The sequence below is a fragment of the Phalacrocorax aristotelis genome, chromosome Z (genome assembly GCF_949628215.1).
Source record: "Phalacrocorax aristotelis chromosome Z, bGulAri2.1, whole genome shotgun sequence".
NCBI classification, from domain to species: Eukaryota; Metazoa; Chordata; class Aves; order Suliformes; family Phalacrocoracidae; genus Phalacrocorax; species Phalacrocorax aristotelis.
The window spans coordinates 37,788,183-37,860,038 of record NC_134311.1 but is presented as its reverse complement, the minus strand read 5'-3'; the positions used below and the strand labels follow the sequence as shown (position 1 = coordinate 37,860,038).

The following is a 71,856-nucleotide window of genomic DNA, read 5'->3' as shown; positions in this document are numbered from 1 at the left end:
CACTCGAACTCTATGACATCACGGCTGTAAGAATTAGTTATTTTGTTACTAGAGCTTACTGGCTTAAGAGTTAAGACGTTGACAGGAAAGGTGCTAGATTTTGCAGAGTTCGCAAAGTCTCTGCCAGCTCTGCACAAAGGATGGCAATGCTACTTTGCTTGCCAAGTGACCCATCCCTCTAAGAGATTGTCATTTTGCATCAGAACCATGAGATATCGTTTTGAATCCTTTGCATTTAAAGTATAAAGAAACAACAGTTTCTGTTTCTATATTTAGGGGTAAATTGATGTAAATTGGCTGTCTCCAAATTCTTTTTGATCCCCATGCTCTTTTGGGTCTCATTTCTACTTATTCCCTTGACACCGCAGTGGCAGCTGGTATAGCGGTTGTGGAAATATATATCCTCCATGGCAAGATCCTGTCAGAGCCTCCACATTAAATAATGGTCTGTCTGGACTGCTTTGTTGTTTTCTGAACAATGATCAAAGTGGTGGAAGTTGGACATATATAGACTTTATTATAGATAATCCATTGTTCCTGCTTCTGCCACCCTCTTTGCCCTGACAGAAGTTAAGGCGTATCTGCACCTGTCTTCTCTTCACCAGTGGCTACAGTTCCCATTGAGATGAGGTATTGTTTAATATTACGTTCCATCTTTCCCCTAGAAGATTAGATTATTTCCTGGGGACTCCTGATACAAACAGTAGCGGTGGTGGAAAGTATAATGCTAGCAGTGCTAATCCTATCATTGAATTTGTATGGGAAACAGCCGGCAAAAGACTATTTGGAGCAGCAGTGATGCATGATGATCATGCATGGCACAGAGGTGTGATCCTGCTGCTCTATCTTGGAAGAGGAAGCAGCGCAGCAGTTGAAACACAGCTACGTGTAGGGGATCTGCTACCTTTTGCCTGCTTCTGGCATGCTAAGGCTAACTCCTGATGTCAGTTCACACTCCTTCTTCTTTGCACTGTCATGGAGACTGCCTTAGGTCCAACAAACTGCACATAAGCACCTTTCATGAGCTAGCTGCCCTGCAGCACAGGAAAGCACAGCTAGCACAAAATAGTCCAGGAGCTCATCAGATCGGCATGCCATCTACTGCACTACCCTGAATAGTTCTTTGTGGCCACCCCTTTTAGAAGTGCAGTCAGAGCTGGCCCTGATCCAACATCCATAGCCTTTATAGACTTGAAAGCTCTAAAAATAATGCATGTGAAATAATATACTCAAAGCAAGACTGTGGCAGCCCACTGGAGCATGGCTCAGCACAGACTGTCTCCCTTGGTGCCTGAGGAGTAGTGAGTGGCGACTAATTGCATTGATCATTTCTCTTCCCCTTTTGTATGAACATGATTTTTAAGAATCTGGGATCAGCTGCAAGTACAAGCAATTACAGGCTTGAGAACCTTTTTGCAAGCTATTGCTGCCAACAGACTTGTGCCTGCCCCAGAATACTCCACGACGTAGAGAGAGGACAAACATGTTCTCACTTATTTTTTTTTTGCAATGGCTGCTCAGCAGTGCTCCATGGGCATGATCTGTGGGCTGCTCAGCTGTTGGACATGAACTGTGTGCCACTCACCCTGCTAATATTATTCTCCTATCTCACAAAGAAGGAACTTTTCAAAATCTTCCCTTATCACAAAACAACCTCAGGAGGAAAACAAACAAACAAACAAACATACAAAAAACACAAACCCCAAACATTAACAGGGGGTTCCTACCTAGACCCATAATACTTTCTTATGTCTGCTTTCCGAGTGATTGCCATTTCAGGTGGGAAAGAGGATCCAGGTTGTCTTTAGGTGTCTCCATTCAAATTTAATCATCCCCCTTCTTTATACAGAAGGCAACTCCATGAAGCAGTTGGAAGAAGAGCCTAGTAGCTGTTCCTTTGTGAATCTCAGTGTATCTGTTGTGATTTGTGCTGCATCTCCAACTCTTGCCATGCTTCGGCTCTAGCATTTTTTTTCAGAAATCTGAAGCCTCTTACTCTTTTCTCTGCAGTCCTCAAGAAACCAGAGGCAGGGCCTTGCACCTGCATTATACAGAATTTATAACTGTTAGTTGTGACAGTCATTTATATGTAGCCCTGTTCATGCTACTCAGGCAAGGCACAGGGACTTCTGCAATCAAGAGAAGCCTAATTTATATCTGTTTTGGGGCAGCGCATAATTAACAAGGCATAATAAAAAAGACTAAAGACAACAGGTTATTAATATTATTTCCAGCTGTGATACTTTGTCTGTGTGACCTTGGGAAAGCAGAATCTATATTTAAGTTCTCATGCCTGTGTTTGTTCCTTATAGCATCTCTAATGTTTTTCATTAGCTGGTGGGGTCAGTAGTTGTCGAGTGTGTGTATGTGCACCATGCGTATAACACAACAGAAATGTTAAGCTACAATGTCATACAAAACAAAGCGAGTACATTAACAAGCTAAAACTTAGAAGACAGGAATATTTACTTGTACACTGGGAAAACAACAAAAAAAGGATATTACCTTGTAAAAGTTTTTGGAACTTTCTCGTACACTGCCCTGTTCATGCTCACAGCTTGAGTCGCCAAGTGCCTATTCCTGAGAGCCTGGGGACAGGCAGTGAAATCGGCACTGAGATTTCTAAGCGGGCACATGAATGCAGGAGAACACTGTCACTGTCACTGTCAAGCATGACACAAAAATCAAACAATCACACAACCTAACAATGGAAACTTGTTACATGTTAGAACTAATTGCTTGTTAGATATTATAGTGAATCTGTACCAGGCAAATAGTTACTCCGTTGCATAACAGAGGGAAACTTCTGCTGTGTCATGCCACCACTGCATGTTACTCTTAAAACATAATGACAAAGCAAGATTTCAGTGAGGATTATAAAGTTCTGGTGGGTATGGTCCTCTTCTTTCCCGCATAATATCCCTGGTTCTTTGTGTTTTACATATAATTCACAAAAGAACCTCATCTTCTGTTCCTTCTATGGTGTAATTTTATGGTGGAGCTGTGCTTCAGATGTGGGAAAGAACAGCCCACCATGACACAGCCATCCCTAAACGCGCAAGCAATCACAGAACAAAGAAAACTGGTGTTGCCGCATTGTTAGATCAGGGACTGAGGCAGCCTTAAAAGTACAAAAAAACCACCCCTTTTTGTTGTATATGTTCTATTTGTTGCATGAGAACCCACACTGTGTTTGTAAGCCTGAAATGTCAGAGAGCTGAAGAAAACTTGACTAGAGCAACTTGATGGGAAAGGGGAAAGAAAGGGGAGAGGTTTAAGATCAGCTTTAACGATGTAACTTCTAGTCATCTTGCTGCATAGCAGAATTCAAAAACCCGTGTTAGACAGTGTGCTTCCCCTGGAGCACGCAAGCAGAGTGCGGTGAGCCAGCTCCAGTACCCTGCGTGGAATAAAGCACTTGGGAATTAAACATCCAACATCACAACTGTTACTGAAAGTTAGACTCTCACATCTTTTAATAAAGGTAACTACAGATGAGGGGTAATAGCTCAAATTACTCCTCAAAAGGTGAGGCAGATACTGGCAGCTTGGAGTAATAGGCTGTGCTTCTCCTACATAGCTTTCATTTACTCAGTTTCAGCAATGATGTTAGAATAATTTGTATTAAGTTCTGCACTATAAAAATTCCTACATTGATAAAAATATTGACACAAAACACAGATTAGAGTGCCTTCCTCCTCATTTGCTTTCCCTCCATGGACCTCTTCAAAGACTCTTAAGCAATTTTACTTGTTTTAGCTTGTCTGTGAATTTTAAGCATTGTAAGGAAAGCCTAAGCTGACCTCCTGGACATTATGCAATCTTTGTTTTATACTATGAAATCTGTCTTTCCTGCAAATTACAAACAGTGAATGAAATGATAGTGCTACAGCTGAAATACAAGTTTACTTTTCTTTTATAGGCACTTGTTCTAAGATCTACACAAGCTTTGTGTTACATATACTACTCCAGCAGGATGAATTCGTCTAAATAGAAGTAAGGTTTACATTTCTAGTGTGTTTCTATGTGCAGAAGCAATCAGAGGTATAGAGCCTGCCTGATCATTCTGTAGATCACTTTGAGAGGGAGGACGCTGTCCAGTGTGACACCACCATCAAGCTGTGATGCAAGAGTCTCCAGGAGCTAAGGCACAGCCTTGCCTTTGGGCAACATTAAAACACCTCCCTTTTTTAAAAGGAATAATTTCTTTAGCAAATTTATAGTATCTCCCTTCAGCTAGAACCCTTTTGCACACTGTTTTTCCTAGGCAGTGCTGTGTACCAGCAGTACATCTCTGGGGAATCAAGCTACATGTCCTTTCAAACTAAAATCCTAAAGCAGGGACAGCTATTACCAGAAAATAGCCAGGACACTCACTGAATAGCTATCTTTCTTATGTCAGAAGAAATCCATTTCACACTTTATGTTCCTAATCCAAAGTTCACTGAAGCCTAGGACTTTTCATTAATTTTGATGTGTTTCAGATCAGATAATAAAAAAAAAACCAGCCCACAAAGTAGTACTTCACCTAGCTGCTAGCCTCTGAGTGGGGATACAGTTAAAGCTGAGAAAAGTAGAACTCAGCTGAGGTTTTGACTAAGCTCTTTCCCACACCCCTTATACATTTGAGAAAAATACTTTTAGAGCTTTAGAGTAAATCTGAAGTTTTTACATAGCTCTCACCCAGTGGGATTTCTGAGAGAATGACTAGTGGTGGGTAGCCAAGGCAGCTTCGACACACTTTCCTCAGGTATCTTTTGTAAACACCATCTGGTACAGCAGGACTGCACCCATGCTTGGTATCTCATCCTTGAAGAAATTATTGTTTTCATTTGTTGTGTTTAACAGTCACATGTGCCTCCAGGGAATAACTTATTTGCATGGTGAAGACAGAAGAAGCACAGTTACCAGGCAACTACCAGCAGTGGAGACCTCCGAGTAGCTTGCAAAGAATGGTTGTGGCTGTTCTGGGCACCTGGAAAGAAGGGAGTCTTTTTCGTGAGGCAAGACCACTGGACTAACTGATTAGCAATGACAACCAGGCAAGCCAAAGATGTAGCTAACACCTGGAGATGGGGTTGTGGGTCTGGCAGAGAGATCTCCTTTGTAATCAGGATAGAGGGAATCCTGAAATAAAACAGGAGAGCCTGATGGGTCAAAGAAAAATGGAAGAGGAGGGAGGAATATAACGGGAAAATTTACCCCTGAAACAAAGGAAACTGAAAGAGGGGCTGTTCCCTGGGAACCCTTTGCTTCCCTTTGGAAGCAAAGACTGCTTCATGACTGACAAGAGTAGACTCTGAGAGAAAAGGTGATTAAAAAAAACCAAGGCTTTGTTTGGAAAGAGGGTAGAAGACAATGGAGAAATATCTAGAGAGATATGGATATGCAAAAATAAGGAGAGAGAGAAATAAAAGGATGAGGGAGGAGGAAGGACAGACTTGAGTTCCTTAGTCTGGGCAGGGCACAACCTGGTTAGGTTGGCAGGCTGATTAACCTAGAGCATGGCTACTCTCAGGATCACATCTCACCCAGGGATATCTCAGGCAGCAGTTAACTGAGCCAATCTCTCCAGACTGGGAATTACATTGAACAGAAAAAGACATACTACTTTTCATATAAACAGCAATTTACTGTGTTCCTGCAGAGAAAAAGAAATACACATAGTTTGTTTGCCTGAAGGCTTATGTTTCCCTCCAGCCACTCCACATCTGAGGAACAGTGAGACATTTGGGAGAAAGAGTCATTTTGTTCTGATGTGTTTGTACAGCATGAGGAGGTCATGCTCCAGGCTCAATTTCAGGCTACTACTACCGTATGAAGAATAATGTAAAATAATGATAACTTTTTATTTGCCTGCAGCACTTACAGTTTTATTTGCTTTCTCTGCTGAGCTGCAGTCATTCCCATTTAAATTCACGATGCAGAACAGGGTATGCAGGATAAACACAGAGAGCTATTGAATCCTTAAAAATCAAAGGGAGTACATAGTATGCTTCCTGAGTTGTTCCCTGTAGTATCTTGAAAGGTCTGTAATTTGCTTCTCTCAAAAAATTTTGGAACAGCTCTTTCTTCTTCACAGTGCCTTTATACAATTTCCAGTGCAGTTCCCTCAGGTTGTGGAGGAACATATATGATACTTCTGACACTGGCAAAAAAGTATGTATTATGCTAACACACATGTAACACAATTTTTTCTCTAAAATAAGTAGAGGCACACTGTAACAAGGCAGAACACTGACCTCTGCATGCTGTAATTTAAACTGATGTTCAGGACCCAACTCTTGCAATAACCACACTGATAAAAGCTGACATTGTTTGTCATTGTTGGTTTCTAGAGAAAAATAATATAGTCCTAGTTCTGCTTCCACTGAGACAAGTAAAGAGACTTTTACTGATTACAAAGTCAAAAGGAAAAATAATCCACATGATGTCATCACTGTTTGGCACTCATATTGCCAGTCTCTGTCACTACGCTAAAAAATGACTAGATGTCAACACTTAACAGCTGCACACTCTCACAGATGTGGGTTGCTGGCAGATCAGAGAAGACAGGTTTGTGCTGATGCTGCCTATGCTGTGTCTGCTATTTGAAGGAAGAACAGACCTTATTTCAACTTCTTTCATTCTGTCCCCATGTTAAAGACTGCTTGGTCATTTAGGCATGGATTTTGGCATCTGAGGAACATCTTGGCAGAGACAGTATGAGAACCAGTTGAAACTAGCTGCCTAAACAGCCATCAGCTTCTTGAGGGCCATAAGGAAGTGGATGCTATGGCAGTCTTCATGTGCAGACTCACCTGACCAAAAGTGGTCTCCACCAAGTCGTTCCCTGGAGATTTGAGGTTTTATCTGAGAATCCAGAAGCTATGAAAATTGGTTTAATTTTTTACCAGTTATGCAGGAAGGCCACTCAGAGCCATTAACTGGTGTTTTTCTTAGACATGCATGTGCACACGCACACGAACACACACAGAGAGTAATATATGAAAATAGCTATGAAGCCCTGAAGTACTTTGAAGTCATGAAGATGGGGAGGAGTGGAGAAATATGGAAAGGGTTGCTTTGGCACAGATTCTCCTCTCTGTTGTTCAAGTGGGATCAAAGATGCTGTGCTGTGGTAGCCTCTCCACACAGAAAGGTCACAGTGTGCGCAAGCCATTAACTGTAGCAGATCCATTAAAAACCCTGTTAATACACTTCAGAGCAGATGTAGAGTTAAAAAAACAAGGTGTCATTCATTTGAGAATCCAGTACTTTGCTCAAATGAGGAGAAAACTGTTTACATTAATCCAACTCCCACTGAAATCCAAGCCAGATTTCCCACTGAATTCAGTGTCAGGAACAACTAACAAGGTTGTAAGAATTAACTACCTCTGTGCATGAGGGCCAAATGTAACACACCATGGATCTGAGAGAGTTCCCAAATGCCTGTCACGATTCTGTGTATGTTTTTGATATGTCTTGCAGGCTTTTGTGGAAAAATAAATGTTTGGTGTAAATAAATGTAGCAGATCATTTGCCTGCTTTAGCTTTGACAAACATCTTTTTCCATGTCCTAGATATTCATGCTTTGATTATTTGGAAACGATTTCAGAGTGTAAAATCTGGGTTCTTATATTCAGGAGCTGTCTCTTGAAACTCAGGATCAATTATTTTCCTTCTTTTGATTTTTGTTCTCTTGTTCCTGACTAATCCCATTTGTGCTATTCTGAGTCCCCCATAACTAAATTGTCAGTACAGGCTGCTCACTGTCAGAAGAGTGTGATGTAGAAACGGAGCAAGTCTCCAATGTTGGCTGGAGCCTTTCCTCTTTCCTGAAATGTTGTATCTTGCATAATATCTCCCCGCTGAAACGTTTGTCTTGGATGAAAGAAACTGGCACAGGAAGGCAATTTTTGATCAAAAACACGTAAGGGAGTGTAAGGTTTTGCAGTGCATCACAAACATCAGCTTTTTGGTACCCCCCAGCAACAGATATTTTTGACTTTGATTTAGACAGCTGCTTGACGTCTTCATACATGTAACTGTCTGGGGTTCTCATTCCTGTTCCTGGTGATTCAGCATTTTCCTTTGCAACATCTATTTGTGAACAACTGCTCCAAACAGACTCTTTAGAAAGCAAGCTGTGTTTGTTACATGCTGCAGCATCCCAATTGTTAGATCTTACCTCTGGCTGTGTGATGTAGGAGAGAGATGTGTCCTTGCTCCAGAAGTGATGGCTACTTTTACTGATCGTTTTTATATTTGTGAGGAATGACAACAATTCTCATACCTGAAAAGAATATGGGAAATTTTTCACATCAGTGGTGCAGGACTGTAAAAATAAATTCTATGGATGACTATGAAATTTTATTTTATTAATGTTATTATTATCACTTCAATTTTTTAAAGACTGGAAATTTTGATAAGAGTCACGGCTTTGTAGCCATTGACCTTCATAGAATACAAATAAATCATCCTTGCCACAACAATCTTACAATATAAACACAGTATAGAAAGTAATCAAGGGCTAGATGTGAAGATAAAAGCAAGATGTTCACATTAGAGATGATGAAGCATGTTCCCAACACTCCACAATAATTCCAGAGTACGTTCCCTGTGGGTTGATTTGTTATATTATGCCTGTCTTTTGTAATGTTTATAACAGACTGTAGATGTCAACTACTCCATGAAAAAAATTCTCTAGTTTTCCACATCATGCTTCCATTAATAAAATTGTCCAAAACTAGTTTAAAAATGTGATTTTTCTGGAACAATGTATAAGAATACCTGTATAAAACAGAGCACTAGGGGGGAGGGAGTGAAACTAAGGAAGCCGTAATATTGCATATACCTCTGCTTAGCTTAAGTCCAGCACTCAGTGCCAGCCAATGGCTTACTAGGAAGCTGTGAATATCAGGCACCAAACCATGAGAAGGATGCGCTATTTGTTTGCTGTCCTAGACTATTAAGTACTGCATCCAAATATTGTGTATTAAAAATAATTTTGTTTTACTGGGAACTCACAAGAAAGTGACCATTTCTATATAGATCTAAGCAGCATTGCTTAAACCAGAAAGTAGTCCAGGTGGAATGCCTGTTGTTGGGATTGCAGTGGCTCTTTGATTTATTCAAAGAGTACTCAAATATTATGAAAGAAGGCAAGTGAGCTGTTTTCATTAAGATAAATGACTATTTAAGGCCACACAATCCAAGGAACAAAGCAGAATCTACCTGCCTCATACTGATCTTCTCAAGAAGTCAACTGCTACAGACAGCACCACTGAGAAACAAAATCATCTTTCAATTTATGCTGTGAAGTTTAGACAAATACTCTTTTTTTTTTCTTTCCAGAATAAGGTTAAGTGATAGTAAGTGAAATTCTATGCTCATAAATACTGAACTTGAAATGTCAAACTGCTATAAATTCTGGTATAATTTTTTTTTTCACTACAAAAATTCAGTACACATGCGTTTGTGACTCAGCCTAGAATATCTTTGCGCTCGAACAGTTCCACTATACATACCAAAGAGGATTTTGAACAAACCAAAATTTGGTTCAGTAGAGCTACTAGCCAATCAGTCCATAAAAAATGAGGATAAAAGAAAGCAGATGATCAGAAAACCTCCTTTACACTGTTACAATACTCACTTTCTAACCAAGAGAGAATGACTGTTTCCTCTGCCCTGTATCCTCTGGTAGTACATATTTTCCATTTTGATCCATTGTGCCTTCACTGTGCTGCAAAGAAGAAAAGCAATTTTAATTAGTAACTAAAATATGTGAAAATGTTAGAGAAACAGGATTAAAAGGTGAAAATACAAACGCCTGAGAGGGAGTCAGTCCCATATTCCCCAGTGTCTGGTGAGCTAACCATGGTGCTTTGGTATTATGCACCACAGGACTTTGCCCACTGGAGTTTAAAACTCTCTCAAAGATGGCAGAACTTCTCACTTTCCTTGTGAGATGATTCCCAGGCCAAGAGATTTCAGTGGCAAGCTCATCCTAAAATACTAAAATTTCCTTATTTACTGACATTCTTTTTTCCCGTTTTCCTGTTTCCTGCCAGCCCCTGCTTGCTTGCTGCCTATGCATCCTGGTAGACCAGCATTTTTCTCTATTTTTCTTACATTTTGCCAAGGCATGCTGGTGCCTTCTAAACTCACTTTGTGGGTTTCCCTAGCGGCCTTCCCACCATTGTTGTGCTCTCCCTGGGATTAATTTTCCACTCTCCAGGGAGGCAGAGGGGAGCAGAGGCGACTCTCAAGGGATTCCTGCTCAGGGGGATGCCCATGGCTTGTCGACACCCCCACAGCCTCGCCCTGGGCCCTGCCCTTGGTAAGCCCCACGAACCACCACCCTCCCGGAGAGATCAAGTTCATTAGGGAAGGAGGAAGGAGCAGCAGCAGCAGGGGCAGGGAGGAGAAAATGGAGAACATGGCCGCTGCCGGTGGTGGCGGGGCCATGGTTGCCCTGTGCATTGTTTTCTCTGTTCGGCTCCCCAGCAGGAAGGAAGGGGGAGGCTTAGTCCTTCCCTCGTACCCAAAAGGGAGGGGAAGCTCCGCATGGCAGGGGTGCAGTCCCTTGCTCTGGTTTAGCGGGTATAGCTGGAGGGGAAGGCTGGGGTCAGTCATGGGGCAACTCTTGAGGCCTCTGTGTTGTGAAAGCATCAGTAAATGGCAGCTCAGGTTGATGCAAGGACAGATACGGTATTTCATGATTTCAACAGAGATTTTATATTTATTTGGCTAAATATTTTACCAAAAATTTTACCTCGGGTAAAAAATTCCTGGGTTTCTGCCTATTTTCACTCCCTTCTCACCTCCTGCCCGAAAGGCCGCTTTCTTGCACTGGAAGTACCGTGGTCTGTGGTGGGCTTGCTTGAAACAGTGGGTGACTACAAGGGAACCTTCTTGAGCAGGCCGGGCCAGAGCTGTCAAGCAGAGCAGAAACAAAGCCACAGCCTTCGCAGTGCACCAAAGCATCGCCCGTGCAAAACTCAGTGCTGGCAGGTTCCTACCAGCGTGCCGTTTTCCAGGAAATATTTTTCCAATTCATAGTAAACCAAGGCTTCAATTTTTAGAACCACGCGCATGCAAAAGCCTCTTTATTGAGACATATGGGCCTAATTATAATGCAGGGCTGCTTTAACCAGTTTAAGTACAGCCCTGGCAGCACAAATTTCAGTAAGAGGCAGGATGGCAGATATGTAGGTCTAATGTGAATAGTTTTCTTTCAAAGCATCCAAACCTGGAGTTCAAAACCATTTTTCTGAGTCTTTTTATGCTGCTTCACAGTTCCCCAGTGGGCCATGTCCATCAACCGGGAATGGCAAAGCTCCATGTTACACATTTAACAAGCTTTGGGTTTAAGGGTTGCAAGAGCATTTTAATGTTCTAAATTATAGAAACCAGAGGTTCTTCATTAAAAGAGGCAACTTCAATATCCTTGCAGCAAGTATTTCAGGCTCCCTAGGACGTGGGCAGATGATCTCTAGTTATTCTTGATAGGGCAGTTCAAGTAAACTACACTTACTATATAACTATTGATGACTTTGCTGGGGTTTTGCCACATTTCAGCAAGAGTAAACAGGTTTCTTTCTTTGTGAAACTAAGCGCACAGCGCAACACATGAACATAAACTCATTCTCAACAGTTGAGGCTCAGGCACTTGTTTCACAAAGCTGCCATAGGAGCAGCAGCCGCAGAGGAGACAAGTACACAGGAACTTCCTAAAACCACTCCAGCCAGATTTGCCAGTGTTTGGTTGTATCTCAGTTCATAGCTCAGCAAAGGCAGAAATTCAGAAGATGTGTCTCAAGGAGAAGCAACATGAGTTCTCACCAAGTTTCCAAACAGCAGTTTACATTATCACTTTTTATACACAAGTATTGGATTTTCTATTTATTTATTTGAGGGGAGTTAGATATTCACTAGAAATAAGCATTGTCTATACACGTCAGCTAGCTCTCATTTGCAAACGGGAGGACTGGACTCTGCAAATCTCTAGTGAAAACAGAGCTAGACAGGAGGGACTGGTTCCCATTCCCTACCATCTATGTGCTTCATAAGGTCCCACAACATTAAATTCGTTTAGCACCTTGTCTTTTCTCCTTATTGAATACCTGCTTGCATTTAAGCTTCTTGTGTGAAACAAGCACAAGGAAGGAAGCAATATAACTAGCAGTAAAACCATCTAATTTAAACACAGTTTTACCATCAACACTCCATACAACTATTTAGTATTTAATCAGAAGGACTACTGTGATTAGGAATGAAAGGTCTGTTTGAATGACTCACCGTGAACAAATTAAGGATTAAAACACAAAGCTGAAAAAGGAAGGGGCTGGCTGTAAATCCTCTGTAGGAACTGAATTCTGCTACTCAGGTTATTTCAAATTTTTGGAGGCTGTCTCATTTCATTAGCTAGTAAGGGGAACTTACTCCTGCTGTCTGGACTTAGCTTCAGTAAGTTACAGAAGGATTTTTTTTTTTTTTTTCATTAAAATCATTATGCAATCAGTAAAAAACCCAGATAAGTAAGGTATAGGGGATGAGAGTACTTCTGTTGTGAATGGCAACCGTACTGTTTTGTGAGATTCTTTGCTCCGCTGGACTGTACCGTCCCAGCAAGGTACAGCAAGGTTAAAGCCAACCATCAGGAACAACCCTGCAATAATTTGGAGCTGGGCACAACATTAATGAGGAACATTAGCACACTGCTAGTAAGGAGGAATGGTGAAAAACGTATTGCTTCAATAGCCAAAGCTGGTGAGACAGGTATGCTCTGCTCCTCTCTGCATCAGCTCTGAAGTGATTCAGCATTTTGCATTTCTGCAGTCACCTGCCATCCATCAGGAACAGACACTAAGCACAGAACAGAATACAAGAAGGACAAACAGCAGAGCTGAACCACAGTTTTCGCCAGCGTAAGCAGAAGTACTGCGGTATTCAGGAAATGCAACGGGAAGCGCGGAGCCCGGGTATCGCCTGTCGGAGGGCGCGGGCTGGAAGCCTGCCGCCACCCAGTGGCAGCGGGAGCCTGTTCCCGCGAACCGGCGTTTCGAGTCGACTCTGACGGGAAGCACCCTGCCCCTCGACGGACGTGGTCTGGGACCCCTGGGTTCCACCGCGTGGGGAGCTCGGGAAGCCCCGCTGCCAGCTAAGGCACGCACCGGCTGCGAAACGGCCCGCTGAAAGGGACCGCAAAAGGTGACGGCAAAGACCTTCCTTGAATTCAGCGGCTACTCTTCCCTTCGAGAAAACTGCCCGATACTGCGTACAGAAGCGGCTATTCAAATGCCACTCAAACCCAAATGCAAGGGGGATTGTGATAACTACTCTCCTTTTTGCTCACCGTGGTGAAACACCATATCTCATATATGTTAAAAATTGGCAGTAAAGAACAGAGCAGGCTGAACTGCTCACTGTCTGGCAGATCACCTTATAGAAAAAAAGCGCTGTACTGGTCATGACAAAAAGTAATTCTTCCAAGTACTCTTTTGAAGTCTTTCAGGACAAACACAGAGGTGCACACTCTGCTGCATTAGAAAACTATGGAATTCTTCTGTCACAAGAAACTGCAAAATTTTAGCATCATAAAAAAAAAAAAAATTCTAATAAATGGCCAGGCAGCCAGTGTAAGCAAAATAGTGCTATAGCTGGAGAATTTTTCCACTAGTGAAGGTGCTGATTTAAATAAATGGGGAAAATAATAATTATCATAAAAACCCCAAACAATAGAAGCAACCTATAGCAGATAGGATTTAACTAGAAAAACCCCAAAACTCTGTCTCTTCAATATTAAATTTCATAGTCCCATTACCTGCACCTTATTTTTTATTTTGGAGTTCAAATTATTTTTGTTCCTTCACCTGTTGTCAGGACGACTTGCATATTGAACAGTTCAACATTTGTCCTAAACAAGTTGTTCTTCTTGAGCCACTGAAAGAGAGCTATAAAAAGGGGTGGATCAGGAATACTGACTTGCGGCTGCAAGTGTGGGTTTTTTGCAGGTTCTGTAAGAACTCCCACAGAAAGGTAACTGTTGCATTTCCAGGCTCCTGACAGTATGAAGGATTTGATTCTCTCTCTCTTCAGCATCATGAATATAAAACTGTATCAACAATCTCTAGTATTTTTCCCAGATTTATTACTTCACCCACTATCATTCACATGATCTTCACGTAATTCACAGGATCTTCACATAAAAGGAAAAGGAAACTTAGCTTTAGTGGTGGAAAGACTGCGTCCAAGAGAAAACCCCAAACATGTCATGAACGCGGTACATTCTGGTGTACCAGCGCCATTATGCAGCGCTGAGGTGGAATGGCCAGGAATGCCCGCGGGTCTGACCCTCAAATTGCCTAGCCACGTAAAAACCTTTTATGCTAACAGTTACTTTCATCAAAATCATTATGCTGCATTAAAGCACACCACAGTGTCTTTTTGGCATGTAGAAGTCTTCAAAATAAGGATCTTGACTGGTAGAATTTTTGCCCTGATAACAGCGTGTCAGAGTGTAATGGAAGTCCACGCATTAACAGCCCACCCTTCTGTATGCATAAATACCTTTTTGTACATAGTTTATTCATTTTTTAACCAATGTTTCCATGCTATTCCAATGCTGTTAATACATGTTTAATATTTCAGAGAAACACTAGCTCAGGTAACAGTAATATTGGATAGACTTTGCAATCCCAGCATACAAACCTGTCCCCCCCCCAACCCCCCGCCCAGTGCTTGCTTTTACTGTAAGTAGAATCATTCAAGATAGGACTGTGTCATGCTTACCAACAGGCAATATTTATTATAACTGAGAACCGTACATACAGTATTGCACAAAATTATAATGGACAGATCAACAAAATCACATCCCTATGTAACTGCAAATAGCTCTTTAACAGAAGTTTAACACATTGTGCGTTAGGTGTCTTAGTAAAGTGACAATTTAGAGGATTATTTCATGTGCATACAGAAATGCAATTTTCATTCAATGCATATACGCAGACCACAGGAAAAGGATTGCTATACATGCTATAGGTCTAAAATAACCTCAAATCAACTCCCCCACACCCCAAAACAAGTTAAATAATTAAGTACTAGCACCCTCAGCAACCACCAATGCTATCACATCCAGTCTTATCCTCTAGCAAGAAGCAGAGAAATGCAATCTGAAGAACCACCCTTCACTTGGGAGTTCTAGACATATTAATGCAGCCAAATAACATTAACTGCGTTTTTTTTGACAAGACTGAAAGGCTTACAGCACTATAAATGCACCTAGCCAGTGTATTACCAGTAATTGCCATATTACTATATAAAGTAACTGCGTACAATGCTTGGCTGTTCAAGCAAGTAAGTGTTTTTACATCAAAAGGTGATATAGTATACAACCAAAACCCAAGTATTTAATATTAAACTACGTGTGGAAATTCTGACCACCTGCTCCTGTGCACCACATGAAACAGATCAAGAATTCTTTTATTTTTTCATTTTTATTCTTCCCTCTACACCTTTCCCTAAATGGCCTGGGAAAAATGTGTAGGGGGAATAAAACATAGCTGCAATCCTATGTTTTCAGCACATCACTATTCCCAAAGCTGTTGACAGGCACGTGTGTACAACTGTCCAGGTCAGCATGACCTCTGGATGCAATGCCCTCAGTTCACTCCCTCCCCAACACCTTCTTCTCCTTGGCTGCAAGATCCCAGCCCCTGTTGTCCCCTACTTTTTATTTGCACCCCTTTCAGCAGCAGCTCCGAGCAGCTGACCAGGCAGACATGTCACCTTCTCTTCTGCACAAGTGAGCAGCTTAGCTGCAGGTCACCTCTGGGCAAGGAGGGGAACATGGAGATGGAAGGATGGAACGGTACTTCTCTCATGCCTGCTTTTGGGAAGGCCTGGAGGGACATCTACACTTCTGCCTGAGCACCAGCAAAGAAGTGCTGAAGACTTTATAAGCTTGAAAAATGCTGGTTTACAAAAACAAAATTCTGATTAGGAGAAAGTAAGCTTAAATTCAAAAGAAAAACTGGCCTCCTATAAACATAATATTTTCATTACTGCCTACAATTATGAAATACTAAGCGTTTTAAATTATAAATGCTTTTTCTCCTGTTATCAAGTTAACCACGAGACAGAAGTTAAATAGAAGTTATCATAAGCTTTGGTGAAAAACCCTAGTGCCTACAGAGTTACAAAACAGAGTTCAAGCTGTAACAAAACTAGTACCAGACATGACTGCAAAAAGTAATGAAAAACACAAGACTTCTCTCTCAAAAGAAGTGCTCATAGCTTTTGGTGCACAGACACCACATTCTGTGAACATCGGGAATCAGAACCTGGAGGCAGTTTTACCAACTTTGCAATTTAAATCAAGAAAGATAAACACCAGAAATGTGAGAAACAAGGCCTGTGTGCATCCTGCTTTAGTACTCCAGTGCCTGAATATACTTCGTGTTCTTGAAAATTACTTTCTAAGTACAAAAGAGACTCGACTTCAACAAGGAACAGAATTAAAATTGGGTTAGCCCATTTTGAAGTATTACTACAAGCAGTGCTATTGTAGCCTACCACTATAGTATGACATTAACTTCTTTCTGGACTCCCCCAGATTTATGAGAAAATCACCAGAAAACCCACACATAAAAGGATAAAGGCATCAGAAAACTACAAAAACAAAGCAAGCACCTACATAATCATAGTGAACTCTGAAGCTGAGGGCTGTGTGCCTGTGTATGTAAGTCTTTATAAACAAACACATACACAGGGTTGGGTTCGTTCTCCCTGCCCCCAAATCAAAGCAGAACACATAGGCAGTATATTCTTTCAAATGGGTTTTGGACAGGGAAGTGTGAGTACAGTGGACAAACAAAATGGCAAAGGACAAGAACAGTGAGATTTTATTTCCTCGGCATGTGAAAGTACAGAGATGTTACTACAGCACTTACTGTTCTTACCTTTGGATCCCAACTCATCACAAGTTACAGCATAACTACATAACTGGTGGAACTTAACACCTAGATTACATTTAAAAAATTATTAAACTTTATTTTTCTTATTGGCATCCACTTTAAGCAGTCTACAAACCTGAAGAAAATGCATTTGCTTCCAAAAGCCACAATAGTAAGGGTTTTGGGGTGTTCTAAGTCAAAGAAGTAGTCCTGAGATTTCAGATGTTAAAGCTTTCTCCACAGCCACATGTTCCTTTGATGTTTGGATTATTGAAGACAAATTCACTGGACAGTTTGTCTTCCACATAGTCCATTTCAGTTCCTAGAAGTGTCAGCTGTGCCTTCTTCTCAATAAACACTCTAACCCCTGAAGACAAAGGAAAAAAAAAAAACATTACGTACAGCAGAGTCATCATTCACTTTAAATTCTCTTTTGACCAGTGACGTAAAGTGGAAGCTAAATACAAACACTACCAGTAAAACTTGGCTTCCCTGGCCTAACGTGAGGCACTTTCACAGCTGTTTTTACTCTACCTATAAAACTCCAGCAACAGTCTAGAACTGTTATTTGTACGTGCACATGAATGTATGTATTGGGGGGTGGGTGGGGGGAAGGGGGCATTTAGAAACATGATAACCAGGGAACTGATCTGCAGAACTTGGGGATGAATTTCGGCTTCAGTACTTAATTCCCGTGCGTTACAGCCTGTAACTGTGCATCCAGCAAGATGCCCCAAAACCTTGAAAAACCAAACATTCCTCTCTCAAACTGATTACTTTTCACTCTAACAAATCTATTAGGTCTACATTAACCTTTAGCAATACTGAATCCTGTAAGGCTGCAAGTGTGTGAACTTCCACATATATCACATTTTGTGATTAAGCACTAGTAGTTCATCTCAGGAACTAGAAAGAAAGTTACTAGAAAGTTACTGAACTTCAAAACTGCAATTCTGAGCTACGGTTGTGACTGGACTGCTTTAGTGGTCCACAGACTAGGAAATAATAAAATTGAATAATTGTATCAATAAACAGCAACAAGAACGACATTACATGAGAGATCGCTGGAAAGCTGTTTCATCACAGTAGACATTCAGAGAAAACTTATTACTACCACAAGTCTGCGGGTAACTGAATTGAATGTACACATTTTTGGGGTCACTTTGGACAGTAACTGACAGTGAAGGCTAAACCTCATGGAAGAGTTCATGGACCTGATCCCCAAAGCAGCCACCTGCTACCTAAAAGCCAGAAAATTTGTGCTAGGATGCAAAGCCACCAGCTCGCTGAGAAGAGAGCTATATAAAAGTGAGAGCCTTCACTGCAGATCTGTCTAGAAGCAACCAAAACAAAACAGGAAGCACACAGGCACACCTGAAACACTGTTTCAGTGTTCAGCCTTTGGAACTTGACATCTCCAGCCTCACTGAGGGAAACTACTTTTATCTTCCTTAAGATTCAAACCAGGAAAACGCCTTCTGAAAAGTGCATTTTCAGCCTTGTGCAGCTGGAGCAGGTCTGAGTCATGCAGAAGAGGTAACTCCAGAAGCCAGCTGAATTTGAAATCAAAAGGCACCTGCAGAGTTAGGTGCGAGTCCCTGTCTTACAACTCTGTTTAAGAGAATAAAATATATGAGGTGGTCACAGGTATTTTGAAGACAGCTGGAAGATGGGCTCTGCCTAGCAGCATAACTTCTGTAAGAAAATAATTGTGATATCCCACTAATCTCTTACTTTGCCACCAAAATTAACTGAAACATCCCTGGACATAAGTGAGTTCAGTAATGCCTAAAAGAAAAAAAAAAAAACAAACCCAAAACCACCCCCACAAAAGGAATTTTAGGAACCTTTAGAAAAAGAACAGAAACCAAAACAAACACTATTATGCTTCTGCAAAAATCAGTATTTGACAAAAAGACCGCTTAAAGAAATTTTTATAAACATTGGAAAAATGTATAGAACTGTGCTGGTTTTCACTGGGCTGGAGACAATTTTCTTCATAGTAGCTGGTATGGGATTGTGTTGTGGATTCCTGCTGCAAACAGTATGATAATACAGGGATGTCTTTGTTGTCACTGAGCAGGGCTTACACAGAGTCAAGGCCTTTTCTGCTTCTCACCCCACCCTGCCAGCGAGCAGACTGGGTGTGCACAAGAAGCTGGGAGGGGACATAGACAGGACAGCTGACCCCAGCTGACCAGAGGGATATCCCATACCATATGATGTCACACTCAGCATATAAAGCTGGGGGAAGAAGAAGGAAGGGGGGGACCTTCGGAGTGATGGTGTTTGTCTTCCCAAGTAACCGTTATGCACGATGGAGCCCTGCATTCCTGGAGACGGCCGAACACCTGCCTGCCCATGGGAAGTGGTGAATGAATTCCTTGTTTTGCTTTACCTATCACACTGCCTTTATCTCAATCCACGAGATTTATCACTTTTACCATTCCAATTCTCTCCCTCATCCCACCAGCGGAGGGGTAGAGTGGGCTAGGTGGGGCTTAGCTGCTGGCTGGGCTTGAACCACAACAGGAACTTTAGCAACAGACTTACCATGGGATGCCTAATGAAATTATCAGGCAGAAAGCTTATTTACCAGCATATGAAAACTATTTTTAAAATACTCTTAAATTAAAATAATAGAAACCATTGTTACAAAGCAGTGTTAAGGTTAAAAGCATTAAGAGGTTAAAAACAAATTACAAATCAATGAGCAGTAAGACTAGTTACAGAAAATAACTGTGGAAATCCCTTGCAAATAAAATCTTTACTTTGCCAAGCCTTGGTTTAGGTAGGTTGATAAAATATTCCTTCATACACACATTTTTCTATATTTTTCTCTAAGTATTTAGTATCAGCTGCCTCCAAAGACATGAATGATGGACTAGACAATTCTGGTGGAGTAGCCTCTGAAGCAGAGGCTGCACAGCTGCAGATTTTAACTAACTGGTTACTTCAAAACAGAAACTAAGGTGACAATTCCCCTGACAGAACAGGAGGGCCTCTTGCTACAACTCATCACTTCAGCAAGTTCTAACCTGTAATAAGTTATTCTTCCCCACCACCACAGAGGTTTGCTCTGCTGCATCAGAAACTCACCATCTTGAACTACTTCTTCATCAGAGTCTCCTTTCGATTTGGTATATTCTAACGTGTAAGAAAGTCCATTGCATCCTCTTGTACGAACACCCACTTTCACGCCTACCTAAAAAACCAAACCAAAACAAAAAAACAACCCCACATTAATGACTTTTTAAAAAAACCTATTCTGGAACACCAAGATATAAAGTATGCAGAACAACAAAATGCTGACATGTATTATCCTCCACTACCTTAAAACAGAAATGAATCAGCTTAATGGATTAAGAGGTAGCAGGTTTTTTTTCTTTTACAAAATTGACTGCCAAGGTAGAAGCAAACATCAGATGTTTGCTACTGTGGATCAAGCCCAAAAATTTTAAAGCAATAAACTGCCAGCACTCCTGTAGGTGCCTGGTCAAATTTCAAAGACTGATATTTTTGTGACTTCAAATTAAAGTTTACTCAGATGCTAATTCAGGCGCTTCATTAAGATTGTTGACAGTAACAGTTATGAAGCTGTGAGGCCAAGACAAGGACAGTTACTAGATTTTCACAGAACTTTTGTAATGACACCATCCGAAAACTTACTTCAAACCAAAGTTTTGAAAAATGTACTTTGATTTCCTCATTATCTCTATTGCCAGTCTCACATAAAAAGCAATCCCCTCCTTAAATCAAGTTCTTATTTGCTTACTGTTCAAACTGCCCTTAAAAGCCAACCTAGTCAACATGTATAATCATCACAGTAACCAACAAGTCTGGCAAAGAGAGCACCCGTGTAAGTGAAGAACTGAAAAAAGGTTTTAAAGAAACAGAAAACCGTCTGTGTACAACAATCTTTCCAAAGTGTCTGTACCACTTTCCACACACCCACGATTCATAACTGGAGAGGAAAATGATATTGTCTATCTCTGTAATCAACATTATGATAAAAATGCATCCAAGCATATCACTTATCAAGTGGGTTCTCAGACAAACAGTGTTTCATCTTTTCAGACTAAATACCTTTCTCTACAGGAGCTGCGACAAATAATGGGCTGGAAAACGTGAACACCATTTATAGCAAAGGGATGACTGGCCAGCTAAACCACAGGCTTAGGGCTTCCTTAGGATGGTTTAAAACATTAGAACAAAGAGTCTATTTAGTTGCAGATGTGCAGGAAGCAAAAGAAACAATAGGCCTTGTATGAAAGTTAAGAGAAATATTCTTCTCGAAATAACTTACTCTGAAGAAGAAAATCTAATGTTTGTTTTTATAATGGCTAGAAACACAGACTCTGGGTGTTTCTCCCCAGAGAAGACGACAAACTTAAACAGTTATTTAGAGAAATGCTCATTACTGAAAAAAAACACAACATTGTCTAGCAAGTTCACTAAGAATCAGATGCTTTCCCATGGGTATGAATCTAGCTTTATTACTATACACTTCAAAATGGGGATTCCTACATGAATTTAATGAACAATGTCTTAATACCAACAGCATAAGATCTCTTACCCTATCAGAAGTCACCACTATGCCATACTACAAGACTTCATTACAATATAGCTAAAAAATAGTTTGAAGCTTAAAATGTTTTCAACTTTATCCGTCTCAGAAGTAATTGTGCAGTGAAATGGCATTACAGTCTTATTTTCTGCATTTAATTTTATAAAGAGATGAAGCTCGATATATAAACAAGCTTACGCGTACCCCTCCAAAAAAAGCAGCCAACATCTCTAATGAACACCTCAGTGCTTATTTCAAACTACATTAGCCAGAAATGCTGTGCAGTCATCAGCTAACATCTCATCACGATCTACAGGTTGGCCCTGTTTATACTTACATGCTCAGGTTTATCTTTAAGAAGCAGTTTTATCTTCTGAACAGCTGATGGAGTCTGAAAAAAAACAAAAACACGTTCATCAATTTGACATGGGCTTTTTTTGTTTATTTGCAGCGAGTGCTTCCACATATTAAAGTGTGCAATGTTGCTGCACATTTGTACTAGAAAACATTTCTATTCCACCTCTGTGCACTCAAATTTTCTCAGTTTACGTTTGTCTCCGACCTGCGACGCCCACGTTCAGCCAGTACTGGCTAGGCTGTGTTCTACTTGAAGCTCACACCTGATCCGAAGATAGGCACTCTGCTGTAAAACTGCTCTATCTAACCCCTGCAGAACACACCGCCTCTTCACTCCCCTCCTCAACCACTCTGCCAGCAAACAGATAGCTCAAGAACTTCAGTCCTCAATGTTAGGGTGTTTGTGGGGTGTCGTCGTCCCCCCCCCCCCGAAATCACCATGCAGTCCAATCAAGCAGTTCTGCTCTTGTGAAACTTTTGTCACATTCACATCACAGAGAAAAATCAATTAGGCACAGAAACGTTTCTGGCCTACTTTTCTCCTCCCACTAACCTGGAGGCGAACTGTGACTTTACCGCAGACAAAGTCACTGTTAGCACAGACGTAGCTGCTGCAGAAGCGCAAGACCACAACACAAACAGATAAACATGTAAGCGTGTAACAGAAATTTTTCAGACGCTGAGAAAAAGGAAAAGCACTACTTCTTACGTTAAGTTCTTACCATGAGCAGGCTTAAGCACGCAAAGCAAACTAGAAGTCTGACTTGCAGCAGCAAACCTTTTCTCGTTACCGCTATTCATCTTTATTTGTTGCAAAATCACTACTGAACAGGAATTACCTGCTTTGAAAAGCCACTGAACTACACGCTCTTAATCTGCGCCCGTTCCTGCCGGGAACGGGCCCCGCTTCCCCCTGCACCAGCCCCCGCCGGCAGCCAGCGCAGGGCCCCAGCGCTGCCGCCGGCAGCCAGCGCGCTTCCCCGATTAACAAAAGGACGCAAAGCCTCCTTGGAAACAACCCGCTCGCCAGCTTCGGCCGAAAACGCATTTCCATTTTTTTTTCTTCTTTAGTAAGTACGCTTCTTCGGTGACTGCGCAAAAAAAGCCCCCCTCCCCCCGCAGGAGGGGCACGCAGGGCGCCCCCCCGCCGTGGGGCCGCCTTCCCCCGCCGCCCGGAGCGGGGTGTCGGGCGGGCGGCCGGGCTGGGCCGGTGGCGCGGTTCCCACCCTCCACCCCGCCGCGGGGAGGCCCAAGGCCGGCGGTCCGAGCGCTCCCCATCCGCGGCGTGGCGTGGCGTGGCGTGGCGGCACTGACCAGGGTGAGCGCGGCGCGCGTGGCCTGGATCTTGCGCTTGCTGACGGCGCGCACCGTGGCCCGTACCACCGACGAGGCCATCACCCCACTCCGCCGCCCTCTGCCATGGAGCGCCGCCGGCGTCACACCGTGACGCCACGGCGCAGCGTTCGCTCCCGGCGCCCGCCCCTATTGGGCGGTGGGCTGTGATCGGCAGGCGGCGGTGGCAGCGGGTTCCGCCCCCTTCCCCGGCCCCGAGAGGGGCGGGGCTGCGCCGTGACTGGACGCAGAGATAAGCGCAGGGCTCGGCGGCGCTCGGCCCGGGCGGGGTCGGGTGGCCCTTGTTCGCCTCAGCGCGGGGCGGCGGCGGGGAGGCGCCCCTTGGCCCGCTTGTCCGCCGTCCCCAGCTACGGGGAAGTACAGGCAAAGGGAGGCGAGTGTTTATTGCTGGTGGCGCAGACGAGCGTTTCAAGAACCTTGCACGAGGCCGCTCCACAGGGAGCGCTGTCGCCACAGGCGGAACCCGTGTGCGGAGCGGCGCGGCGGGGACGAATGTCCCGGCGAAGCCTGCAGAGCGCGGGGGCGGCGGCTGCTGCCATCCATCACGGATGATAACGCGCCGTGTGGGCCCTCGTCCCGCCGGCTTCCTCCCCTTTCCCCCAGAACGAAGCCCGGCCGGAGCCCGGCTGCTCCCCTCACTCGACGCCTGCCATCGCGCACGGTCACGTGCCACCGCCCAGGCCAAAGCACGGGTGGCAGCCCGGGGAGGTGCGCTGGGGCGAATACGGGGTCGTGAGCCAACCTGATGGCCTTGGCCCGGGAAGGCTAATCCCATTGCTCCAGCTTGGATGACGGCTATGCCAGGAGAAAAACAAGTTCCAATTCTTTGTTGCCTCTAATACTTCAAACCTGTGTTCACGTGTATTTACAAAGTCTGAGCACGAGCAGCATGTCACATCTCATCACCACATCTACGTTGGGTACCCCATTGTGAGCTTAGCTGTTCGAAAGAGCCTGATGGCAAATGCACAGATGTTTTTCTTTTTTACATATGTAATTATGCCACTACCCTTTAACGAGGCACAGTACTTCTACCTCAGATACGAAGATAGCATGTGTATAAAAAGTTCTTTAGCTACACAAAATCTTTCACACACAGTTTGTGCAACTTGGGCACCCATCCTCAACTAAAAAGTGCCAGCTTAGGGATGGGAGGGGCTTCCATCTACTCTCAGCCTGAAGCTGAAGTCAGTAATAAATAATGTACGCATGGAGAGGCGATGCTTGTGAATGGATGCAGCCAACATCACCTTCTTCATTCACAGTCTACCTTGCAGGCATAAAGGGCTTTACCTTCTTGTACTTCCGCAGGATGCTTCCAACCATCACTCTTCAGTCACCTGTCTGCTGAATGAACCTCAGCACGAAAGACTGAGAATGGGCTAGAACAGCCGCCTTTTTCTAAGGTGCTTTTCATCTTCAGCACATTACCAAAAGAAGACGAAACCAAAAGTTGGTGTTAAAATCTAACCAGTTCAAGTGAATAACAAGAAATACTATCCATGACTTTGTTAGTATAGGGAAAAAAATACTTTCTTTGCTAGCAAGCTTCCATTTAGGTAGCTGTTTCAGGCCCCAAAAAGTTACTAGCAAAGATAATTTTCCATGTGGCTTCTACAGTTTCCATAAAAATGCGATGAGGTTTATAGAAGAATTCGTTGTGTATTAAATACATTAAAATAAGATTTTTAATGGATGGGGACCTGGTTTTAAATACATCTGTGAAACAGATCTCATGAGAACAACTAAATTAGGGGAGATGGATGTGTGTTAATCTAGTAGTTTAAGCTAATTGAGATTAAATTGCCTAAGATGGGAAGTTAACTGCTGCATACCTGAAACACAATTTTGTCCTTCTCCTTTTTTTCAGCACTGATAACTAATCACTTGTAACACAAGATATTTTCAACTTTGGAAACAGGGACATCAGAAGCATACGAAACTCCTGTGAAATATGACAGTAGCACTTTTTTTCCCAATTAAAAAAAGCAGCACAAATGAACAGTGCTACTCAGCGTCCCACTGTATCATTGGAGGGACTGAGTACACAGGTGGTTCAGAAGTAGTCTTTTAAAGTATTAGTTTATTAGTATCTGTTATTACATTTTATTAATATGAATTTAGTTGTAAACTATTATTTTAGGTTATTACTATTAGTTGTGATACCGTTCTTTTTCTATAAAAGAAAAGTGTCCTTTCAGGGTTATTCTTTCTATATGGAAAGTTGCTTCCCTTGACAATATACTCCCATATGGCAAGTAGGATCTTACATGCCAAGAATTGTTATGAAAAACTTTCTTCAATTTTAATTTTCAATCAATTTACTAAATTTTACAACACCTGAATCCAGCAGATATGTATGCCTCCTCACCTGTGTTTATTCTGTGTCACATATCATTCTGTAACTTATGATTATGCTTTTTGACTATGGTGTAGGCAAACAAAGGATTTATTAGTTCCTGATTTAATGCTTGTAATATATAACCCACGTTTGGGGTTTTATTTTAGGTGGATCTGCAGAATGAGTTTTCATTCAGATGTGAGTTCAGAAATGTCAGTTGAAAACTTCACTGCTGAACTACAAAGTATCACAAACAGAAGAGGGCAAGTATGCATAAATCTGATTTTTTTTTTTAAAGAGAGAATTTCTATCTTTGACATTATTCCATAGTCCCTCAGAGGCTTACACATTTCATTCCCAGCAGGAAAAAAAAGTAGCTCTGAACAGAGGGCTAAATAAGGCATACAGAAGTCATGTCAGTCTTTCTTTTTTTGGGGGATATGAATGAAAAGCTACAAGAATTAACTTACTTTCAAGGGAAAAACTGACTTAATTTCCTCTGATGAAGTATGCTACAGAAGACAAAGTTGAAATTATTTTCTGTTTGTTGCTGCCTAGTATTTCCTTGAAAATATGTTGAGGAAAGAACACAAAAGAATTTTTTGCAAAAGTTGCACATCTAGAAGTTTACAGATATCTGGCTACAGATGGATGAAAACCAAAACAGGAGTTGAGGATTTCTAAAACCAGGTAATTCTAATAAGTTATCATTACCTCTACATTTAAGTCAGCAATACCAAAAACAACATAAGAAGAAATTCAGAAACTTAAGTCTCATTTGTAATATGTGGTTTTTTTTTAAAAATTTATTTAAAATTCATAAATAACAGTGGTTCCAATTTTACCATGTAACTAATTCTCTCCTGAATAAGATAAGACGGTACATTACCAGCTCTGGAAGGACTTCAAGTAAAGCTCAAGTTCATACTACTACTTAAATTGTTCGCTGGTACAAGGATCCCCTTCACATTTTATGAAAATGTATGTATGTTTTCCCCCCTGTTGCCAAATATAATACCTCTATTCCTTAAAGCATTTTTGTCTGTATCCCCAAGGCCTTGAAAAAGATTCTTAGCAGCATCAAACAGGACTGACCTGTTTCTTAGTCTGTCTTTCTTCCTGTACACAAGCACAGCAGCAAATGAACTCCCATAAAAATCACAGAACAGAAAAAAACCCAAGAAATCTCCGTGGCACTGTTTGTCCAGAGATTGTTCTACGTATGTTTACTAGTGTCTATGTTTTCAGTTCTCTACAGGAAAAAAAATAATGTAGTAGTCTACAAACATTTCATACACTTTTACACAAGGATTCAGTAAACAATCAACATTAATAAATATTATTTGCGCCTTCAAAAATCAATTTTTGAAGAAAATATAATGTATTTGGCTTGCACACAATTTAGTGCATTTCAGAATGTTCAGGTGGAACGACAAAACCTTGAAAACGGTCCATTTTTAGTACCTGCCCTTTTCTATATGATTTACCTAGTAAACAAATATAAAACATCATGGCTTTCTATTAAAATGTTCAAACAATCTATTTAAGAGCAGGGATCCATATTAAACTCCACAGTTGCTTATACTAGCAATCTAAAATAAAACACCCATATTTCATTAAAATTAAGTTGACGGTTGTCTGTGCTGCTGTCCTGTGAATCCAGATGCTTTAGCCAAAGAAATTTTTTTTAAATGAATGAAGGGCCTGTATTGCAGTTAAACAGTGCTTAATATCCCTCATTATTCTTGTTGGGTCCTCTTCTGTGAGGCTTTTCCCTGAGTCATGTATTTATTGGAAAGGCTGCCTAAGATTGGGAGGAAGAAAGCATCACACTTTAAAGGTTTGTTTTTGTGTTTTTTTTTGTTTTTTTGTTTTTTTTTAAAAAAGACATAATACAACTGAAACAATCAAACAGGAGAAAATTACTGTTAAGTCAAACTATAATGAAAGCACACACAGATCAACTTTAGATCATTACCTGCTGGAGGACAGTAGGAAATATTGAAGTACAAAAAATTGAAAACTAGCATTTTTTTTTCAACCAAACATGTAATTACAAATCACTTTGTGTTTAAAATCCCCAAACTTAGATTTGGAAAAGCCTTGCAGTGAAAACAGGAAATACTGTGTCTTCCCAACAAAGCTGAGAATTTTCATTTGAGATACTTAACTGCAGTTCAGCTTTCCAAAGTTTGTAAAGACTACTCAGGTCCCCCTTCAGGTGCCCCAGAACAGATGTATATATTTTACTGAAAAAACCCAAGCTGCTCAAAGGTTTGCAAAAGTGTACTAGAAACACAAAGGTATTTAAAAAAGCAGTTGCTTTTCAAGTCTTCATTGTACCTGTTAGTAAGTGTGTGAAATTACTGTAAAGAAGGTGCATTTGTAACCATGCACCTAACACAAACATCTCTGATCCAGAAAGAGTACATAAAGGCCTTTATGTTATCATCTAACTCCTACTTGTAAATGTAATTTTAACTTCCTTGCATTTTGGCAGCTCAGACCAAGGGTGTGATTTGATAGCCTCTCCTAAGTTAGCTGATTATGTGGAATGCTAGACAATTATTCTCAGGAAGCCTCACAAGAAAGTGCTCCACCCGTTGTCCATGAAGAAACACAGAACCCCGTGTATGCCAAAACAGGAGAGAAGATAGAGATTGATAAAAACCCACCATATTCTTCTGCAGAATAAATCTACTGGATTTCATTTTTCAAAGAAAATATGCATGGAAGTGACATGCCTAAGTTTTGCTTCCAAAAATAAACTGAAAAAAATACACACTTTTCCAGTAAAAAAAAAATGTGGCTTCACATCAGAATTATCTAGCGACCTGTCCAGACTGCTGCTGTGTTCAGCAAATTAGTCCCATAAGGACTGTTGGGGAAAGCATGTTAAATACAAATGGTTTTACACAGAATTTCTGAATTGAAATGAAGATATACAAACCTGACTGGGGACTCAAAAATACTTTTCCTTTTTGTTTCTTTTTTTCTTCATGTATAAGAATTCCCTGTAAGCAACACATACACATTGATGAACCAACAAAATTGAACTATGGCATTCCACAATAAAAAATGAAAGGTTCTCCTTGAAAGCTTAAGTAAAGTTACTTTATACAGACTTCAGAACATTTAAAGAGAAAAAGATCTAAGAAAAAGGAGACTTGGTGTTTACCTGATTTAGTCTACCAGCATGTTTGGCAGTGCTGGGTAAAGAAGGGGATCCACACACTTCTGGTTTTGAACCACCTGAAAAGATCATAATATAACAAGGATTTGCTAATTTGAAACTAGTTTCCATTTCAGGTATGATAAGATATAAAAATACCATAATATTTGCAGTCTACCTTCATAGAATATAAAAGGTAGGACATTATAAAACTGAGGAAAATAACAATGAGGAAAACTGGCACAAGGAGGTGAGATGCATCCACAGTTAAGGATCTAAGTCAGGAACCTACAATAAATTAAGCTCTGTATCCTCCTCCAGAATCAGAGGGAGAAAGGGAACTTCAGAGATTGAATGAAGATACGGTGATAACTGAATCGCCTATAGTCTCACAAAATGTTTGTAGCACAGCAAAGGACAAAGTCTTATCTCTCAGGCCCTGGTGCTCATAGTCCTCTATTCAACTGGAGAGAACACTTCAGGAACTAAGCAAGCAAAACACAGACGAAGCCCACCCTATAGTAATTCTCTTCAAATTCAGACAAAGTAATTCCCAAAATACAGATAATGGACAAAAACTCCTACTCCCGAATTCTTGATTTTAGATATATGTACTGTACAGCCTCAGCATGGTTCTCATATGATGAATGTTATAAAATACAACAATGTTACTGACTACAAAGCAGGCAAACTCCCCTTCACCTTGGCAAACTCAGTATCATGGCAAATGGAAAGGTAGAAAGAAGTGGTCAACGAGACAAGGTTAAATATAAAGAAACTCAGAAAGTTAAAGTTAGACTTGACATAGACCTTCAGAAGGTCAGAAGCTGAATAAAATGTTTCAATTTTTAAATATTTTCTGTCCACCCACACTTCTAGTGGTCTCTTGAACTAAGAACACTTCTACATACCTTGAAAGTTATAAAAATATTTGCATCATTTTCCTCCCACTTCCAGACTTTGTTAGCAGAGTCTTATGCCCTCTTCCACCAGATACAACTGATTAAGAAAATTGGCCTTGAGTCTTATTTGGTATTTGAAGTTTCTACTGGAGCCGTTACTGTACTTCAGGTACCACCTCATGGAGACGACTGGCAATTTTATCTCCTCCTCTGAGAGGTTTTTTATGGAGGAAATACAGAATGGCACCTTGGCTACCTTCTTCTATAATGCCTCCTCCTCCATTACAACAACTTCTCAGTCTCTTGAACATCCTTGGGTAGTTAAGATACACCTGTTGATATTGCTTTGGCAGATGGTTTCAGTTCTGTCTAAGGTTAATAAGCAATTTAAGAATATCATCCGGAGGCCTGCCCCAGGGCTCGATAGCTATGCGTGGCAGGGTATGTGGGACAGTATGGGCAAACGCTTAAGACTGAGGGCACCCCCAGTGTTCTGGGACTTCACCCGGGAACAAGTGCAGAATCCTGAAAAATTAGTAGAATATTTGAGGGAAGTATGTTGTCACCCTGGCAATCCCAGAGAGACACAAATCACTGCCATGTGCTGGGGCCTGGCCCATGCCTACTGAGCCCTGTTTAACACTATTCAGTACCCCCAAGGGGAAGAGACGGCCTCTGGATCTAAACAGACAAAGACAAGGGAAGCTACAAGCACCACCGCCTCTCAAACCCCCACAACAGACCCTGTGGCTGCTCCAACCCTGGTGACAAGCACTGCGGACACTCCAACCCCCACGACAAGCATTGCAGCTGAATCAGAGGACCAACCCGTGCCAGTATCAGTCGCCCCTCTACACAAGAAGAAATTCTGGAAGACAAAGTCAACTCGTTTAGAAAGAGATGATGAAGAAGCAGGGCCATCACAAGGAGAGGGGGAGGAAGAGATACATGAACTCATACATGAAATGGAAACTCATACATGAAATGGAAACTACCCCGATCCCTATCCTTGAGTGAGCTGCGAGATATGCAAAAAGATTTTGGCATCGTGCCGGTGAACACATTGTCACCTGGCTGCTCCGATGCTGGGGTAACGGGGCCAGCAGTCTGGAATTAGAGGGGAAGGAAGCCAAACAACCGGGATCCCTCTCTAGGGAAGGGGGCATTGACAAAAAAATTGGAAAAGGGACATAAGCCCTCAGCCTCTGGAGGCAACACCTGTCCGGTGTGAGAGAAAGGTACCCCTTCAAGGAAGATATTGCATATTACCTAGGAAAATGGATGACCATGGAGAAACGTATCCAGTACTTGAGGGAACTAGCTGTGCTTGAGGTGATTTATGGTGACCTGGATGATGGAACAGTCATCCAAAGATCCAGAGGAAGGCCGGGGCACACGACCCATGTGGTGGAACCTTGTATGGAGCGCACCATCGACACATGGGAACTCACTGGCAGTAATGTCCTGGAGAGATGATGAGGCACCAACGGTGGCAGATGTGATTGATAAAATCCAGGATTACAAAGCAAATCTCTCTTCCTCCCTCGTCTCGGCTGTGGAGAAACTGTCCCGGGAGGTCCAGCAACTCACAGAAGATATCTCCTACTCCCCACCAGTACGGACCAGTATCTCAGCCATTAGGAGTAAGCGTCCCTCTGCCCAAGAGAGGCAACACACACCACGGGGCACCCTGTGGTTTTACCTGCGTGACCACAGAGGGGACATGAGGAGGTGGGATGGAAAACCTACCTCGACCCTAGAGGCACAGGTACGTGAGCTGCAAGGAAGAACAATCACTCAGGGAGGTACTTTCAGGAAACCTGCTGCCCCAGTTTCCAGTGAGCAGGTCCCCAGACAGAGGAGTAGAAGCACTGATTTTTATTTCTGATCCTAATAGAGACACTTGTGATTCGTATTGACAAGAAGTGAGTAGCGAATACTACAATCGGGACTAGAGGGGCCCTGCCTCCAGCTGGGTGGAGGAAAGGGATAACCAGGTTTTATTGACTGTGTGGATCCGATGGCCTGACACATCTGACCCACAGGAGTACAAAGCTTTACTGGATACTGGTGCACAGTGCACCCTAATGCCATCAAACTATGTAGGGGCAGAACCCATCAGCATTGCTGGAGTGACAGGGGGATCCCAAGAGCTAACTGTATTGGAGGCCAAAGTGAGCCTACCCAGGAATGAGTGGCAGAAGCACCCCGTTGTGACTGGCCCAGAGGCTCCATGCATCCTTGGCATAGACTACCTCAGGAGAGGGTATTTCAAGGACACAAAAGGGTACAGGTGGGCTTTTGGTGCAGCTGCCTTGGAGACGGAGGAAATTAAACAGCTGTCTACCTTGCCTGGCCTCTCAAAGGACCCTTCTGTTGTGGGGTTGCTGAAGGTCAAAGAACAACAGGTGCCAATCACCACCACAACAGTGCACCGGCGGCAATATTGCACCAACCGAGACTCCCCGATTCCCATCCATGAGCTCATTCATCAACTGAAGAGCCAAGGAGTGATCAGTAAGACCCACTCACCCTTTAACAGTCCCATATGGCCAGTGCCGAAACCTAACAGAGAGTGGATGCTAACAGCAGACTATCGTGGCCTGAATGAAGTCACTCCACCATTGAGTGCTGCTGTGCCAGACATGCCAGAACTACAATACGAACTGGAGTCAAAGGCAGCTAAGTGGTATGCCACAACTGATATCGCTAAGGCGTGCTTCTCATTCCCTCTGGCAGCAGAGTGTGGGCCACAGTTTGCTTTCACCTGGAGGTGTGTCCAGCACACCTGGAATCGACTGCCCCAGGGGTGGAAACACAGTCCTACCATTTGCCATGGACTGATCCATAACGCACTGGAACAGGGAGAAGCTCCCGAAAACCTTCAGTACATTGATGGCATCATCGTGTGGCGCAGCACAGCGGAAGAAGGTTTTGAGAAGGGGAAGAAAATAGCCCAAATCCTTCTGAAGGCTGGTTTCGCCATAAAACAAAGTGAAGTTAAGGGACCCGCACAAGAGATCCAGTTCTCAGGAATCAAATGGCAAGATGGACATCATCAGATCCCAATGGATGTGATCAACAAAATAGCAGCCATGTCTCCACCAACTTGCATAAAGGAAACACAAGCTTTTTTACATGTTGTGGGTTTTGGGGTAATGCATATTCCAGATTACAGTCTGGCTGTAAGCCCCCTCTATCAAGTGACCCGGAAGAAGAATGATTTCAAATGGGGCCCTAAGCAACGACAAGCCTTTGAACAGATTAAACAGGAGATAGTTCATGCAGTAGCCCTTGGGCCAGTGTGGGCAGGACAAGATGTAAAAAATGTGCTCTACACCGCAGCCGGGGAGAATGGCCTCTGGCAGAAAGCACATGGGGAGACCCGAGGTTGACCCCTAGGGTTTTGGAGTCGGGGATACAGAGGGTCCGAAGCCCGCTATACTCCAACTGAAAAAGAGATATTGGCAGCATAGGAAGGGGTTTGAGCTGCTTCAGAAGTGGTTGGTACTGAAGCACAGCTCCCCCTGGCACCCCGACTGCCAGTGCTGGGCTGGACGTTCAAAGGAAACGTCCCCTCTACACTCCATGCAACTGATGCTACATGGAGTAAATGGGTTGCACTGATCACCCAGCAGGCTTGAGTAGGAAACCCCAGTCACCCAGAAGTCTTGCAAGTGATTATGGACTGGCCAGAAGGGAAAGACTTTGGATTATCACCAGAGGAGGAGGTGACACATGCTGAAGAAGCCCCACTGTATAACAAGCTGCCAGAATATGAGAAGCAGTATGCTCTGTTTGCTGACGGGTCCTGTCTTGTGGGAAAGCACCGGAGATGGAAGGCTGCTGTATGGAGTCCTACACGACACGCAGCAGAAACTGCTGAAGGAGAAGGTGAATCCAGCCAGTTTGCAGAGGTAACGGCCATCCAGCTGGCCTTAGGCATTGCTGAACAGGAAAAGTGGCCAGTGCTCTATCTCTGTACTGACTCCTGGCTGGTGGCAAATGCCCTGTGGAGTGGTTACAGCAGTGGAAGCAGAGCAACTGGCAGTGCAGAGGCAAACCCATCTGGGCTGTCACATTGTGGCAAGTTATTGCTGCCCGGGTAGGGAACCTGGTTGTAAAGGTATGTCACGTGGATGCTCACAACCAAGAGTCAGGCCACTGAAGGACATCGAAACAACCAGCAGGTGGATCAGGCTGCCAAGATTGAAGTGGCTGAGGTGGATCTGGACTGGCAACATAAGGGTGAACTATTTCTAGCTCGGTGGGCCCATGACATCTCAGGCCATCAAGGGAGAGATGCAACATAGAGATGGGCTCATGATCGAGGGGTGAACTTGACCATGGATGCTATTGCACAGGCTATTCACGAATGTGAAACATGCGCTGCAATCAAGCAAGCGAAGCAGGTAAAGCCTCTGTGGTATGGGGGACAATGGCTGAACTATAAATATGGGGAGGCCTGGCAAATTGACTATATCACAGACCCGCCAAGGCAAGCGCCATGTGCTTACAATGGTAGAAACAACGACTGGCTGGAAACATATCCCGTGCCCCACACCACTGCCCGGAACACTATCCTGGGTCTTGAGAAACAAGTCCTGTGGCAACATGGCACCCCAGAGAGAATTGAGTCAGACAACGGGACTCATTTCCAAAACAACCTCATAGACAGCTGGGCCAAAGAGCACAGCATTGGGTGGGTGTATCACATCCCCTATCACGCACCAGCCTCTGGAAAAATTGAACGGTACAATGGACTGCTAAAAACTACACTGAGAGCAATGGCAGGTGGGACATTCAGGCACTGGGATACACATTTAGCAAAAGCCACCTGATTAGTCAACACGAGGGGATCTGCCAGTCGAGCTGGCCCTGCCCAGTCAGAAATCCTACATACTGTGGAAGGGGATAGAGTCCCTGTAGTGCACGTAAAAAGTATGCTGGGGAAAACAGTCTGGGTTCTTCCTGCCTCAGGCAAAGGCAAACCCATTCATGGGATTGCTTTTGCTCAAGGACCTGGGTGCACTTGGTGGGTGATGTGGGATTTGATTTTGGGTGAAAACAGCCAGTGAACTGAATGGTATGCTGTTAATTGCTATATAATGTTGTATGTCATCACTACTATGGTTGCTATATGTATGGGACCTGAGCATGACATAAATGGTATGGAATAAGGGGTGGATACGGTCATGGTTTTAGCTGGGACAGAGATAATTTTCCTCACTGCAGCTGGCGTAGTGCTGTGGTCTGCGCTTAGTATGAAAATAATGTTGATAACACACCAATATTTTAGTTGTTGCTGGGTGGTGCTTAGACTTGTCAAGGCCATTTTTAGCTTCCCATGCTCTGCCAGGTGCACAAGAAGCCAGGAGAGCGGATCCAAACTGGCCAAAGGGATATTCCATATCATGTGATGTCATGCTCAGTATGTTAACTGGGGGGAGCTGGCTGGGGGAAGCAGGCTGCAGGCGTGGCTTAGGGACTGGTAGCATCAGTCAGCAGATGGTGAGCTGTTGCGTTGCTTTTTTTTTATTTTTCCTTTTCCCCTTTTCCTTTTTATATTTTCATTATAATAATGATTATTATAATAACATGAATAATTATTAAACTGTTCTTATCTCAACCCACAAGTTTTTTTTTTTTTCTTTTGCTCTTCCAATTCTCTCCTCCATCCCACAGGGGTGGGGGAAGTGAGCACGCAGCTGCGTGGTGTTCAGTTGTGTGCTGAACCACGACACTTTGTTTTTTGGGTTTGGGGTTTTTAAGCCAGAGTTGCAAACTGACTCCATAAAAAATAAGAGATTGCTGCATGCCTCTGACTGCTAAGCTGTCAGGAACATTATTTCATTCACAATATTCTATCTGAGCAATCTGTACAATTTCATAGCGACCATAGGGTCTTAATGGAATAATTCTGGATTAGGCGATGTGAAGAGTTGTGAATCTAGCTTTTGCTGCAATTGTGATGCTCTGAAAGAGAAGCTGTAATCTGAAATGTAGCAAACTCTCGTCTCATATAATGATGACAATCAAAGCTATTTCAACATATTAGGCACTCATACCCTTTCTATTACAAGCATCTTACGTGCTAAAGTAAACCATGTCAAATCTCTTGGGATACAGCAAAGTTCTGAAAGGTGGGTGAGGATGAAGGGAAAAGTGACTAAATGTGACTACGTTTTAGGAAAAAAAAAAGAAAGAAGATAACTTTCAGTGGCATCACATAAATGCTAAAACCTTACCAGTTAGTCAACCCTCTAAAAATACCCAAAACCATAACCTCTGTTTAAACTACTCAGCTTGAACCGTTTCATACCTGCAGCTCCTTTATACTGAGGGCATTCCTTTTTAATATGACCTTCCCTTCCACAGATAAAACAACGTTTTTCTCTTAAGTCTCTGTCTTCCAGGTGCTTCCACTTCTCTGCTAATTGCCTGGGATTCTTTTCTCTTCCAGTTTCCACTACTATCCTTGCTGGTTTCCTCTTCTGAGGTGTACATAGATGCAACTTTCCCTCCTTGATTGAGCTCTCCTTTTCTGTTGTTTTATTCTGAGTTTCTTTGTCCTCTTTGCTTCTCTTCTCCTTGCTTTCTGTATACCTCTGGTTTTTGGTATCTTCATAATCATGACGCCGTCTTAGTCTGCAGGAGCAGAAAAAAGGCCTATGAACTCTGCAGCACATGTACATATACCGGGTTTAAAAAAAACAACAAACCAACCCAAACCCACATGCTGTCTTGAGACAATAGATGTATTTCATGTCTTTCTTCAGTGGGTTAAATAAACTGAATTAACTTACCTCTTCAAGTCTCCTCCCAAACAGTGCTACACTGATTAAACGTATATTTAATAATTTAACTTTACAATTACATTGCAATACAGCCCTAAATCCTAATAATTATATCTCAAAAAATATAAACACAACAAAATCTGGGGTCTGAGTTGCAAAGAAAAGAACCACTGAGCAAATGTTAACAATGAATGCTTGACGTGAATTGTGTGATTCTGTGAACATGACAAAAATGTGACTTGCTGGGAACAGCAGGATTTTAGAAGCAGAAGCTATTAAAAGAAAATATATAAAATGCTTCTCACAACACAGCTATTCGGCTCTGCATTTAGATTCTCTTTGACTATTGCTTTCTTATATAAAGAAGTGCAAAGTCATCATTACTACCTTCAGCTAAGTAGTTTTGTGACCTTCTATGAAAAGTTTCTGTTAAAAACCACTACAGATGATGCTGGCAGAAGTTAACTTTTGAAGTGAAAAGACTCACAGACCAAAAATTTAAAAAATCCATCACCACCCCACCACAGCCAAAACTGGTATTGATGGTTTTTTCATTTCAGCAGTAAAGCAAATAATCTGCAGCATGTACAAGTTTCGCTTTCACATGACTATCCTAACCTTTCTTCTAAACAAACCTAAGGAAATGTTCCACACACATGCCAAAACTATACTCACTTTCTTCTCATGGGACAGTCTTTCATGAAATGGCCAATTTTACCACAAATTCTGCAGCATCTATCATTTGGTGCCAATTCTCCTTCTGTTAGTACCTCCGGATCAAAAAAGTACTCCTGAAGAAGAAATCATGTGTTTAAAAAGAAAATCCATACACTTGGGAAGCAAGACAGATAAGCAACCGTTAAATAGCAGTTAGGAGTCATAGAGAAGAAGAAACCTTGTGTGTGTAGCTGAATCCTGAAAGACCTGAGAAGATTAGCTGGCCGCTGGCCTTTTCTTTACAGGGAGTCTGCTGACCACCAGGTCTGCAAGCTCTTTTTAAAACTGCAGTTTCAAGAAATGGTGAGCTGGTTTTGATAGGAACTAAAATATGTAAGCCTGTACAATGAAGCTCTGACTTGATTAGTATTCTGCATGCCAGCACATTTTACATGCAAACAACACGAAAACAGTACTCAGTAATAACTCCCATAAGGGTGTTTGGAGTACTGTTGAAATTCAAGAGAGGAGAGCTTAAAGAGAGTCTAACCATATTCCTGCAAGTGCTAAGTTATAAACCCAAGAGCATGCACTTTCTGCTCTTAAAAGGAACTTACCATTTTTGATGGATATTCTTTAGGAAATATTTTTATAGGGGTACCAAATACCCTTCTGCCATTGATAAAAGCCTTCATTATAAAATTCGTCACTGCAGAAGGGAAAAAAAAAAGAAAACATCATCCAAACATCAAACAAGCCAGTAAAATAAGATCTAAGACAAGATCTTTACCTTGTACCCGAATTTGTCAACCGGACACTTACTTTTTCTTGACAATCCAGCTCCAAGATTGTGGTTCAAATCAAAGGGGTCTGTACAAAAAGCATCACAGGCACTACTCAGGTCCAGAACAAGTTCAGCAATGTATACATACACATGAACAACCCAAGGCAGCTATTCTCGATGCAGAATTAATATACTGAAATTTAACTGCTTGCAAATTTATTGAAAAGAAATTAACTTCATGGTCAAAGGATGACAGACATCCAGCTCTGAACTGACTGAAGTATTGTAAAAGAGTAAGTTGAACGCGTGGGTGAGAGTAGAAATTCTTTCCATGAAAGTCAAATGGGCCAGAAAGTGGTTTAGGGAACATTTCTAAGATGTGTTGCTGCATTTTCTTGACAGAAACAATGGTATTACTTAACACTGTAATCATACACAGGGTTAAATCAGCCATGTAAATACGGACTCAGCTAAACTCAGCATTTGTGAGAAAACCTCAACTGCACTACAGCTAACTTCTTTTCCAAAGGATTTGGTTAAAACCATTTTTCTGACAGTTACCATCATCACAAAAAGTATGAAGTCTGTTTTACAGCTTCTTTTCAGTAGAGGTGAAATAAACCTCTAAGAATGATTTTTAGCACTGCTAAAACTCAATGGAAATTTTGCAATGATTTCAAAACATGAGCAAATAACAATTTATAATCTAGAAATAGAAATATAAATAAGCCTTGTGGAAAGACCAAATTGAAGAAATTCCACATATTCATGTACTTCATGTGCTTTTACCTTCAATTACAATGTATTTGGAGGTCCATTGCTTCTTGAAAGTTGTAAGCAGATTTTTTCTCCTAATGCAGATGACATGCTCTTTAAAATCAAATTCTTCTGTGTAGAAACGGAGAAGTCCCAGCCACAGTTGCCCAACAGATTCAGTGTTTTTGCCACAGTCTGGCCAAACAGCTGACTGAAAGTGACAGAAATATTTTTACTTCCAGTATTTACATTAAGCAGAATCATGTTCATAACTTGGAAGCTCAAACAATATAAATTTTATTTTATGAAGAGACACAATTGAGTTACACCAGAATACTTCCCTTCCTTTCATAATTGGTATTAATAATCCAGTATTGATTTTAAAATACTTTCTAGAATTTTAACAATAGAAGTGGAGAATTAACACAACTTCCAACATTAAGTTTTGCCTGTTATAAAAAAGAAGTTATTCACTTTATTTGCCTATTTGATATGAAATTATTCAACAGGATTAACCAGCTAAGACTAGATATGTAGCTGGTATTTGTAGGAGTTCTCCACCCAGTAACCTGACTCACAGAGCAATTGATCATCATTAACATCTTAAATTAATTTTTAATCTATTTTTTTCAGATTTTGCAGATTTTTTTTTCATAGGTGAATTACAACCAATGATATTCTTAAATCTTTATAGCATGGGATTGGGATTTTCAAAGCAATAGCTACTCCACTTCCATTTCTATAATCAACCACCATATCTGAGGATAATAGTTCTTAAAGGGAATTATTTTTCATTTGCAAAGCTACAGGTAACACCATTTCAAATTAACTTTTCCGATTCACTCACCAACTCCTCTATCTTGTCAAAGAAATAAACGTTCCAGCCATCAACTAAGATTTCAGGCTTTTTTGGTTCTTTGTAGATCTGAAAGCATAATATTAAGCACATGAGAAGAGCCTTTCAGATTCAGCAATGACCTTCTTTTGGTCAATACTATGCACAGACACTTGTTTCTTTCTTGATATACCGTACCTCTTGAAGAACAGGGATGACAGGTGGATTTCTCTGTTGAAGAAAGTAAAGCACCATAAGAGTATATGCATAAGAAGAAAGGCTACCTCGAGATGCATCTCCAATGTCACATATCTAGAAAAAGAAACATGATTTTTATATTTTAAGGTTATAATTTCTTGCTGCAGGCACTACTGCTTGTAGAATGCCTGAAATAGACTTACCTTCGTAAAGACTTTCATTGTGTAACACAGATACTTTACTCTAGGATCAATGGCTGCATATGATGACAGAAGTCTTGTGTTATGCAAGGCCTATAAAAATAAGAAAGTCATATAGAAAAGACAGGAGCTCTGAAGAAATAAGGAATAAGCTGAAAACACGAAAACAAAAACTCTTAAGTTATGTTCTCAAGAAATACAGATGTGAAGCCCTGCATAGTAGAATACTTATTGAGAAAGGAAGCATTCAACAATGAGGTTATCACCTTCTCTGTTAAAAAGCTGACCACCACCATCCTTAATCTGTGCAGAAGTGGTACAAAGCAGCATTCACAGAACAGTACGTCAGAAACGGAAGCAATAATCTACTACTGCATTTTCAAAATTATAGAAGGTAAGTTGTTGAACTAAGATATCTAAGCCCAAAAAATATGAGAGCGATCAACTGACGAATATGGATGCATAGCTTTAAGAAGAAAACTTTCAGATTTACTTAGTGGTTGAGGTATCTTGCTCAAGTGTCCCCTTGAGCTCATACAAAAGCTTCAGAAAGTTTAATACTTGGCTCTAAAACTTGCTTTCCTTTGACGTTTCAAGGACCTGGTGCTTGAAGTTCAGAGGCACTGAAAAAAAATCCAAAAATAGAAAATCCAAACCAAAGCAAATATTTAAGAATATTTAGCCAAGAACTTGTGTTAAAATTAAAAAAAAAAAAACAACCAAACAACCACAAGTACCAGCTCAGGCAAGCTGGGTTCAAAATCACTGTTCCAGGTCTCAAGGCTAAGCAAGAGCCATGAAGTGGGGTCTAGGAAAGCTGAAGTTATATTATTTTGTCTCTCATTTACAGAAAGAATTAAGCACCAAACCCACTATTTCTTATTATTACTGAAGAACTAATATATTTTCTTAGGGAAGTGACAACTCTAAAGTTGGAATTGTGCAACTGATTCCACTCAGTCAAATAAAAAAATAGGTACTTGCAATAGGTAATTGGAAACAGTTAATTACTGAACCTCAACAAAACAATTACTTCAATCTCAAGAAGCAGACCCACATTTTTCTGTTTAAAAAAAAAAGTAGAAGAGGAGATAACCTTACCAGAGTGTTATATAAACTGATGTCTACTTCAAGACCACTTCTGACATGGAAAAATTTGACAATCGGGACTTTAGCAGTTGTTATAGGCAAGACATTTCTTAAGCCTAGGATAAAACGTTTAATTACTAAATGACTGCAATATAAGTGTAACAATATCAAATGCTCTACAAATAACTCCAAACTAGTAAAAAGGCTACAAAATAAAATATTAGTTGATACCAAAATTGTATTTCAGTTGTATTTTAATACTGATTTTAGGCATTTTTCAAATGTGATGAATCTGCTAAGTATAATATATACAAATACACATTTAGCCACCCAGTAAAACAAAAATCAGTTTAAATGTTACAGAAAAATAAGCTTAAGAGATGAATGATAGTTCACTCAAGTTATATTAAATTCATGTGAGATACAACAAAACAAGCACTATGAAAAGATGATTTCTTGTAGAAAAAAAACAGAAGTCCCATTGCAAACTTGTATCAGCCTACCTTTTACTATTAACTTAGTAGGCACTGAACATACAAATACAACATGACTACTAACTTGAAGCTTCAAGCTTTAACTTAACATTTGTTCTTATGCATAGGTTATAAACATACTACCTGTCCAATTCAGATGTGGTCCTATAAAATTATAACCTCATAGACTTACATGTGCAAACAAAAATAAATCCAAATGTTCACAATATATAACCTCGCCCTTACTAACATTAAGCTCTTCAATATAGGTTTGTCTTACTGATTTTCACCTACAGTGCCCCAGAACATTCTCACTACAGTAACTGAAGTCACAAACAGAACCACTTATTGTAATTTTCAAGGAAGTTACCTGACTGTTTCTTGAGAACTTTTGCTAAATCTTCAATGATTCTGATGCAGTCAAGTCCCTAAGACATTAAGAAGAAAAGCTGAAAGTTGCATCTGCTACAAGTATTTTAGGCAAACCCTTTATTACTTGCTATTAAGCTTAAAGCTGTAAAATTGAGTTTCATATTATACAAAATTACGTGAATACCAGAAATTGTTTCAAAATAGCACTTGTAAAATCAACACTAAATAGCATCTTAACATAGGCTTATAAAAAACTTATATTGGGCGTGAAAGGAGATTGATGTCCTTTTCCACTGTCTCCCATTGTAGATGTTTATGCTACAAAGCACATTATTTATCTGCACAGCTAATGCTACAAGTAATGGTAGTGCAGAATTCAGAAGAAAACTGACTACTGAGAGTAGTTCTTAAACTCATACAGAGACCAACAGCAAATCTACCTAAAATAATCTGCCTTTGTGGCATCAATTTACATTTTCTTTTAATCTGAAAAGCTTTTATAAAATAATAAGTTTGTTACACTATATAAACAATATAACCAAAATTTTTTGCTTCTATTAAAAAAAAACCACCCACACCAAAATCTTCAAACTACCTCAGCAGTTTCCAGCCCATCCATCGTCATACAGATATCAAGGTCACTTTGTTTGAAGCCAAAGCCATTTTTTGAGGAGCCAAACAAATTTAGCTTGGTTCCTGTAAGAGATGGGATGGGTTATAACCACATAACGACACAGAATCTCGAACTGTGTATAGCTTCAAACCACTGCATGTCTTTTAATACAGGCATGAAAAACATTACTTTCTATATTGCATCAAAGCTTATTTTCTTATCACCTTTGCTAATGAGAAAAGAATCTCTACTTTTATTGATTCAAATGAGCAGACTGACAGACCCAGAAACAATTTAGGTTTTCCAATAATTAATCCAGCATGCAGGTCCAAGATGAAATCTGAAAAAAAATGTAAGAATGCTCTACACAGATTCTCAGGATAAGTGATTTATCTGTCCACATACCAGGCTCCAGCCAAAAAAAATCTTTTGGCAGTTTTAAAAGACTAGCAACTGAAGTCCAGGTGTTACAGGTAAGAACTCCAGAAATGAACAAGAAAATATTCATAGTTCTGCAGATAGGTCAGATGTTGTGCCTGTATTTTAAAATATTCCAAACCCAGTAAGTTTCAGTACGAAAGACTACAAAAAGCTTGTTGTTTGTAAGAGCAGATACTAGTCTTGCTGATGAGTAAGGCTGTTCCACTACCACTTCGATTGTTTTCTTCTTAACTTGCCATTGTTCCTGCCTATTAATGTGTTGTATATACGACTAAGTCAAAAAAGAGTTAAACCAAAGCCTAAGAGACTTAAAACAGAAATTAATGTAATGAAGTATAGCAATGCTGAGCAACACTCAAATATGAACACACCAAAGTATAAATATAAAGCTAGAACTGCCTAATTACCTGGGAAATCCTGTCTAATGAAGTTTTCCAAGTTTTGTCTTATATGTTCCCGAGCGTGATTTTCTATAGTATTTGGAGCAAAATCATCTTAAAAAAAAAAGACAACTACTCAGGCAAATTGATCTGTACAAAGAGTCAACAGTAAAGATTCAAATGAAAGAAGTGAGGGGTTTACAGCAGGGGCAGGGAAAGGAAAAGCAAGAGAAGATTCGCGTGTGAAGGAAAGAAAGCAAGGATGAAGTAGGAGAAATACCTGTTCAAAGGAAAAACATTAATTAGACAATTAATGCATTTTGTCTGGTCAGAAATGGTGAGAGAGAAAGGAGGAAAGTTGGGTCACTCTGAGAAGAACAAAAGTAGAGAAGCGTTACAAAATAGTACTTTTACTCAGTTTTTTCTAGAACACTGAAGTCTTTCTTTACTAAAAACCACAAGTTAAGGAACAGTAATGAAAATCAAGGCAGATAGAAATGTAAAAGTATCAGTCAAAAAAAAACACCAAAAATTAAATTCTTAGAAACTATAGTAATATGCCTAAATGAGTAATCAGACAGCCAGTGTGTGGAAGATAAGCCTAAACATTTTGTATTTCTCTAGATACAAACTACTCAGTAGTCCTATTAAAGCCCCTACGGATCTTAGTTAAAATTCTAAGAGTTGGATGCAGTGGAGCAAATAAGCTGTCCTCCTTTATAACACCATTAGCCTGTGGTTATTTCATTATTTTCGCAATTCTTTTTCTACCGCACAATGTTCAAAAGAAAAAACTTACAGTAACATTGGACACAAACTTGGTCTAGAATAACTGAAAATTTGGGTGTCAATGGTGGCAGTGGGTCAAGCTCAATTTTCTTGAAGTCTTCTGGACAATCCCTCTTTAAATGACCTTCCCGTTTGCACAGGCTACATACTACTGTTGGAGACTGAAGGAACAGAAAGGAAGATTGGCTTTAAAAACTATAATGATAAAATGATTTTGAGCAACACTTTCACATAACTGATATTAGAATATAAACATATTGTTTATGTTCTGATAGAGCTTGCTTACCTTGCCCTTTGTAAAAGCTGGTTTACTGAATTCATAAAAGAGTTCAGATTCTAAACACTGTTCTATTGCTGTGCTCTCTTCAAAAAGGCTTCCCTTCTCAGTAAGATCCTCTTGACTCAAATTGACCCTCAGAAGTTCATCCACATTTTCTTCAACATGTTTGTCCTCATATTTATTGGCGATGGAAAAATGATCATCTTCCTCTGACTGTGCATCGTCATCACCAGACCCAGTGTATGTGTTATCTAGCTCATCTCCAGCTCTGATGGTAACACCACACTCTCTCTGGTTTAGAAGATTTGGTTCTTCCTCCTCTTCCTCATCATCATCCGAATGACTAATTTGGCATATTTGACCCTGTGCCAAATGTAAGAATTTTTCTGGGGATTCATCCATTTCATCAGTACCTTCGGTGCTCTCCTCATCAATGTCAATCTTGTCATCCATTATACCACTGCACTCTAAGCCAAACTCATCACCCTCTGTAAGTGCAGCGTTTTGAAAACCTTCTAAGTCTGAAGTACTACATGTCTCTGTATCATGCTCATTCACTGTAACAGGGAGATCTCCACTATCACTGTCTTCATCTATTCCCTGCTCAGGCATCAAGATATTATGCCATCTTTTTTCTTGTTCATGTTCTTCCTCTTCCTCCTCCTCTTCCTCTTCATTTCCATTCTCTGTCTCTTCACATCTTGGTTTAAAATCCTCATTATTTCCAGAAATAAATTCCTCAGTTATACGGTCTGAATCTTCATGGGCAATTCCCAGATTACATCTGTCAGCAGCCAGTTGTTCTTCTGTGAAGCTTGCTGAGCCATCACACAGTTTTGAGGGATCAATTCTATGTGCCTGGGATGTATCTGTAGTCTCCGTTATGCAATCTTCCACTACGGCTGTATTTGTTCTACTATCCAAGTTTCGCAACTCAGAATTTTCATGCTTTATAGCACCTTTTCCATGGTCCAGCATTTGGGATTTCTCTCCATTGGCATTTGGAGAGTATTTTTTGCTGAATTTTGCACTTTTTTTGTGAGGCAAGGCGAAATACTTGTAAGTCGCTCTCAGGCAGTGAAGAATATACTCATACATTAGCTGGCTGTTCAGAGTTCTTGCCACATTCCTTTTGACTGAATATGGGTCTAGAAGAAATAAGAAGTGAGCCAGCATTGCAGGATTTAATTTTTTAAAAGAAGAATACACGAAATTACAGAATTTGGATTTAGTTACTTTAAAACGTTGTGTAGGGATGTAAGATCTACAAATTGTGCTGAAGACAATTTTAAGGTCCACTTAATTACTTTTGATAACATTGGAAAAAGTACTCAAGACAAATATTGCTTACACTAATTTTTTTCAGAACATTCTACTATATTTTTGGGAATCACAGTCCAATATTGAAAAATTCTAAGTTATTACACACAATGTCAATAACCAAGACAGTACCATAGAAAATTAAAGTAACAGGTCTTTGAAGTTTGTTGATACATATACCTTCCACAGCAATGCGCTTTTTAGGCCAGTCCTTTGATTCACGAGACACTGTTTCTTTGAGTCGTATGCTAATAACCAAATCAGCCATATTGAACTCCAAGGCATAGAAACGAAGCAGTTCTACCCAGAGCTGACCAGCAGGTGCTGGACACTGCTGTCCTGAACCAAATACTAAGGGAACCTGTCGATTACAGAAGAAAAACTGAAATAGTATTTAATGCACAGGTGTGTAGTTACACTTCCTTGAATTTCATCTGTAATGTAGTATTATAGAATTGATAGTTGCTTCTGTACTCCTGCAATTGCAATAAGAACTGCAATTAAAAAACTGGAAGATATAGTATAAACTCAGATTGTATAGGATCAATAATTAATAACAATTGCTATTTAAACGTTTATGCCATAATTTATAAATTTCCAAGAAAATATCACTTCTAATCCAATTGAACAGAATGGATCATATAACTGATTTTTAGCAAAGCCTAAGCTGTATTTAACTGTCAAACATGCAATCAGTGATGTTTATTTTTGCAAAGTTGTTATAAAATAAATAATTTGTAATTAATTAGTAATCATATGGTTAACCTAATCCCGAGATAAAATAGCTTCAACTCTTCAAACTATATTCTCCCCTGACAGATTAAAACCCAGCGTCTTATCAAAGAGTTTGAAATAACACCTAGTTCCCTGCTAGGTTCTTAGCACCAAGAGATAAGCATAGTAAGCATGGTATCAAGCAGTCATGCAGTCTCACAGTTCAGCTTGTGGTTTTGCAATATAAAAACAGAATAAAAATAGAAAGTTCTTTTTTCAAGAACAGCAATGACTGTTCGACTACCACAGAAAGAAATTAAATGGTTCAGACCTTGCCCCTTCTAGGTGAAGTTTCTTGTGGCAAATCAGAATTATCAGTGGGGATATGCTCCCAAACCACAGCATCATCCTCGACTTCTTTCAGATGAAAATTAGTTAATTTGTTTAACGAGAATCCTGCAATCTAACGGAAACAGAAAAAGAAACATACAGCTAAACACCATGTGAGCTTTACATCTCCTCCCCCTCCATGGCAGTAAGCCAAATTAAAACAGAACAAAGTTTAAAAATAGCTATTCCAGGCTTCTCTACAAAAAAACTTTAAAGAGTTTAGTGCTTTTGGAAGGGTATCCATGTGCCACAGAACCTTGTCTTTGCACATTACACAAGCATAAATACATATTTTTTCATTATAAGGCCATATAGTATAGGACTTCTCTCTCATTCAGTGCAGAGAGTGGAGAAGCTTTGGGAATGCGTCAGTCATGTACTGACGGAAATCGTTAACTGCCAGGCTCATGTAATTGGTTATGGAAACTAGAACGTGCATACTAAATATAACAGGTGACTGTAGGAACAAAAATGGGTGCCATGAATAGAACACCTGAATGGTGTCCTGGAGAACTGGATTCTGGATTTGTGTCCATACTACAACTTCTGATATTAAGATGCATTTCAGCTTCTAGACCCAAGAAATACATGCTCTATAACCCTAGGTCTGATCCCTTGGGCAGATACCACATCACTGTGCTCCCCAACTGTGGTCTACATTTCGAAGAATTAGATGTCAAAATTCAAGACATTGTTTTGGGATGTAGCTATGTGAATTCAGAGCTCTCAGGAGACTGGAAGAAAGGCTGAAGAAATGAGGAAGCAGGTTGTTATGTGCATTATTTAATGCCCAGCTCTCCTTACAACAGGGGCAACAGAGCACTTAATTCAATGACTAGGATTGTGAGTTGCATCCTTACAGCCAAGCATACAAAGGTTAGTAGTAGTCTGACTGAATTCATGTTCTTTCTGAATTCCTGCAGAAATGGCTGGCTTATAGCTTGCTCAGATTAGCAAGAAGCTGACAGGTTACATACCGGTCCTCTCATTCATACTATTCATTGTATTAATACACATACCCATGATCCCAAATAGACAGGTAGAAAAGGCTCTTTCCTCTGTTGTAGAAAGAAAATAACCATTAAAGTGAACACATAAGGTGACAAGCCTCCCTCTTCAGGACGATCAACACAGCACAGCTGTAAAAATAAATTGTGCAGTTATTAAAGTCTCACGTGATACTGTGGAAGATATTCTTAATTACTGTTCAGAAGTCTGTCACATTACATACTGACAGAAACTCAGATATCTTTGACCTCTTGTGAGATGGACTTTGTTTTCAAGGCCTCCATATTTACTGGAGTCATGTTATTACCATAATATTTTCAATGTAAGAGCAATAGGATACAGACTGGCAAAACAGACAGCATACAGAACATTTGAAAAAATAAGTCATTTTACATAGATACAGCACAAGCCAAAAGTTTTTCAATTTTTTCTTAAATTGTATTTTAATTGCAGACACACGAAGTTTTGGAACACATTATTTTAATTCACAAGGAAGTTTTCACCTACATATGGAAACAAGCAGCTTTTTCTTTCATTTTTTCATGATGGATTAAGTTTTTAGGAAACTGGTAATTCCATTTCATATACATTCCTCTGACTTGTTGGTAACGGAGCAGGATACTTGTGTCTGCATGCCACTGGCTGAAGGTTAAAATTTGACTTTTGAAATTTAGTGGAACTTTATAATACAAACGATAGTTATACCATTTATAAAATTTACAATTTATCAAAAATTCAGCTATCCTTTTTCCAGCTCTTTTTCTAAAGACGGTTTCAACGGCAGTTTTCTAAACCACACCTAGAGTCTTACCAGCATATCATCAATGTTCATTCAATATTTATTCACAGATGGGGGAATAAAAATGACTTTTACCTTTGCCCAGTACCTGAAGGCAATCACTAAAGGTACTACAGTAGGTTCCAGTTTTCCAAGTGCAGCCAAATGGTTTGTTGTCAGAAAAGCATTCTCATTCCCTGCACTCACTTTACAAATAAGGCCACTAAAACCCAAAAAAAGAAACAAAGTAAAATATTTTGGAGGTTTTGTAAGAACAGACATAGTTCAGATGACATCTCACAAAACAGTGTACCAGAAGGCTGTAAGGAAAGACTTAACAGCCTCTCAAAGACACTGTATCTACATTAAAAGAAGCATAGAAAACCAATTTGATTTATGGTTAGGTTGAGAATATACGCATTATAGTTTTTTGTAAAAGGGTTTTAAAATACAATTAAAATTTAAGTATTTGTTTCTAATTATATTAATTCACTGAATAAAAAAAATTACAATACTAATTTCCTTTATGAATCAAAAACATCTTCCCATACCGTCAGAATACAGTTTCTTTGCTGTTTCCACAGCACAAGAAACATTTTCTAGCAGCAAATAACTACTAACATTTCTGAATCAGTAGCTGTTTATAGAACGTTTCATGAATCTTAAGTGATATCCATTAAATGGGCAAAATAAAATGTCTTTCACTTGTTCTCAATATACTAGTGAAGCTAAGCAAGCTGATCTTGCCTTACAGAAACCCATAATTTAATACGGTATCCACATTACCTAGGAAGAAGGAAGGTTTCTGCTTAAGCAGTAATCCCAAATGGAAGGGTAAGGGTACATGCTGGAAGCCGTAATGGTTGAAGGGATTGGGAAATACACAGCTGAGGACAGAACAACCCTTACCCTCTTATTCTAGGCTAGGAATGACTTGCCCATGAGTATTAGTTTGTGTTTCAAGATCCATGGAACTGTAATAATTCAGTACAGAAACATTTTTCAGATGTTGGTACATACAATTTACATTGCTATATACTATTAGAACACACAAAGTGACAACTGAGACCTTTGCTTTTCTCTGCACACCACCACTGGTATTCTAGCATGGAAATCTGCGTCAACTTCCGTAAAAGATTCTAGGAGGAAGAAGGAAAAAGAAGCCACATTAAGCATAGTGTCGGCAAAAAATATGTTGAATTGGATGTGACTAAAGGAGTACAGTTAGAACCTCCACTTCTTAATAAAATAACTAATTTTGAGACAAATTAATAGGAACATCCAATAGATTAATCCTGTCACTCTTTTAAAGCAAGTTTTTTGTATGTGATGGGAAAAGTATGGTCTATACTCTGTGATAAGCACTGTTAGGAAGATACTCAAGAAATAAGGAACTTTTCAAAATTCATATACACAGTAGGTATAATTAAGTGGGCATATTTTGGATAAATGCTTGCTTTAGTAATCCAGGCAGACCAATGACATCTGTAAAACAATGTTAGTGTCAAAGATGAAGAAAACTGAGTGCTAGATCAGTACTGGACAGAAAGAAAATATCCAAGTGGATTTTCCCTGGTAATCTAGAACTGCTCTATGTAAGTATAGAACAGGCTTACTGACATAATGTCATGTCTCCCTGCTACACTTGATTTCCCCCCTCCCCCCCCTTATTCTTTACATAGGTTTCCAAATACAATTCAGCTACATTTTTATCTTAACACTAAAAAAGTGCAGAAGGCACTGCAGTCCTTTCTCCAAGTTGAGTTTATTGATCCAAAGCACGGTTATTTTTTGATGCTTCACTGTTTCACTGCGACAGGTAAAGGAAACTATGAAACAATTTTAGATACCCAACACAAAAATCCTGAAATGACAAGGTTTTCTTGACATAACCTAGCCATTTGGATACCTGACTTTTTGGAAAAATGTCTTGCTTTTTGCCATTGGGGTACCTCAAACGCATAATGCTCTGTCCCTGTATCACCTGACTCACAGAAAAACACTTTGCACAAGATGTTAACTCTGTGCTTTTGAAACACATTAGAGGTCTCAACTTCTTATGGGGTCTGGGCTGTCATTCCTCCAGTCTGGCTGAACAATAACCCCATTCTCAAAGACTATAATGGTCATTTGACCAGACAAGAAGATGCACATACAATGGGGGGGTGGGGGCGACAATGAGAAAAATGTGGGTCAGTAAATATATGCATGTTTAATATACATGTTTGGAACCATATGGTCTGATTTCCCAGCTGCAGGAATAAAGCAAGGCAAGAAAGTAGTAAAGCTATTTTTGCAATCTGCATTTAAAAGGACAGAGCTTCTTTCCCACTTGTCACTTTTTTGCGTGCATATGCTTGAATGGGTTTGAGTAAGTGCATTATTTTAAGATCTTAAACTTTACTTGCCTGTATTGATTCATAGAGTTGTATTTGTTACCTGAAAAAAAATATGTGGCTGTTTGCAGTCATTTGTACTTGCCCTCGCTGCATTAACAGGCACATAATTAAAGGAAAAGAGACCACAATCTGAAAGTATGTTACTAACTTTCTGATCACGTTAGAAGAGCTTAGGCTACTTCCTATACTACACATGCTTAATAGAGCAGTCTGGGGAAAGAAAGGCAGCACAGCCTCCCTTAAGTTTAATGACATCTTCACTTACGATGTAGAAGAAAACCTCCCACTAGGAATTTCTTATATCAGCACAAATAATGGGACTTCGATAGTAATAAAATTGAATACAAAACCAAAGTTAGTTCTGCCAATGTATAATTTCCTGCAGTATTTTTCAGTCTCACGTTTCTAAAAATTGAAAGCATGTTCCACCTGCTCAACAGAGGTAGAATTCAGCAATACTAAGCAGTAATAGTTTAACAGAATTGAGAATGCAGCAATTTTTTCTTACCACTGTTCTGGAGACTTTCTTGCACAAGTAAGAGAACATCTGGTTGACTCATCTGTCAATAAGAATAATAAAGCTGTTTTCATACCTGTCATAAAGGTGATTTCCCACAACTCAAAAGAATTTTATAACACCATCCCTAGTCCACTTTTTCTTGGAAGAAAAACCTTCCAGAGAGGGCAGCAAGAAGGAAACAAAATAACAGCAACTGAGAAAAAACTGCTCTTAGTGCTTGCTTATTGCTAAATTGTATTAAAACAAACACCAACTCTGCTTATTTTGAAAAAAAAAAAATAAAAATAGTCCTCAAGTAACTGTAAGTAAAGCTATTTTTACCTCTATCAAGGACTCTTATGAAAAAAACACCAACATAAATACTATTTCAGTGTGCTTCAATATAACTGCCTTCTGACATGGTAGATCTACCTCACATCAAAGATTGGAATCATAGTGTTTTTAAATTATATGCACTTTATGAACTTGGATCATTCTTCTTCCCTAAGCCATTTCCATCTTTGTTTCCATGGTAAACTACGAGACTGCCATATCAGCTACAGCAGGAACAAGTTTAAGTATGGAATCAAAAGCTTTTCACAGTCCTAAATTGCTTTTCAATGTTCAAGCACTAAGATGTATAAAAACAACTAGCATGACAAATCAAGACATTAAATTACTTCACATATAAATGATGTAAGATAACCTAGCAATCAAAAACTCTGATGTGCATGTATCAGTACAGAAACAAGATAATGGAAGTGCCATTAAATCCAGCTGTAAGAGAAAATAAATAATGATCTATCTCATAGGACTGCTAGTAGTACAGATGTTTTAAGTGTTTTCAATTTTTCAGAAGGAAGATTTGATAACACACAAAACTGTATTATATATCCTGACCATTACTGGTGTATGAAGCAAGGAATGCTATTTTAAGACTATTTTAATGTGGTAACTCTGATTTACCCAATGCATTTTAATAGGAAGTGCTACTAGTACACTGTAAGTTATACTTAAACTGTAATCTACATAGAGATGCAAACATTTAAAACCACTTAGGCATACTTAATAAAATGATCTTACTTACATTGGCAGGAAACTGGATATCTATGTTTATGTCTGAAGTTTTGAAACCAAATCTGCTACAGGAGGAGCCATACAATCTTAATGAGCACTCTGCAACAAAAAGAATTATACTGCATTTACTCTATACCTAATCTAAGTCTGTAGTTACTTTATGGCATTGTCAGTATATCTCAAACCTGCACCTACTTTTGATAACCACAGAAAAATGAAGAAAGGTATTCCAACAGCACAGACCCATGTTAGTAAATCCTGCCTTCCATGCTGTTGCTAGAAAAGGCTTATCATGAAGGTTAAATGCCTCCCATGCCCTGTTCATCTCCACTTTTTACTACAGGTCTGTTTGGGTCATGACCACCATTGTAACTTAATTCTAATACAGGGTTATATTGCCATATCATGTTGTTCAACAGACTCCTGACTAAATATACTCTTTTAGAATTTAGCTAGCCAAGGTTTATTTAAGCTTTTAATTTATAAGCTGTTATCTCTTTTTTCTTTCAAAGTTGGCTTTCCAGAATTTAAACAAATTGCAAATAATACCTGGCAATTTTTGATGCAGTAAGTTTTCCATTACTGTTTTGATGTTGAGCCTTTCTTCTAGATCTTCATTACTTAAGCCAAACTCCTGCACTACATTTTCAATAGCAACACCAATAGCTTGTATCTGGGAAGGCGTTGGAGGAGGCAGAGCGGTCAGCAGCTGTTCTTCTTGCTTTTCCTTTAAAGATAATAAGATTTGACATTTTAAGGATTTTCTTGTGCTGCTTAGTGTGCTAGAATGAATGCCTGCAACTCATCCCAAGTAACACCACCACAGGTTTTCCAGACAGCGGAGGTAACTGGAAGCAGGAATATCAAGAGAGAAACTGTGACAGGTATAAAGAATTAAACATTCCAGGAGGCTTCAGTAATGTGCAGAGGTATATATACACATGTATTTGGAACATTAAAAATATTCACCAATTCTTTCATCGCCTATGAAGTGGGAAACGGTAGGAGTTAAAGAGGAAGAAACAGAAAACTGGAGAAGACAAACATTTTTGTCCACTTCAAGCTGAGAAAGTAGAAGGAACAGAAGACATTTAATTAAAAATACGGAAAGTAAAATTAAGGTTACACTAGAAGTTATTTAGATGTTTATGTTCAAAACAAACCCATTTCCTTTAAATATCAACAAGTCTGTAATAGTCCAGGAGTTCTTAATTTCATTTACAGTATTTCTGACCTTAAATATTCACCCTGACATATAGGTTATAATTTCTAATTCTGCCATACCAACTGTATTTGCTTATTGCTAGTCCTCGTTGCTCTGGACTTGATCAAAACTCTTCATTGTTGAAATATGCCAATGAAATACACACTAAGAGGAATACACATAACTACTCTAATTCTTCTTATAGACAACAGCAAAACAGAACAGTCAGTTGGTACAGCTTTTTTATTATACTTCAGTCACCAAGAACAAAATATTACTGACTTATACTTTAAATAAGGACCTCTTTTAATAATAATAGGCAGGAAAAAGTACAAAATTAAATTCCAAAGCTGAGGGCAGAAGCAAAGTCCAGGTCCCACTTTTACTCTTTTTACCAGTATCACTACATAACAGTTTTGAAAAAGATGTAAAAAATAAATGCTGGATGATTTTAGAAGCAGTGCAGTTTCACTGTCATTAGTAGGGTGAGGACAGTTTCATAAATCTGCATTTTATATTTTTTCTTGTCCTTAACTCACCTTTAGGCTTTTCTTGTGTCTTTTCTCTTTAATATGCTTATGAGCAAAAGCCACCGACTCAATCAAAGCATCACACAATTTGCAGGTATATTTCGCTGATGGGTAGCTTCGAGGTTGCTAAAATAAAGACAGTAAAAAACCCTAAAATATAGAAAGATAGTACCCTCACTTCATTGAGTTCCCTTGATAAGTTGAATGACTGTGACTCTGAAGTCCAGAAATACTCACTTTAGCTCTTCTAACTCCATCTTTACTGTCAAAAAGTTTGCATATCAAATACAATGCCAGAAGAATGGTGGCACTGGGTCAGTCATGCCGAACACCTTGTCTTTTACAGTGGAAAATACCCAATGCCCATCAAAGAGTATATTAACTAAAAAAACATAAAACAAAACTTTTCTGGTCAACTGCCCCAACATCTAGTGATTTGATGTTAATACATGAACTAAAGGAACAGCCATTTTTTGTGCTTAAACTGCTGCCAAATAAAGATTTATTAGAGTAAAAAACCAAGTGATAACCTGCCTTCTCTTGCAGTTCATTAACAGCATCCATTTTGTACATTATATCAATTCTGTAACTAGACTTTCTAGCTACAGTCAAAGAAATTGCCCAAAGCGTACCCTCTATGTTGTATTTAAAGGAAAAAAATAGGAAAGGACTGTACAAGTAAAGACAGTGGCACCTTCTTCAGTCTATAAATGCAGTCTCGCTTCAATCGTTCTTCAGCTTGTTGCAACCCTAGAAGTTCTTTTGCCGACAGCACAGATTCATCTATGACTGGACCATCCACTTGATCTTGATCATACTCATCTCTTCTAGTTCCTCTTGATCTTCTTGGTTTCCTAAGCTTCTTCATTTCTTATAAAGAGTTATGAAAGCACATATGTCAAATAACTTCAGAGTACCACACAGCATTTTGTTTTGTTTTTTTTTTTTTTTTTTTTTCTTTAATTACCATTCTATATATAGGCAAGTCAAAGATACAATGCATCCACCCTGCATGATTTCATAACCTGTTCTGTGCAAGTCTGGTAATAGCAGGCATGCATATTTATGTCATAACCTATAGTACCTTTGTTCTAAACTACTAAAAAACCACTAATTTGTCCTTTTGAAGTCACTGACCTTATTTAGATAGCTTTGTTAGAACTGGCAAAAAAATAAACCTAAATGCAATAGCTTCCGCTGCCTAGCTGAGACATACCTGTATGTCATTGTAATGAAAAGGTAGAATATATCCAAAGATTTCAGGGTGCCTGGTCAGGCTTAGGTCGACAAACAAGCTAGGAAGTGAACTGACCCAAAGGCCATTACAAATATCACAGATTTAGTAAGTGCAGGCCGATCTCAATGATTTATAAGAACTAACAGTGCTATGATATAGCACTGTCATGGCTTAGCTGACAACAACAATTTATTATCACCAGAAGTAACTGCCTATTAGTGCTACTTGCTTTCAATTACACCATATGCATCAGTATTGCCTTCACATTATTATTAAATTGACAGGTGGAAAAAAAATAACCCCTATTGGCTGCAGAGGTCAATAAATAATGCACTTGCTAAGTATTTGCACACAGTGCTTAATAAAGCTATATAACTGGCAAAATAAACATGCTTAGAAAGCTTGTTATGTTTACAGCAAAAGTTCTGGAGCAAATGAATGTAAATACCACTTCTACTTTTAATCAAACTTTGCATTATTTTGACACAGGGATTGCTACCATTCCAAAGAATATCTGTAAAAACCATCTCAGGAATGAATATACACAGGCCGGATTTTCACACGTGACTTTACATCACATCTTACCTTTCACTTGAACAGCTATGCAGGACATCCAGATGCATGGAATTTCTGAAGTTCCCTGGTTCTGAGACAGTTTAGGCAACTTCCTTAGACTCTAAACCCCCTATCATAAACCACAACTGCTCTACCGAATAGATTTACAAAGTTTCTTTCCTATGACCACAATTTTTGTCTCTACTAATTGGCAAAAGGGAAATAGCCTGGTTGTGTATTTTTAACCAGTTGTTTGATTCAGTTCACTAAGCAGGATGCATGCCCTAGTGTTGTGAACAGGACAAGAATGGTAATGAATTTTCTTTCAGCAGCAGCACAAGTTTATGCTGGAATAAACAGAACTAAGGATAGGTTGCAGAGATGGTACTCCAAAGGAAGCTCCAAGGAGCAGAAAGAGAAGTCTGAGTCTCTGAACTTTACACAACCCTTCTATTTTACATGCTGACTCTCCTGCTCAAACTCCTGAGATCCACTACAATCATTTAACCACATTTTTAGTGATCAGTGTAGACAGAACTTTGAGAAAAATGTGTACTGAGTGAACGTCTTTGCAAGAAAGTGTGTGACAACTACCTACTTACCAATTATTTCTGTAACCACTGTGTAACTTTAAAAAATTACATAACAAATAAATGCTTCTAATATTTGGTAGTTACAGCAGTGAACATCTAATTATAGGTAATGACTAGATAAAGTACTAAAGGCAAGTTAAAGTTAAAGCTCCTGCAGAAAAATCAGTGCGTTGGAGATCTGGTAACTCCTTTATTTGCTACAGCAAAAAGAAGCAGATGAAAGGGACAACTGCATAAAAGGTTTCAAGGAGAATGAAATGCTAAAAGAAACATTTTTAGTAATTGTTTGCCACTTGACAAGGAAGTAGTGCTTTTGAAGGGACCTCAAGAGGTGAGCTATGCCATGTGTGTGCTTCGCAGCAAGATGAAATGAACTTTGTCAATTCTGAGTAATGATCACCTGACCTGTCCTTACAGGTCTTCAGGTATATATCTAGGCAACTGCTCCAGTACTTCACTGGCTTTACCATCTGAACCTTTCTTGCTTAGTTCTAGGCCCATTGCTTTGTGTCCCATCTATAGGGAACACACAAGCCAGATTACTACATCTGGCTTAGTACTGGCAAATGAATTACCGACGACTTAAGAGAAAAAGGAGTACTTCAGGCTGTGAGTCTGTTTTCATGCCTTACAACACCATGACACTGACTACTCATCTTCTAATTCACCATGATTTCAGATTCTTTGAAAAATACTATTTTACAATAACTTTTCATCCGTTATTTGCACAGTTGACATTCGTACTTGGCAATGGCTTTTGCACATATTTCTTTTGTATTTCATCCTATATATAGGTCATTTCTGCAACTGTGCAGTTATTTTAATTTACCTTCCTGCTTTTCCACGTTCAGTTCTACAAGCTCCACAGCATATTCAAATTTAATAAAACAATTAGTAAGCATGCTGTCTTAATTCATCATCAGATTAGCGTAATAAACACTGAGCAGAACAGAACCCTTGTAGATGCTTGCTTAATGCTTCCTATAATTTTGACAAAACCTTTGGTAAGTATTTTCCAAGTACAGTTATCTAATTAGCTATGCAAGTCTTTTGTATTAATTTCATCTAGAGAATTTTCCTCTAGTTTACTTACAGAACTGTCACATAAGAGTGTGTCAAGTACTCCAGTAATAGTACTAGCAGTATCTACTAACTGTTTCTCCCATGTCTAAACGGGACAGATCACCGTTTTAAAGAAATAAATTACAAGGATTTGGCATACTTTTTTCATGGCAAATCCATGTTTACTGTTACTCAGTTTTGTTACCTTGCAAATACTTACAGTAGGTTACATTATTTGTTCCAGAACAGATTCCCAAGATTAAAGTTGCATACCATCTTTTAAATTCCACTTTTAAAAGACACTTGCCCCTTCCTATATGCCAGTAGTTCACTTCTGAATAAGTTCTCAGGTATGATTGCCAGTAGCTCTAAAAAATCTACTTCAATGAGTTCCTGAAGTTTCACAGAACAAACTTCATTAGACCCAGTAAATTCGAGAACAAACTTGTGACAGCATTCTACTCCGCTCTCTCCCATCTGAGTGTTGCTTAAGTGTGCAACTTACTTCTAACAATGAGAGACGTTGGGCAGCTGCTCACAGTTTATCTTTTTAGCCACAGGACAGCTGATATCAAGTGAAAGGACATTTCATTCCTGGACATCCTGGTAACAACCAGTAATAGCTTTCCTTCTCAGCAGGGGGGCAGATCAATACTGTCTTTGGCCCCCAATCTTAACCAAAACAAGAAAAGATCTCTTGCTAACAGGCAATTGTTCTGTGTTAGCAACACCTCATCTGTCCCTTAGTCTTTCTTATTTTATCTAATTACATTCCCTTTAAAGCTTCCTCTTTCTGCTTTGATCCACTTACACTTCCTTCCAGCACTTATGTTCACTGAAGCTCTTACGATATTGATCACTTTATTCTCCCTTAGCCTGTTCTTTCTTGCATTTCAATACTTAGGGCTTGTACTCTCACTATTCGTACCACTTGCCCATAGAGAAGTTCAATATGCACGGAGAATTAGTTTTGTGTTATTGCTTCACGACTGTTGTTAGTATTAAGTTGTCACAATATCTACAAGCCATTGTTTTCAATCTTCATTAAGATATGCTGTTACAGACCTCACTGGTACCTCCAAAATCTTACCCTGTATCAACTTAACCGAAACAACCCTTATCAGCCTTGACAGACTCAGTCAAATTGTACCTGGAAAAGCACACATAGGGACACTACGCAGATACTGCAATCTACTTACTCCTACCATTTATAAACTAACGTACAAAGACAACACAATTTATAGAACAAGTTCTGTATCATTCACTGTAACAGTTTGTTTAAAGTGCTGCAGTATAGTACAGTCAATAGTTTGCAATATGTGAGAATAAAAATTATTTTTTGCTTTAACAGTGTCCTGTGTTTGGCTGGGATAGTTAATTTTTCTTCTTGTACAGCTTGTACAGTACTGTGTTTTGGATTTAGTATGAAAATAATGTTGACAACACACTGATCTTTTAGTTGTTGCTAAGTAGTGCTTACACTAATAAAGGACTTCTCCAGCCTCTCATGCTCTTTACCAGATAGCTAAGTAATAACAAACAATGTGTCGATTACCAGAGCCTCCTTTCTGTATGTCCGGCACATCTTCACTCATTAAGTCCTCCTGAAGGTGTCGTCTTACATTTCTGTTTCCAGTGCCTTCAACCTCATGAAAAGAGTCTTTTCTTGTCCTGCTACGCACAGGAATCCAGGCAAAAGGTCTGTACTCTCTCCAGCTGTCGGAAGTGCCACGGTGGTCATCAGATACCCACTTCTTCATTTGGTCTCTTTGGGTATCACTTAACTTTGACCCCTGACCGTAAGTTGTGTTTTTAAGTGAATTTGGGGTACTCAAAACACTACGTGGCCCTCTCCTGGGACTGCTTCCATAATGACCCGGTGTCCCCTTTTTCTTTTGCAGGCTGGTATCTATTTTATTGCTATGGCCATTTCCGTATTCATCCATGGCTCGGTAGTCTTTCTGCAAGGGACTTCCTCTTAATTCTTCTTGACGTAAAATTTCCTGTTCCTTATTTTGTTTGGCAAAGCAAGGTTTTGCAGCATCTCCCATGGTTATTGCTGTTAAATTTAGTGATTCCCACCTAGAAATTAAAAAGTTTAAAATTGTATTTTAAAATTATTCATGTGATAAACACTAGTTATTATTTGTTATGGAAATCTTAAGAATCAAAGCCCTGGCTCTGTAATACCATCAAGGAAGGCAAGACTTGGTGGAAAGCAAAATTTGCTCCAAACAAACAAAAGGCAGTTCAAAACTCAGCCAGGTTTCTCCTCTTAAAATGTCTAATACCTATGAGTGGTTCACAAAATGCAGACACAGCCTATGGCTTTTTTGGGCATTATGGTCTAAATGCCTTTAGGACAGAATATTACTTTTAAGAGTCCACATCAGAATCTCAGCTCAGTACAGGAAGAAAGTACATTTGAAAAATGACGGAAGGAACTTTGCAGCATATAGAATACGTATGAGGCAATAACAAGGATGGCCCCAAAGCCATTCTACATAATTTGAATACTCCTCTTCCCTCGCAGTAGACACTGTTCACCTTGGTAAGAATGAAAATTGTGATCAGAGGAAATAGAGGTGTAGAAATAGAGTAGCAATACATCTGTCAGGCAAATCTCATCTACCGGGGAAGATTATGAAGCAGTTCATCTCAAGTGAGCTCACCGGGCATGTGCAGGACAACCAGGGGATCAGGCCCAGCCAGCAGAGCTTCATGAAAGGCAGGTCCTACCTGACCAACCTCATCTCCTTCTATGACCACGTGACCTGCCTAGTAGATGAGGGAAAGGCTGTGCATGTTGTATACCTCAACTTTAGCAAAGCCTTTGACACTGTCTCCCACAACATCCTCCTAGAGAAGCTGGCAGCTCATGGCTTGGGCAGGTGTACTCTTCTCTGGGGAAAAAGATAAAAGCACTTGGCAGCTGGTCACAAGGGGTGTTCCCCAGGGCTCAGTTTTGGAGCCAGTCTTGTTTAGTATCTTTATCAATGACCTTGATGAGGGAATTGGGTGCGCCCTCAGTAAATTTGCAGATGACACCAAATTGGGCAGGAGTGTTGATCTGCTCGAGGGTAGGAAGGCTCTGCAGAGGGATCAGGACAGGCTGGATGGATGGGCTGAGGCCAACTGTATGAGATTTAACAAGGCCAAGTGCCAGGTCTTGCACTTGGGGCACAACAACCCCATGCAATGCTACAGGCTTGAGGAAGAGTGGCTGGAAAGCTGACCAGCAGAGAAGAACCTGGGGGTGTTCGTTAACAGCTGGCAGAACATGAGCCAGCAGCGTGCCTGGGTGGCCAAGAAGGCCAAGAGCATCCTGGCTTGTATCAGGAATAGTGTGACCAGCAGGAGTAGGGAAGCGATCGTGCCCCTGTACTCAGCACTGGTGAGGCTGCACCTTGAATACTGTGTTCAGTTTTTGGGCCCCTCAGTACAAGAAAGACACTGAGGTGATGGAGCATGTCCAGAGAAGAGCAACAAAGCTAGTGAAGGGTCTGGAGAACCTTATGAGTCTTATGAGGAGCAGCTGAGGGAGCTGGGGCTGTTTACCCTGGAGAAGAGGAGGCTGAGACCTTATCATTCTCTACAGCTACTTGAAAGGAGGTTGTAGTGAGGTGGGTGTTGGTTACTTGGGTCGCTCTCAAGTAACTTGTGATAGGATGAGAGAAAATGGCCTCAAGTTGTGCCAGGGGAGGTTTAGCTTGGATATTAGGAAACACTTCTTTCAGGAAGGAGTGGTCAGGCATTGGAACAGGCTGCCCAGAGAGGTGGTGGAGTCACCATCCCTGAAGGTATTCAAAAAACGTGCAGATGTGGCACTTCAGGACATGGTTTAGGAGGAATGGCGATGTTGGGTTTACCTAGGCCAGCATTCTGAGGTCTCACATTACTGGGTGTTAGGCACCCATATTTAATATTATCTTAGTATTCTCTAAAACATCTAGGCTACCGATTTGCTCCCTCCCCTGCCCCCCCAACTTGGTCATATCCACATTCTTATTGTAAAACATTCCCAGAGAGCTATAACTCCAATGTTAGCATAAACCTGTGGGGATTGTGAAAGGGGGAGTTACCTGGAAGAGACTGGCTAAACACATGTAAGCAGGAGCAGTCACATCAACACTGAACATTTTAGGGTTTAAATACAGACAGATACAACCAAACAAAAGAGACATGCATGTGCTTACAAATGCTGAGAAGCCTCTAGGGCATTTACAAGAAGCACCTGAACAGCAGGAAATGCCTTTCTGTTGCCTTTAATATGAGAGTAGGGTACTTGATTTTCTTAATTTTTTTTTTATTTCTGCAGGCCCCCAAGGCACCCTTAGGCACCTCAATGTTTGCTTTCTATAGGCGAAAGGCTTTTAGTGTTCATCCTCCTCTAAAGCAGAAGAGGTTTCCTGCTCTTACATGAGCGACAAAACAAGTAGGACTCATGTCCTGAAGACCAGAATTCATAGCCAGTTATGTACAACTGTGGGGATGCAGCTACTCCAGCTAAGAGGTGAGAGAAAAACTTCAAACGCACAAAGTGAACTTACCTACTATTTTAGGAAAGAAACTGCCATCAAGTCAGAACTTCAGAATGACCTAAAACCAGCTTGTTTTATAGAGCCAACCCCAGAAGCAACGCCCAAACCCAGCCGCCAGGCTGGATGATGACACACTCCGTGCGCTAGGAAGGGAGCACAGAGTCAAAGTTTACACTCGCCCTGGCTCCCGCCCGCGACGGAAGGTTCCCCGCGTGCCAGAAGCGGCGGGCATCGCCGGCCAAATTGCCCACGGGACCCAGACGGTGGCGTGACGGTACTGGCCTCCGTCACCACCACGCAATGAACACGCTACGTGGGCCGGGGTCCCCTTCGTCCGGCGCGGCAGCCCCTCCCCCCCTCACTCCCTCCCGCCCTCCCACCGGCTGACGGAGGCCCCCAGCCTCCTCCCGCCCTACCCTCACGACGGCCGAAGGCCCAGAAGTTCCCCAGCGGAGGCGGGGGGCACAGCGGCCGGTGGGCCGCGGCCCAGGCCCGGAAGGGGTAGGGGAGCACCTCATGAGGGAGGGAGGCATGCAGAGAGGAGAGGACCGGCGGCACCGCCCGCTGCTGGGGAATGCCTCGCCCAGCCGAGAGACGGACACTCACCGACCGCCGGCAGCTCGTCGCCTACCGCCGCCCCGCCATTGTGCCGCGGAGGAAGCAGCGCTGAAGCCTCCTCGCTCCCGGCCCGCTCGCGTCTTCCGGCAGCCCGGGCCCGCCCCCCGATGGGGAGCGGCCGCGGCAGGGCTGGGCGGGGCCGTTACGAAGGGAGCAAAGGACCGGTCGGGTGGTTAATCGCGCTCGGTAGCGGGAGAGCGCGACCCACAGCAGCCTGTGCGCAGCGTGGGTAGCCAAGTAGGCTGCTGGTGACGAAAGCGTTACGTCACGGCCAGCCCTGCCAATGCAGGACGCACGAGCGGGCGTGGAAAGCTCGTTCCCGCAGCTGGGAGAACGTGGCAATTAGCATTCCATGGAACCCAGTTAAATTAAAGAGGTGGGTGCTGCAGTCATCAGGGAAATGCAATGGTAAATAGGTGAGTTGGCATGAGCAATCACAGCAACAGTACAATATAAGCAACTGCTGCAGAATAACCCCTGGATGTAATGACACTTGCTTGTTCATTGGAGAACTGAAGACCAATATTGCTGCACCACCAGGTACCAAAACTAACTCCATATAGTCTGTATGTGTTACCAAACTAACCAGCCCAGTCGAAGTAGCAAATCAGAAATACCTCAAAAGCTGTAGATCAGAGCAGGTTACTCATGAGAAACAGAATCACAAATTACAGGAAGCAGGAAAAACCCATGGCAGGTGGGAAATGGACACATACCAGGTTTCCTGTAGAAGAAAAACTTCTACTTCCCTTACCATGAAACCACCTTTCTCACTAAATTAAGTGACCTGCGTATTTTGTGGATACTGCTTGCACTTGCTCAGCCTCTTAACAGCTTTCTCCTCTTTCTGCATGCCCTCTTCATTACCTAAATTCTGCCTAGTTTAAGAAGGTCTCTTCCTACCGGTCTTTTGCATCCATATTTACGGAAAAGAGGTGCTCTTAACTCATCTTGTGAGTTAGTCCTCATGAGAATTCACCTTCCTGTTCCAATCCAGACTTCCTTAGCAAAGTGTGTACATGTACACAGATTTTGAAGGGAAGTAAATAGTAAAGTCTTCCCAAAATTGGTACCTTTCAAAGGCAGGATGTTATGGCTTTATAGCCTAGTGCTTTGCATCAGCACTTGGAAATTTATTTTGCCTTCCTCTGTATGACCACTTCAACATAAGAAAAGTCTCTGGCAAGATGCTCTCTGGAGGGGCGCTGGCATGGAAGGATAGCTTAACTTACCAAAACCATTGCTGTGAGCAGATGTGGCTGGGGTATCAAACACAGAAATGTTTCTGAGTCCTGTCTTGCCTACTACTTCCATAACATTGCCTGAGTGGCTGCAGGCTCAGCACATTTCATGTCATACTGACTGCGGTGGGCCAAACAATGTTTGGTCGCATGGAAGCTCCTCACTAGTGCACCCATGCATTTTCATTTTCATGAAACTAAGATTCCAGTTGTTTTTATGAAACTCACAGATTCTGTTTTAGATTTCAATTTGATGGATAACTATACTCAGATTCTATGATCAGACAAATACAATAGGAAGTGAACTAAAAGGGTCATATGTCCTAAATGTACACGTTACTTGTAAGACCCAAAGTTTGAGATCTTTTTCTAAATAGGTATCTTAAAGAGACAATTAGTCAGCTTTTGTGAGGAAAAGGAAACTTAGCATACCGAATAAAAATATACTGAAATGGAAAAAAAAAATCTTCCTAAATTTATCCAGAATAAAGAAAACAAGAGAGAGAAATGGAAAAATATTAAAAGAGTGCAACTCACTAAATCAAGTAAGATGAGACAGACACATATAAATGAAAAGACTGAACTTGAACAAATCAGAATATTGGGCATCACAGAATCACATTTTACTTTTGAAGAGATGTAATCTCTGGAATCTCTTGAGCACTATTCTTGAATTTGCCACAGACTTCTTTCTCCAATTTAAGCTGTCATTATATTTCCAGTTTCTCTCTAACTACATTTACTTAGCTCAAACAATTTGATAACTTTTTAAATACTTTGTGTGTGCGTGGTGTGTGATGCAACAGATATTATTTTCATTTAGAAAGCTTGCCCACCAAGGAAAAAAAGATGATGAGGTTTTCTGTGATAAACCGGGCCAATTAGGGATCAGAAAGCTGCCATACTGGTGCTAATGTGGATGGGATTGCCCAGGTATCAATGCGGTAGGAAGTAGAGGTGGAGTGCCTATGTTGACAGTGACTCAGTTGTCTCCTGGAGACTCACCCCATATTATGGTTTAGCTCCAGCTGGCAACAAAGCCCACACAGCCGCTCACTCACTCCCCCACCAGCGGGATGAGGGAGAGAATTTGAAGGCTAAAGGTTAGAAAACTCATGGATTGAGATAAAGACAGTTTAATAATTAAAATAAAAAAATAAGAACAACAACAATAATATAATAAAAAGGAAAATAACAAGAGAGGGAGAGGCAAAACCCCGGTTCGGGGGAAGGGGGAATGAACAACCAAAACAAACAAGTGCTGCAGCTGCTCACCACCCACCGACCTACGCCACCAGTCCCCGAGCCACGATCACTCCTCTTCCTGGCCAGCTCCCCCAGTTAATATACTGGTGTGCTGGTTTTGGATGAGAAGGGGTTAATTCTCTGCACTGTGGTGCCTGAGGTGGTCGGGGACCTTTCCAGCTCCCCGCGCTCTGCCGTGTCGGTGGGGGGCTGGGAGGGGCGGGGCCACGGCCGGGGCAGCTGACCCCGACTGGCCAATGGCATGTTCATTCCATACCATGTGACTCCATGACCAGTGTATTCTGGGGGGGAGGGGGCAGCTGGGTGCTCAGGGGAGGTGTGGTGTCGGGTTGGTGTGCGGCTCTGTCATGTGCGGTTTGTTTTGGTGTTCAACCCGACCTCCCTCCCCCCCCTCATTGTTTTCCTTTCCTTCGTTTTCACACCTCTCATTGTTTTCCTTTCCATTGCATTTTGTTGTTGTTGTTGTTTTTTTTTTTTAATTTTAATTATTAAACTGTTCTTATCTCAACCCATGAGTGTTACCCTTCTGATTCTCTCCCCCATCCCACCAGTGGGGGAGTGAGCGAGCAACTGTGTGGGGCTGAGCTGCCGGCTGAACCACAACAACTGGTCATGACATCATATGCTATGGAATATCCCATTGGCCAGTTTGGAATAGCTGACTTGCCTGTGGCCCCTCCCTTCTGCATGTGGCAGAGCCCGGCAAGCTGGAAAGGTCCCTAACTACTATAGGTGCTACTTAGTGCCACTGAGCCGCTACTTAACAACAACTAGAACATCAGCTACAGTTAAGAAAATTAACTCTATCACAGCCAAAACCAGCACTCTTTGTAACTTCAGCATTTCACTGTTGCAGCACTCACCAGCTTGAAAAGCTGTTAAGAAGTATTGAAAATGTTTCTGCTTGTCTTCATCAGCAGAAGACTGCAGCACTTGCCGATAAGTCAGAAAACCTGTCTGCCAGATATTTTATGATGAAATTTTTTTGAAGACAGCAGAGCTGACCCATTTGCACCTGAAAAGAACTTGGCCCAGCATTGTGTTCCCTCCCAGCTTCTTGTCCACCCCCAGCCTACTCGCTCGAGGGGTGGTATGAGAAGCAGAAAAGGCCTTGACTCTGTGTAAACACTGCTCAGCAATAATGGAAACATCCCTCTGTTATCAATATTATTCTCATCCTAAATCCAAAACATAGCACTATACCAGTTACTAGAAAGAAAATTAACTGTATCCCAGCTGAAACCTGTACATTTTCCAGCCCTTATTCCATACCATTTACGTCATGTTCTGTTCCCACCCTATCAAAATACATCCCCATTAACCACCACTTTCCCTATAAAATGTTTGTGAAATGTCCATAAATAGCCATAAAATGTTTATTGAGTTGATTTGGTCTATGACTTTGGCTTCATCGTTATGGCATTCACTCAGGACAGGAGAGCTGGTATGCTGCATGGAGTTACTGAGCACCAAAACCAGCTCCAGTTGGGTCACTGCTGCACTTGCGCTGCTTCTTGTGGGTTTCATCCTTTATTGATTCAGGTGGTTTCTGCTGTAGTACTTCCTGTAACATGCAGTTTGAATCATGGGTTACAACAATTTAAAGGTATATCCATTACATTTTCCACCCCTGGTCCCTTTGAATTAGGTCCTAAGTTTTACCATTGCAACACATTCCTCCTCTTCCCTCTAGCTTGGCTAGCAGCAAGAGGTTCCTGCTATAATACATTTGGTATACAGCAGCCACAGTAGTGGTGACATAGGGCATCACATAACACTGCCATCATCCACTCACATGAGTTTTTTTCACCCAGGATTAAATCACCTTGACGTACACATTGGATTTCCCCATCCTTCCACATTACCTACCAAGTGCATTCAGGCCCTCAACCAAAAACAATCCCACAAATAGGTTTACCCTTTCCTGAGGAAGGAATAACCCAAACTGCTTTCCCCTGCCAGTTCCTTATATGTACTATGGGGACTTTATCTCCTTCCACAGTGCACAAGGGTTTTCACTGGGCAGGGCCCAGTCAACTGGCAGATCCTCTGGTGTTAAGAAGACAGGTGGCTTCTGCTAGATGTGTATCCCAATGCTTGAATGTTCCAGCACTCATTGCTCTCAGTAAAGTTTTTAACAGTCCACTGTATCATTCAGCTTGCCTGGAGCCTGGTGCATGATAGGGGATGTGATACACCTAGTCAATGCCATGCTCCTTGGCCTAGGTGTTTATGAGGGTGCTTTGGAAGTGAGTCCCGTTGTCTGATGCAATACATTCAGGGGTGCTGTGTGGGCTGGTTTTGGTTGGGATAGAGTTAATTTTCTTCATACTAAGCAGTATGAGGCTATATATGCCCCCATCATATAAAGCTGGGGGAAGAAGAAGGAAGGGGGGGACGTTTGGACTGATGGCGTTTGTTGTCCCAAGTAACTGTGATGGAGCCCTGCTTTCCTGGAGATGGCCGAACACCTGCCTGCCAAGGGGAAGTACTGAATGAATTCCTTCTTTTTTTTTGCTTGCGTGTGTGGCTTTTGCTTTACCTATTAAACTGTCTTTATCTCAACCCATGAGTTTTATCACTTTTACCCTTCTTATTCTCTTCCCCGTCCCACTGAGGGTGAGTGAGCAAGCTGCTGTGTGGTGCTTAGTTGCTAGCTGCAGTTAAACCATGACACCATGTTGCCATAAAACTTGCTTTTCAAGGCCCAAGATAGTATTCCAGGTAGTGGCATAGGTCACAGGGTATGTTTCCAACCATCCAGTAGTCACTTCCACCATTGTAGGCACGTGGTGGTTCCCAAGACAGGTTTGTGGTAGTGTAATAGAATCAATCTGCCAGGCTTCTTCATACTGATATTTCAGCCACCACCCTCTATACCAAAAAGGCTTAAGCTGCTTGGCTTGTTTGATTACATCATCAGGGCTGATGTGCCAGGCTGTTAAGCACATGCAGTCCAGAAAACCCCATTGTCCATTTCCTCCATCTGCCAAAGGCAGGACCCCTCTAGTCCTGGTCAGAGTCTTCATTACTTGATTTTTGTAACTGAAAAACAGAAGTCGTTTCATCATGGTCAAAAATACAATCAGCCCTTCTACTCTGCCCAACAAACACTGGAGCACTAATTTTCCTGGATGGATGCCTTTTGACTGGTGTTTTTCCTTGCAGTTCCTGTACCTGAGCTTCTAGTTTCCAGGTAGGTACACCATCCCACTTCCTCCTGTCCTCCCCCAGTAATGCAGGAAGACCCACAGGGTTGCATGTGGTGTGTGCCACCCGTACTCTCTCCCTTGAACAGAATTAGGCTGACTTAATAGCTGAGACATTGGTTGGTGTGGCTGAGGAAGACCTATACTTCTTGGATTGCTCAGACAATTTTTGGTTCAGTTCCTTCACAGCCAAGACACAGACCCATAGGGAGAAAGCGAGATTATCTTTCTCTTCTTGGAGTTGTCTGGCCAGTCCATTCAAAGCTGGTGCCTTCGTGTCTGTCCAGTTCATTATCGCCAGGGTGTTGGCGTGTGACGTCGGTGCACTTCATATTAACTTTCACCACAAGGACCACGTGCACTGGATTTCATCTGGGTCTTTGGATACATGGTTGTCATCCAGGTTGTTGTAGATCACCTCCACCACAGCTAATTCCCCAGATACTGGATACCTCCTTCAGTGGTGGTCCATTTGCTTTGGGAATTTGCAAGTTCTTCCTTGAAAGGATACGGGTCCTTCACACTTGACCGGAGTCACTGCCAATCACTGAGGACTCCTGCCCTTTCTCCAATTCCTTTGTCTATGGCTTTATCCTTAGCAAGGGATCCCAGCTGCCAGGCTCCCTTACCCTCTAATTCCTGACTATTGGCCTCAATATCCCAGCATTGGAGTGACCAGCTGAGAATTTGCTCGCCTTATTGATGGCTAAAATCTTTTCTCATAGCTTGCAGCTCACTTAGGGATAGGGATCAGGTGGTTTCTGCCTCATTTATGATCTCAGCCTCTTCCTCCTCCTGTTCTTGTGACTGCTTTGATGCAGAACAGGCTGCCTCTTTTGACTCTTATTCCTGCTCCCTCCTAGGAGAAGTTTTTTCATCCCTCACTAAATGAGCTGACTTACAATTCCATTCTTTCTTTTTAATTATAGGGGTGACTGATATAGTCTCTGGTTTAGCCATTATGTCTGTTGATACGTTTTCAGATCCAGAGACCCTCTCTTCTCCTTGAGGGTGCTGCATAGTATAGAGCAGTGTTTGCTAGGTGCTGGCCAGGCCCCAGCACCGCGCAGTAAGTGTGCCTCTTTGGAGTAGACAGGACATTTTTTTTTCAGACCTTCTATCACTGTAAGGATCCTGCACTTGTTTGGGAGTGAAGTCCCAGACCATTGAAGGTGAGAAGTTTTCTAGATACCTACCCATATTCTGCCACATGCCTTGCCACCCATGACCATACTGCCGCAGGACTTGGCTCATATTCCTACATAACTTGTTAACCTTAGAAAAAGCTCAAACAATATTCCTAAGAAACACCAACAGAAGTATTTTAACTACCCAAGGATGTTCAAGATACTGAAAAGTTATTGTAATGAGTGAGAAAACATCAGAGAAGGATGTGGTGAAGGTGCCATTCCATATTTCCTCCACAAAAAACCTCTCAGAGTAAGAAGTACAATTGTTAATTGTCTCAAAAAGTTGGTACCTGAAGTACAGTAATGGCTTCGGTACAGAGTCCAAACACCAGATTAAGCTTGAGGCCAGTGTTTTAATAATAAATCTGCCAGGCAAACATCACTAAGCACTACAAAGCACAGCAAACTGCAAAAGCCAACATCAATCTTCAACATGTACAGCAAAAAGAAAAGAGCATGGCACAGATCAGATAAACTAATATTGAGAAAAGAAGAATCACTGTCATGACCCACAACTGTTAACACATATAAATCCCTTCTAATATGGTCTGGCAAATTTGTTGTTTTGTCAAACCCTCCGTGCCCCATGTTGGGCACCAAAAAGGACGGTCATGGTTTAACCCCTGCTGGCAACTAAGCATCACTCAACTGCTTGCTTACTCTACACCCAGTGGGGTGTGGGAGAGAATCAGCAGAATAAAAGAAAAATCCTAGGTTGAGATTAAAACAGTTGAATAATTAAAAAGAAATAATAATTATTATGATGATAATAACAACAATAATAGTAATAATGAAAAGAAAAAAAATTACAGAGAGAAAAATAAAACCCAAGAAAAGACAAGTGATGCAAATGTGTCCAGGTTTCAGCTGGGATAGAGTTAGACTTCTTCATAATATCTAGTATGGGGCTATGTTTGGATCTTTGCTGGAAACAGCGGTGATAATGCAGAGGTGTTTTAGTTGTTTCTAAGTAGCCCTTACACTGGCCAAGGACTTTTTCAGCTCCCCGTGCTCTGCCGGGTGCACAAGAACTGGGAAGGGAGGGGGCACAGCCAGGACAGCTGACCCCAACTGACCAGAGGGATACCCCATACCATATGACGTCATGCTCAGTATATAAAGCTGGGGGAAGAAGAAGGAAGGGGGACCTTCAGAGTGATTGTGTTTGTCTTCCCAAGTAACTGTTATGCACGATGGAGCCCTGCGTTCCTGGAGACGGCTGAACATCTGCCTGCCCATGGGAAGTGGTGAATGAATTCCTTGTTTTGCTTTGCTTCTGTGCGCAGCTTTTGCTTTACCTATTACACTGTCTTTATCTCAACCCATGAGTTGCCTCGCTTTTACTCTTCCAATTCTCTCCCCCATCCCACCAGGGGTGAGTGAGCGAGCGGCTGCGTGGTGCTTGGCTGCTGACTGGGGCGAAACCACAACAAAATGAAAGCGATTGCTCACCACCAGCTGCCTGTTGCCCAGGCAGTCCCTGAGCAGCGTCCCCCCCACTAACCTTCCTCCTAGTTTTATTCCTAAGCATGAGGTCATATGGTGTTGGATATCCCTTTGGTCGGTAGGGGTCATCTGTCCTGGCTGTGTCCCCTCCCAGCTTCTTGTGCATCGCAGCCTACTCGCTGGTGGGGTGGTGTGAGAAGCAAAGGCCTTGACTCTCTGCAAGCCCTGCTCAGCAACAAATGAAGACATCCCTGTGTTATCAACATGTTTGCAGTACAAATCCAAAACATAGCCCCATACTAGCTGCTGGGAAAAAATGTAACTCTATCCCAGCCAAAACCAGTACAGCCAGTCCAAATCCTGGATGCTCACAACTTTTTGATTGAGGTGTTCAAATATGGATTTATTAGTAGAGAGCCATCTACTGAAAATCTCCAGGCATTAAAAAAGAAGTGATTTGGAATTAGCCGGACAGAATATAAGGTATAAGGCAGAGAAGACCTTCTATCTATTTTATCTTTAGATCCGGCAGCCTACTGGGGAAATGGATGCAAACCGTACTATAAGTTGTACCTTGAAATGGAGAAAGAGAACAAAATCCTGCATGTCTTAGCTAAAAATACTTCTGGCCTCAAAACCTATACAGTTCAGCTTGATTTCTGCTCACCAGATGGCAGCAGATTCAA

General features: G+C 41.0%; 2 protein-coding genes and 1 long non-coding RNA gene across 4 annotated transcripts in view; all 3 read right to left on the bottom strand.

Moving 5' to 3' along the window:
• Window positions 1-2,733, bottom strand: part of LOC142050329 (uncharacterized) — a 5,483-nt gene extending 2,750 nt beyond the window's left edge. The window contains exons 1-2 of the long non-coding RNA XR_012657994.1: window positions 2,506-2,733; window positions 1,728-2,041 (exon numbers count right to left, since the gene is read on the bottom strand). This is a non-coding gene — a long non-coding RNA (uncharacterized LOC142050329). The remainder of the gene's footprint in view (window positions 1-1,727; window positions 2,042-2,505) is intronic.
• Window positions 2,734-14,765: 12,032 nt separating this feature from the next.
• On the bottom strand, window positions 14,766-23,339 carry ISCA1 (iron-sulfur cluster assembly 1). Its single transcript, XM_075079411.1, has 4 exons — window positions 23,176-23,339; window positions 21,842-21,895; window positions 20,037-20,142; window positions 14,766-17,304 (listed from the first exon to the last, which is right to left on the bottom strand). Exons 1-4 carry the CDS (start codon window positions 23,254-23,256, stop codon window positions 17,156-17,158), a joined length of 390 nt encoding a protein of 129 aa, XP_074935512.1. The 5' UTR covers window positions 23,257-23,339; the 3' UTR covers window positions 14,766-17,155.
• A 2,510-nt stretch (window positions 23,340-25,849) lies between these two features.
• On the bottom strand, window positions 25,850-62,915 carry TUT7 (terminal uridylyl transferase 7). Of its 2 annotated transcripts, XM_075079409.1 has the most exons (29): window positions 62,807-62,915; window positions 59,215-59,741; window positions 54,907-55,082; window positions 54,222-54,338; window positions 53,028-53,205; window positions 52,489-52,577; window positions 51,411-51,462; window positions 49,573-49,642; window positions 48,600-48,726; window positions 47,737-47,856; window positions 46,659-46,790; window positions 45,794-45,974; window positions 44,300-45,441; window positions 44,024-44,174; window positions 43,252-43,338; window positions 42,386-42,486; window positions 41,789-41,846; window positions 40,958-41,061; window positions 39,860-39,949; window positions 39,657-39,770; window positions 39,471-39,548; window positions 38,657-38,834; window positions 37,906-37,953; window positions 37,701-37,792; window positions 37,102-37,217; window positions 35,952-36,277; window positions 28,734-28,807; window positions 28,506-28,569; window positions 25,850-27,359 (listed from the first exon to the last, which is right to left on the bottom strand). In XM_075079409.1, the coding sequence occupies exons 2-29, from the start codon at window positions 59,708-59,710 to the stop codon at window positions 27,295-27,297; spliced, it is 4,626 nt and encodes a 1,541-aa protein (XP_074935510.1). In that variant the 5' UTR covers window positions 59,711-59,741; window positions 62,807-62,915; the 3' UTR covers window positions 25,850-27,294. The 2 variants fall into 2 exon arrangements, with proteins under 2 accessions (XP_074935510.1, XP_074935511.1); XM_075079410.1 differs by lacking the exon at window positions 54,222-54,338.
• Window positions 62,916-71,856: the final 8,941 nt, after the last annotated feature.

Excerpts from the sequence above, each read along its gene's own strand:
- TUT7 (XM_075079409.1), bottom strand. The coding sequence starts at position 59,710 with ATGGGAGATGCTGCAAAACCTTGCTTTGCCAAACAAAATAAGGAACAG. Across the intron at positions 48,727-49,572 it reads GTGTGCAGAGAAAAGCAAAG|TGGCCTTATTTGTAAAGTGA; the intron begins GTCTCAGTTGTC and ends TTTGGGTTTTAG. Across the intron at positions 36,278-37,101 it reads GACTGTCCCATGAGAAGAAA|ACTAAGACGGCGTCATGATT; the intron begins GTGAGTATAGTT and ends CTGCTCCTGCAG.
- ISCA1 (XM_075079411.1), bottom strand. The coding sequence starts at position 23,256 with ATGGCCTCGTCGGTGGTACGGGCCACGGTGCGCGCCGTCAGCAAGCGC. Across the intron at positions 20,143-21,841 it reads TTAAAGATAAACCTGAGCAT|GTAGGCGTGAAAGTGGGTGT; the intron begins GTAAGTATAAAC and ends TTGGTTTTTTAG. Across the intron at positions 17,305-20,036 it reads TGAAGAAGTAGTTCAAGATG|GGGTTAGAGTGTTTATTGAG; the intron begins GTGAGTTTCTGA and ends CTTTGTCTTCAG.